The sequence below is a fragment of the Eucalyptus grandis genome, chromosome 7 (assembly GCF_016545825.1).
Source record: "Eucalyptus grandis isolate ANBG69807.140 chromosome 7, ASM1654582v1, whole genome shotgun sequence".
Lineage (NCBI taxonomy): Eukaryota > Viridiplantae > Streptophyta > Magnoliopsida > Myrtales > Myrtaceae > Eucalyptus > Eucalyptus grandis.
The window spans coordinates 59,324,247-59,395,527 of NC_052618.1; the positions used below are offsets into that span (position 1 = coordinate 59,324,247).

The 71,281-nt window shown below is 39.7% G+C and overlaps 6 protein-coding genes across 6 annotated transcripts; 3 read left to right on the forward strand and 3 right to left on the reverse strand.

The window, feature by feature from the left end:
• Positions 1-18,874: 18,874 nt before the first annotated feature.
• Positions 18,875-21,498, reverse strand: LOC104454597 (cucurbitadienol 11-hydroxylase). The gene is made up of 9 exons (XM_010069502.3): positions 21,160-21,498; positions 20,707-21,046; positions 20,397-20,546; positions 20,060-20,311; positions 19,852-19,944; positions 19,690-19,768; positions 19,430-19,536; positions 19,171-19,300; positions 18,875-19,087 (listed from the first exon to the last, which is right to left on the reverse strand). The coding sequence occupies exons 1-8, from the start codon at positions 21,369-21,371 to the stop codon at positions 19,181-19,183; spliced, it is 1,353 nt and encodes a 450-aa protein (XP_010067804.2). The 5' UTR covers positions 21,372-21,498; the 3' UTR covers positions 18,875-19,087; positions 19,171-19,180.
• Positions 21,499-21,943: 445 nt separating this feature from the next.
• LOC120296250 (premnaspirodiene oxygenase-like) lies at positions 21,944-26,903 on the forward strand. The gene is made up of 3 exons (XM_039317993.1): positions 21,944-22,863; positions 23,052-23,297; positions 26,757-26,903. The coding sequence occupies exons 1-3, from the start codon at positions 21,985-21,987 to the stop codon at positions 26,901-26,903; spliced, it is 1,272 nt and encodes a 423-aa protein (XP_039173927.1). The 5' UTR covers positions 21,944-21,984.
• Positions 26,904-34,549: 7,646 nt separating this feature from the next.
• LOC104454604 (premnaspirodiene oxygenase) lies at positions 34,550-36,070 on the reverse strand. Its single transcript, XM_010069508.3, is given in 3 exon segments — positions 34,550-34,967; positions 34,970-35,297; positions 35,408-36,070. Coding segments are annotated over 3 exon segments (1,281 nt in total). The 3' UTR covers positions 34,550-34,677.
• An 11,243-nt stretch (positions 36,071-47,313) lies between these two features.
• LOC104455966 (cycloartenol-C-24-methyltransferase) lies at positions 47,314-49,796 on the forward strand. Its single transcript, XM_039316368.1, is given in 15 exon segments — positions 47,314-47,396; positions 47,480-47,546; positions 47,655-47,728; positions 47,822-47,906; positions 48,013-48,068; positions 48,171-48,225; positions 48,321-48,368; positions 48,672-48,755; positions 48,855-48,971; positions 49,055-49,138; positions 49,233-49,321; positions 49,323-49,356; positions 49,479-49,511; positions 49,514-49,589; positions 49,696-49,796. Coding segments are annotated over 15 exon segments (1,047 nt in total). The 3' UTR covers positions 49,758-49,796.
• Positions 49,797-52,283: 2,487 nt separating this feature from the next.
• LOC104454614 (protein RETICULATA-RELATED 4, chloroplastic) lies at positions 52,284-56,998 on the reverse strand. Its single transcript, XM_010069516.3, has 10 exons — positions 56,961-56,998; positions 55,423-55,609; positions 54,789-55,004; positions 54,294-54,362; positions 53,858-53,989; positions 53,720-53,773; positions 53,594-53,638; positions 52,994-53,133; positions 52,619-52,744; positions 52,284-52,525 (listed from the first exon to the last, which is right to left on the reverse strand). The coding sequence occupies exons 1-10, from the start codon at positions 56,996-56,998 to the stop codon at positions 52,477-52,479; spliced, it is 1,056 nt and encodes a 351-aa protein (XP_010067818.2). The 3' UTR covers positions 52,284-52,476.
• Positions 56,999-67,031: 10,033 nt separating this feature from the next.
• Positions 67,032-70,948, forward strand: LOC104454615 (serine carboxypeptidase-like 40). Its single transcript, XM_039318333.1, is given in 8 exon segments — positions 67,032-67,664; positions 68,229-68,336; positions 68,434-68,708; positions 69,381-69,641; positions 69,755-69,892; positions 69,894-69,967; positions 70,516-70,621; positions 70,772-70,948. Coding segments are annotated over 8 exon segments (1,419 nt in total). The 5' UTR covers positions 67,032-67,354; the 3' UTR covers positions 70,919-70,948.
• Positions 70,949-71,281: the final 333 nt, after the last annotated feature.

The following is a 71,281-nucleotide window of genomic DNA, read 5'->3' on the forward strand; positions in this document are numbered from 1 at the left end:
AGAGACAAGACTATTAGCTATATGCCCTAAAGCAACCATGTAATAGTTACATGTTGGGGATTATTTAATGGCAAATAAGTTTTATTCATTCATTGTCCAATTTATATGAATGAAATCCATAAGATCAGTTACGACTGAACCTATTCTTAAAGTGTTAAGAATCTGTGTGACAGGTTTACAGTTGTGCTGAATCTTTAAACACTTACCGGTTGATGGATCATTAAGAGGATATTGATGATCCTGTTGAGATCAGTGTATTCTCAAGCTTCACTTCAGTAGTGGATACTTGAGGAGATGATGAGTCACAAATCATTACGTATTATGATTTCCAAGCTAGAACACAAGTGCTTGTTTTGGACAAGTTCATTGAACGTGACATACATAGAACGATTGATAGCATGGAAGCTTTTTAGCGAGGTCGATATATGATCGTTCATGCTTTGGTTAGGTGTGAAATCCTTAGACCTGAGGCACAATGTTGACTTGTACGTTGGATGGCCGTGGTTCACAAGTGCGCATATTGACGTTTCGTCGAATTGTCTCTGTATTTGATGATCATAATTTGTTCACATTCGAAGGCACATGCGTCCACAATATGGAATTTGTCTTGTTATATATAGATATACAATATTGATGTCATATGCGATTTAATCGTGACATTGTATTGAAATCCTTGGCCGGGGTCGTAATCGAGAATGAATGGTTCGTGTCTCGAAGAAATACATGTCAAATAGATTTGGGCATATAATCAAATTGGTGGCTTGACCAATAGTTCCCTGGCCTTTGTTCAATCAAGACATGGTGAGACAGATGGATCAAATTACACGGTCGCCAAAGCTGACATATTCATTATGTTCTGAAAACATTTCATACTGACTAGGTAGCCATGATATATTGCTGATGTCACTCATGGTTTACAGGAACAGGAGATTGATCTAGACAATTAGTTCTCTTGGTTGTATTAATGTGTTAGCACAAGTCCTGCTGCCAACTCAATGATGAACCTAAGGATGTCATACACCATAACCAATTAGAATGACGTTTGAACAAAAGAGAGAATATTGCAAATGTGTTTGCAATTGAGCCAATCAGATTGAGTCAGGCTTGAAATAAAAGTTCTGATGAAGAAGCATCGGAGTTTACAAAGTTTGAAGCGGGATTAGACTTTACAATTGAATCAAAGATCTAAAGCATGTTCAAATTCAATGACCGAATTAATGATCTGAAGTGAGTTCAGAATTAATAGCTGGATTAATGATCTAAAGTGAGTTCAAAATTAATCGCATCATTAATGACCTGAAGTGAGTTCAGAGTCAATAGCCAAATTAATGATTTGAAACAGTTTCAGACTTAATGGCTAAATTAAAGATCTGCGATGTTTTTCAGATGTGACGATTACATTAAGTTTTGAAACGATTTCAGAATTTAATCGCATTAATGATCTGAAACGGTTTCAAAATAATTAGACAGTTTAATGATATGAAATGGTTTCAGATTAATGATCAATTAATGATATGAAACAGTTTCAGAAGTAACGGCCAAATTAAGTATTTGTGACAGCTACAAAGTTAATACTCGGAATAAAGACTTGTAACTGTTACAAATAAATGTCTAGAATAATGCTCGCCAACGATTCTGAGTTAATGCCCGAATTAGTGTGGTACCAGAACTTACGTCTGTCAAGAGTTACGGACGAATTAATTATAAAACTGTTTAGAATTAATGCGCCGATTTAAATATGATCTGCACTATCTATAAAAGATAATACATAGAGCAGATCACTGAATGATGAACGATTGACAATCGACAATCGATAATTGAGATTGCTGATACTGATCAACAAAATCACTCACACGAGAGCAATTGCTAGCACAATTGTAGTTGTGAGATCTCTTAATTTCTCTCTTCTATTCAACTTGAGAATTGGTGTTGTGTCTGAACCAGAGGCTTGACATTTGTGGGCCTGGATCTGAAGAATGTCAACACCTATGAAGAGATTAGACGTTCTGCATCTGAAGAACATCAGAACCAGTATTATCGGAAGACATCAGACGTTCGTGGTTAAGAATCCAAGAACATCAGAACCGGTGTTACTAGAAGGCGTCAGACGTTCACGATCAGAGTCTGAAGAACGTCATAACTACTGCTATGAGGACATCAGACATTCGTTTTCAGAACCCAAAGAAACTTCTTAACCAAATTTTGGAGCATGGTACAAAGTTAATATGATTAGCCCTTTAGCTCTTCTATGCGTTTTTGTTAAAATGCATGTTAATGCTATGGAAACATGTTTATAAGTGTTTTTACTTCCGCTGCAATCAAATTTTTGGTCTTAATTTACTTATGCATGTATGCTTATTTATCGAAACAAACACCAACAAAGACACCTTCTCTTGTCAAAGAAAATTTTTATTGGCCTCGAATGGAAAAAGATGTTATGAGGCATGTGGAGCGGTGTCGAACTTGTCACATTACCAAAAGCCATACTCAAAACACTGGCTTGTTTACTCCATTACTAGTCCTAACTGCCCCTTGGGAAGATGTGAGCCTAGATTTTATGATTGGTTTACCTCGGACACAAAGGGGTAAAGACTCGATTATGGTGGTCGTTGATCGATTCTCCAAAATGGCGCATTTTGTGCCATGTAACAAGACCTTGGATGCTACTCATGTGGCAAATCTTTACTTTCAAGAGATCGTGAAATTCCATGGCATTCCAAAGACAATGACATGCGATCAAGATTCAAATTTTATTAGTCATTTTTGGTGCACACTTTGAAAAAAGCTAGGCACAACTCTTCAATTTAGCTCTTCTCATCATCCCCAAACCGATGGGCAAGTTGAAGTTGTTAATCGGAGTTTGGGAAATCTTTTAAGGAGCTTAATTGGAAGTAACTTGCGTTAATGGGACACCACTTTGGCTCAAGTTGAGTTTGCTTACAACCAATCTTCAAGCCCAACAACCGGGAAATGTCCTTTTGATGTTGCGTATGGGAAAACTCCTATTAGTCCCTTGGACTTAGCTCCACTTCCCATCTCTCAACATTTTAGTGGAGATGCTGAGGATCATGCCAATTATCTAAAGAAGCTTCATGAGCAAATTCGAGAGAGGATCATAAAGTATAATGGAAAGTATCAAGAGTGAGCCAACAAGCATCGGAAGCTCACGGCTTTTAAGGAAGGAGATTTGGCTTGGCTACATCTTTGAAAGGAAAGATTTCCTTGAGGTCATCACGGGAAGTTGAAGCCTAGAGCCAATGGTCCTTTCAAAGTGCTGCAAAGAATTGGAGACAACCCTACAAGATTGAACTCCCTGGTGAGTATGTCATCTTGGCAACGTTCAATGTTGCGGATCTTTCTCCCTACCATGAAAATGAAGACAATGAAAACTCAAGGATGAGTTTACGCTCAACAAAAGCATTTGATGCCGGAGCATTCCGAGTCAATACCGGTTCTATGAAAGCGCTACCGATCGCATAGTTACCAATACTTCCGTGACCATATCGATACTTCGATAGCCACATGTTTTTAAGGGTTCACATTCAATGGATCAAGCAAATCTAGGATACCTACACCCAACAATATTTACTTCTTATATTTTCAAGGTTTAGTGAATGTCATTTAAAGTTTCTAGAGTCCTTATTTATGAGTGCTTTGTCTTCCCAAAGAGTCTTAGTAATTACTCATGCTTGGAGGGTTGTTCCAAGTTCATCTATATAAACATGCTATGATGAATAAGAATGCAGGCTTGATTTAATTCGTTTAGCCTTTGGCTTGAGAAGAAGAAGGATTTCTTGTTATGCTCTTATCTTTTAGGTGGATTCCTACAAGTGGTGAGTGACCTATTCAAATTTAGTTCGCACTTGTGTTACCTCCTACTTCTTTATACTTTCTCCAGTGTCAAAATAAAAATAAATAAATAAAAAATAAATAAAAATTGTAATTAGCAAACTATGAAGGACTATAATTTCATAAAAGTGTTGGTAGGGTTACCAGCAAGATAACTAAAATACAAAAAGACATCATTCAATTTTCACTCAATAATATTTTGAATGATACCCACATTTATTAAAATGTATCAATATGTGGGAAAAAAATGATTGAGTGTATCAATTGACCTTATGATAGGTTGTGTGTGAATCTTAGTTGCTTGGATCAGATCGAGTGTATCCATTGAGTAATGACAAAACCCACATAAAAAGAGTAATATGAAGTTGTCAATATGTGTGAAATATTTTTATAAAATGATAAATTTTGTGGCTTTCATCACCATCTAATTGAAAGACTAATAGATGACATACAAAATTATATTATTGTTCCAAATGAATGAATTTGCGAGTGTGTAGTGATGAAAAAAGGAATCGTAGATGTCAAGTTGATTGTTTTCATGATGAGGTTCGAAGTAACCTTCCCAAATTTGCAAACAACAAAAGAGTGAGCATGGGTATTTCAACATTGACTAAATATATAAAATTAGTAGCGGAAAGTTGAATTTTAGGACCTGGATAATTCCAACCAAACCCAATAAAAAAAAAAATTCAATCTTCTGTTTCATCCAGTAGAACTGGAAGCCTACATCATTGTTTTAATGTGCACCATTCCATCTATATTAGATCATTCAAAGATAGAGACGCGCTTAAACTTACGTGGAAACTTTAAAGAGTTATACTAGAATGCCCCTTATTTCTCATTTGAAAAGTGAGGGAAAAAGAAAGCACCTCCTTTCTCTATTGCTGAAAATATGCCGATGCATCACTACGTCAACGCTTCTCGAATGGGTAATGGCTATATTAATCCGAAATCCCAAAGTCAATGGCCAGGGCACAAGCTGAGGTGAGAGAAGTCCGAAAAGGAAAGTGTCAAATGGAAGAATCAGACCTCAATAAACTCAGGTACTTGAAAGCAATCGTTAAAGAATCTTTTAGGCTGCACCCTCCAGTTCCATTAATTCCCAGAGAAGCCACTAACGAACGTTAGATCACTGGATATAAAATACCAGCGAATTCCAGAACCCTTATTAATGTAATGGCGATTGGAAGAGATCCAAATTACTGGGCAGATCCGGAGAAGCTTGAACCTGAGAGGTTTCTCGAATCTCCAGTAGATCTTCTAGGGAAAAATTTCGAGCTTCTTCCGTTTGGATCTGGTAGCGGTCATGTCTTGGCATTGCATTTGCCCGTGCAAGCATTGAATTCATATTAGCGTCATTGCTATATCATTTTGATTGGCAATTGCCAAAGGGAGAAGCCATGGAAGAACTTGGCATGACCCAAGCTTTTGCCGCAACAGTCACGAGGATGCACAATTTAAATGTGATTGCCATCCCCTTTATGCCCGCGGTCGCAGCCTGACAATAAAATGTTGGGTTAAAACAAGTTAGGTGCCAACGTAAACTTCATGTAACTCCGTGTGAATTTGCTTCTGGTTATTTCTCCGTGTATCTTTTCATGCTGTACTACATATAAAACCAACATTCAAATAATCTCTGGTGTCCACCTCTAAGTTGCTATCCCTCTCTCAAATGCAAATCATGTCTACCTTAATGAAGTAGTCGAAGGGGTAAATGTGACTTTTGCATTTCGATTACAGCCATTATTTAATGTACATTTCTTAGGGGAGATTGGCAGTACTAACGTGACGGGGGAGAATTGTCAAATATAATCTACCTTTTTATTGCTAATAATGTACATGTCTGGGTTCTTTGAGCATCAAATCAATCCCCAATGTATGTGTCAAACCGTCCAAACCATCACACTGGATTATTATTGGAGAGATTAAGCTTTACACTCTAGAGGTGGCCCCAAGAAAAGAGAACAAAAATTTGATAGTTCAAACTCTTTTAAGTCTTGAACAGATTGCTCATGAGCAACCGGTGGGATTATCTACCTAGTGCTATTATTCAAGAAAGGATTGATCATCTCAAGTAGGGGTGAGCATGGTTCGAGTTGGGCCGGTTCACCCCCTAACCCTAGGACCAACCCGCACAGTGTTGGTCTTCAATTTTTGGGACCGAGGACCGACCTTATTGAGCTTGAGACCGAGGACCGAACCGACCCAATGGGTTCGGTCCAGTTCCAAGGTCAACCCGGGACCAACCAATAATTTTTATTTCATTTTTTTGTACTCTTTAAAAAGGCAATTGAGGACCAGATTGACCCAATGGGTTCGGTCCGGTTTCCAGGTCAACCCAAGACCAACCAATAATTTTTTATTTCATTTTTTGTACTCCTTGAAAGGGTAACCAAGGATCGTACTAACCTAATGGGTTCGATGATGAGCAAGGTCAGCTAAGAAAGGCAAGCAGTGAGGGTCAAGTGAGATGAGTGTCGAACAGAATGAGCATTGAATGTCGAGCGGGGAGCAACAAGCCAAGCGAGCATCGAGCGGTGAGCGGCACGAATGACCCAAAGCAAGCAAGACAAGTGTTTAGTGGCAAGCGAGAAGTTGTTTAGTTTGATTTTGGCAAATTAAAGACTAAGAGGACAAATAAGACAGAAGATAATGAATACTAGAGGAGGATGCCATAAGGAGCTGTTTATACCTTTTTGGATGCCATGAGAACTCCTCACAAAAACATTTTCTTCATTCATAAATTATGACTATTGACACTGTAAAAGACATTAAAACTTTAAGTTATTAAAGAATAATGCAAAATTACTTAAACTCCTTACTAAAAAACTATTCAATGTTATTGATGCTATTTAATTTAAAGTTTTCTCTATATAAAAAAATTATAAATAATATTATATATATAGTCAAGGCTGGTCCGGGTTGGACTAACCCAAAACTCTCGGGACCGAGGACCGACCTGTACAGTGCTGATTCAAGAATTCTAGGACCAAGGACCGACCTTGTCTTCCTGGGAACCAGTCCAGGATCGGCAAGGTTGGGCCGGTTCAGGGTTGGTCCAGGGTTGACCCTGAATCGATGCTCACCCCTAGTCTCAAGACTAATCAATTTAACAAAACCCTCAACTTTGACTTTGACATTCGCCCTCATATCGAGTGCGAGTAGTTGAGAGTCTTTTTGTTTTCATCGATTCAACGGTCCAGATTTTAGACGAGACTGGCCTTGTAAAACAACCTATTGGACCTTAGAATTTCCCTTCAAATTTACTGTCACTTAAATTTAACATGCGTGGAATAAATTCCCATTTTTGGCGCACGGAATTTTAAATATCTGCCTTAGTCAGAATTCTCTTTAATTTGTCAAACCATGCCTTTGACCATGGAAAATTATTAGCTTATGTTAACTCGAGTTATTCAGTATGGGTTGAACATGGTCCGGGTTGGTCCAGGCCACCCCCTAATCCTAGGACCAACCCGTACAGTGTCGGTCCTTAATTTTTAGGACCGAGGACCGACCCTATTGAGCTTGGGACCAAGGACCGGACCGACCCAATGGGTTCGGTCCGGTTCCAGGGTCAACCCGGGACTGATCGATAATTTTTTTCGTCTTGTTTTTTATACTCCCTAAAAAAGCAAACCTACAAATTCAAATTACACATCCATCAACAATGCAGCATTGTGCAACTAAACTATAAATACCAATATATATTCACCAAAATTTCCTTTCTTTTCCTAGCAAAACTTTGGCATTTTTTACCTAATTTCAGCTCATAAATTACAAGCTCGTGTCTTTATTGAGCTTGTTGTTCCAACATGCAACGATCTAGATTTTAAAAACATGACATCAATACGGTTTGATTGCTACTTCGGTTAAAATCACGATGGATGATGAGCACGATTCGGTTCTCCAATCAAAGCTAAAACCCATCTCCAAAAAAGGAAAGAAAAGCCCAGAAAGAACACATCGGATGCAATTGCCCCCGTCAATCGAGGGTCCAAAAGGGGAGGTCACGGGGACTAATACCTAGCCAAACTGATCACGTACGCGAAGCAAATGTGGAAAAATAAAAATTCAACACAAATCAAGAGCATTAAAGATCTCAAATGAAGCACAAAGTAGAACTCACTAGCCAAGTTGTGTTCGGAAAGCAAGGGTGAGCCGAGCGTTAGGGTTTCTACTTAGGACTCTCTCTTTTTTTCCTTCTGATTTACTCGGCGATAAGCGAGGCAACCAGTGCGAGTGGCGAGCGGCAAGCATCGAACGTCGAGTGGGGCGAGCGACAAGTGTTGAGCGAGGCCAGCAGCAAGCAGCGAACGTTGAGCGAGGCTAGCAGCGAGTGGTGAGTGGCAAGCGTTGAGCGAGGCCGGCAACAACAGCAAAGGGCGAGTGGTGAGCGGTGAGCGGCGCGAGTGGCACACACGGTCAGAGGTGAGCGGCATGGGCAACCAGAGGCGAGCGGGATGTTGCTACTTTTGATTTTGGCAAATTGAAGAACAAGGAAGACAGAATGGAAGAGAATGCACTTTGGGGAAGGAAGTCGTGAGGAGATTTACGGTGTAAACTTCGCGCTGTTTTGGACGTCGAGAGTCCGTGACTGTGAGGACTCCTTGGTCCTCACGGTGAAGAACATACTGTGGAGGAGGACACCGTGAAGGCCTTGACGGCGTAAACTTCACGCCTTTTGGAATTGGATGCCGTGCGTCTGCGTGACTGTGAGCCTAAGGAGTCAACAGCTTTAACATAATTTTACTTAGGGTTTTTTTTTTGAACATATATTTTACTTAGGTTTGAATATATAAAAGAATTATAAATAATATAATATAATATAATATACAGGGTTGGTCTAGGGTTGGACCGACCCAAAACTCTCAGGACCGAGGACCAACCCGCACAGTGTTGGTCCTGGAATTTCAGGACCAAGGACCGACCCAGTCCCCTTGGGAACCAGACCAAGACCGACAGGGTTGGGCCGGTCCAGGGTCGGTCGAGGGTCGACCCTAGACCGCTGCTCACCCCTATCTATTGATGGGAGGGTTAAGTTCAATTTTGCTAAGACCAATTTTAAATTCAATGTCGGTATGCATCTAATTTGAAATAGTTTAATTTTAACATTCTTCTTTGGACATATATGATGAATACTCAATTATTCTTTTTGGGGAAAATGACATAAATGGAGTTAAGGACACCTGGAGTACCAAAACTCGACACGAATGGACACTTAAGTGCCAAAAGTTATGAAAGTGACACTTAAGTGTCAAAATCAAAGCAAAATGGATCAATTAAGTGCCAATGGTGAAAAAAAATCCAACCAAAACGCTGACATGGCGATTTTCTGGTGAGCCAAGTGCAAAACAATGTCATTTTGCATACTAAAATGGTTAGACAAATGCCAAAACAACATCGTTTTGCTATTGACGTAGGTAAATAATTAATTTAAAATTAAATTAAATTAAATTTAAAACCAAATTAAAAGAAAAAAAACGGAAGGGGAAAATGAACAGCAGCTGGCAACTAAGGGCTTAGCCCTTGCCACCGCTGCCTCCCTTGTTGCTAGGAAGGTGGGGAGAGGGTCGGTGGGGTCACCGAGCCTAGCCAAGGCCTAGCGACCCCAGCCAATTGGCCCTAGCGAGTAGCGGTCCTTGGCTCAGCTACGCGAGAACCGATGACTTTTACCGAATCTAGGGAGGGCCGCGACCTTTGCCTCGCATTTGGGCAAGGGCTCATAGACCCTCACCACCGGTCGGCTGGCCAAGGCTCGGCGACCCCGGCCGACCCTCCCCCACCTTCCTAACAACAGTGGGGCGGTGACAAGGGCTAAGCCCTCAGCCATTGACTGCTATTCATCTTCCTTTTTAAAAAAAAAAAAAATAATAATAATTTGGTTTTAAATTTAATTTAATTTATTTTTATATTAAAATTCGAATTGTGCCAAAATGGTGTCGTTTTTGTGTTTTCTCGCTAAGTCAGCCTTTCGGAGAGTCACGTAAACAAGCAAAATTAATGAAAAATTGCCATGTGGAATTTCCGACGAAGTTCGCTGGATATTTAACTCAAATGTCCCATTTTTCAGAAAAAGTGACACTTAAATGTCACTTTCCTAACTTTTGACACTTAAGTATTTCATTGTGCCAAGTTTTGGCACTTGGGATATTATTTTGCCGACATAAATGATCTATGGATTTTGACCCAATGTGTAATATAATCCCTAGATTTTTAATATGTTTCAATGTGATCCCCGAACTACCCGAACTATTAGTAAATGTTAAATATAGTAATTTGGTTTGCTCAAATGACAAATTAGACGTTATTTGATTAAGTGAATTATTATATGTTAAGTTGAATTTGTGCATTTATTTCATGAAAAATCCAAGATTTGAAAAACATTTTTCGAGAATAATCAATTCTATCGCTTACAAAAGTAATTAAATGAAAAATATTTTTATCAGCCATTAGACATAAATTACTATAATAATAAAATATTTTTCGTTAAGCGCTGAAAAGTTTAGCATCGAATTCTTCCTTATCCCATTAAATGATTTTTTTTATAGCTTAATTGAATCATTTAAGTTCATGTCAGCGTTCCCTGTGATTGTGGGAACCGCCAGATTTGACGTTAGTGAGTAACTCAGAATTCAAATTATATAAAATCCTCGGGAAGGAAATCAAGATTTGGTTTCTTACTAGGAGGAGAAGTACGAGAGGGACAGAAAGAAGGAAGGGGGGGTGGTTGGGTTTGATAAATACGATTAATTCATACCTTCTGATTGCGTCGGCTTGAACCGTCTTTGGTCTTCACGTAGGGATAGACTGCATCCTTCTATGCTAAGCTCGTACGCAAAGTTTTTCTAAGGAAGACCGCCGCCATCGAACTTTGACTTCGAGGGTTCTCGATTATCTGGACCACCAAGTATCAATGGAGGAGTATTTTAAGTTTGATATGAACGACGACGGTGACTATAAATCAAAAGTTGTCAATTTATATGGCATCAGAGGATGAGGATACAGATAGAATGATAACTCCTGACTTGAGTACTGGTCTTCCGTTTGACAAACACCTTACGGATTACCATTTGATCCCGGGTGGGCAAATTGATCTGAAATAGTCTAAAATCAGCGGTTTTCTATCGACGCATTCTTTTCTTTAGATTGCGTGTTGACTGGCCGAAGAATGCGTGTTCCCCACATTTATTATAATGTATCAGTATGAAAAAAAGGGAAAAAAAAAATAAGTGCGTATCAATCGAATTCTATCCTTGAGATAGGTTGCGTGTCAATCTCAGTTGCTTAATTCAAATTGAGTGTATCAATTGAATAATGATAAAACCAGCATATAAATGGTAATATACAATTGTCAATACATGTGAAATGTCCTTACAAAATAATAAGTTTTATGACTTTCATCACCATCCAATTGAAAGATTCATAGGTGACGTATCGCATTATATAATTGTTCCAAATGAATGAATTTGCGAGTCTACGATGGAGAAAAAAGGAATCGCAGATGATGTAACCTTTACAAATTTGCAAACAACAAACCATTGAGCATGGGTTTTTCAACATTGACTAAATATATAAAATCAGTAACGGAAAGTTGAATTTTAGGACCTGAATAATTACAACCAAAACCCCAATAAAAAGAAAAATCAATCTTATGTTCAAACCAACCGAAGTGTACGCCCATATCATTGTTTTAATGGTCATCATATAATCTATCTTAGATTATTCAAAGTTAGAGACACGCTTATATTCACGTGGAAACTGTAAAGGTTTAGACTAGAATGCCCCTTATCTATCATTTGAAAAGTGACGTTTTCACGAGGGAAAAGACAGCACCTCCTTTCCCTATTGCTGAAAATATGCTGATGCAATTGGGTTCCTGCAACGAAGCATACTTCAAATGAAAATATGCGGATGCAACCGGATTGTCAGTTAACATTCTTTTAAATGTGGTTGGGAACTATACATTTCTTCTAAATATAATACAGACATAGATTTTACTAAACATGTTTTCAAATTAATAGCAACAGCTCATGGATATATACCATCTATCTCTACTCAGCAATTAATTATGGTGTCATTACGTTAATTGATCTTAATCGCTTAAATCAGATCAAATGTAAATATAACAACCGCTGATAGTGATGATACATGTAGGCTCACCCCCATCTCGACCATTAAATCACTTGTGTCCCACGTGAGATCCATGCTATTTAATGACCGAGAAGAAATGGACTCGATCAAATGCTTTGAATGTACAAGAGAACTTTTTCACCTAACAAGCCACATGGCACTTTTAAGCCATTAAGAAGATCAGGGTGGGGAACAATGAAACGGTGATTTGGCACATTTGGAAATTCAATTTGAATTTTGTTTTAAGTTTGGAGTTGTTGTAGTCCAAAAGTCCTCACTTTTATATCTACTTTCAATACTTATTCAATATTGACAAGCCCAAACTCGATTTTTCTATATTTGTGAATTTTAAAACCATATTTAGAGATGAGAAGTCGTTATTGATAAGCAATTGATAGGATTTAGAGCACCATCGCCAGTTCTCTTTAGGTTGTGAAAGGTAAAGGCAATGACCATAGATGGTGCCATACCTTATTATCTTTGACACGGTCTGTGGGCCTTTGAAGAGATACTTCGTGTATTATTAAATAAGAAAACAAGGATAGTAGATTCTAAACTTTAATTTTTGTGTTTGGCTCTAGACCTTTTTTATACCACAAAATAAAATAAAAATATGAGCAAAACAAACACGTCCATCGTAGGGGCTTGTTATTAATTTGAAGTAACACTAGTTAATCGTTAGGGAATAACATAAGATGTGGGAGAAATGGGTCTTTTACATCATAAGCCTTAGTCTGAGAACATCTACATCTATTGAGATCACAGAATGGCGAACAGCTAGCTAATGTGGGCATATTGGAGACTTTAACTGAATTTTCTTTCTTGGGGTCGGTTGGTTTTTGTTTAGATGAATGACCGGGTCGTTCGCACATCATTATACAGCCGGTCCAAGTTTCTCTCCTACAGATCAAACCATTATTCGATATATTACAAAAGCAATATACCAAGTCAAATGTCAAACTATCTAAAAGTCTCTTGTCCGCGTAAGAAGGAAGCGAGAGCCCATATTCAAGCAATAAATATAATTTGACTATACAAATTGGCCACATCAACATCAGCACAAAGCCGTGTACCAATTTAAGTAATATAACAAGCAATGATGTCAGATCAGTGCATGCACTGAAAGCTAATGTGCATAGGTAGAGAAATATCCCTATTACTCTCGATATATTAAACACAAATAATTCAATTCCTCGTTGTTTAAAAGAATCTTTTCACATGCAACTGATAAGCCGTGCATCACTCACTCTACATCCCACAAGCAAGTGGGTCAAAATTACCGCAAGGACTTTATTGAAAAACTGTTGAAAAGTTAAAATTAAATTGGTTTAATTGAAAAAACTTAAGACTAAATTGGACACCATACAATAGGTTTAGAGGTAACACTTTTTTTTTCTTCATTTTATTTTTATTTCTTTTGGCTAAGTGAGACACCTCGTTTTTGATGTTTCACATTATTTGAAAAACAATTTAAGTAGGGAACGGATTACTCACGTGTGCCCAAGGAAGACCGTAGATTTTTAAATAGTTCAAAGCATCTGCATGCCATCAGCATAAAATTTAAAATGGTTGCCAGTTTCAACACATAACTAATTGAAATGGATATCAAAATTCACATGAGACCATAAAGAGAATTTTCTTAAAAGTCAAAGCACGTTTTGGTCAGTCGTCACTAAAAGGAATAATGGCACGTGGGCTTAAGTAATATATGCTTGAAATGCCGTGCAAGTTTCATATATGACTACGTTTGAATTTGTACTTACGTACCTAAACTTATGGTATAGAGGTGGTCGTTTAATCCTTTAATTTTTCAAACCAATATAACTTGGTACGATACCTTATATCTTCCACGCATTTCAATTTTGGAATGCTTCGAATCTTTTAGAATCAATTTGTCTTAATTGTTATTATAATCTCCTTATTGAAATAAATAACCAGTATAATATTTCGTAGAATACTATATATCATATCTTCCACACATTTCGATTTTGCACGCTTCGTATCTTTATCTTTTTGTAACTGCTTCCATCACATTATTCAATCTTTCAAATCGCTTGTATTTATATTTTTTTAACTATAACATTTCCTATTTCTCCATCATCCACAATAAATTGTACTTTTTAATAAACTAAATCAGATAGTCGATCATTATATCTGTTTCACTTTTGTACACAACTTTTTTTTTTTTTTTCCTCAAAACCTTTGACCGCATATTTGCATGCTTTAGATTCCAGTGTTCTTTTTTTTTTTTTTTCTTCTTCTTTTTCTTTTTTTCTTTTCACAAGAGACCTTTGAATTTGGGTAATGAACGGCAGTTTCAATTTTTGCAGAACTCGTGTTTGCATTTTCCATGGGACATCCGTGAAAATAGCTCAAATGCTTCTTTTCACTATTGAATTTTGAAAATGAAAATTGTTTCCCGATATTTTATTTGGAAATAGTTTCTTCAGTGATATTCAAACATAGCCTCATGATCATTTTCAAATATTTAGTAGAGCTAATAAATAGAAATTCTAGAAAATTCTCAAGTACCAATTGAAGAATTGGACAAGATGCTTTTTACTGTAAACCCATCGATGTCTTGAAAGTATATGATAGCTAACGATGTATTGAAAGACATTAGCTAAAACGAATGCAATAAATTAACTTTCCTAAGTTACGGCCTCTATACAAGGAAAGATATGAGATCCATGGTTAATGGCTTGAAAAGTCTTGCGCCACTTGCCAAGAATAAAAGATTGGTTCACTGGCCTTGATATGATTGAGAGCAATTTTTGGAATTGCTTTGTTGTAGAGAGAAATTTTCTCTAATACGAATCAATCATTTTCTTTCAAATGTGTATTTACAAAAAAAGAAACAAATTGAGAAGTATGAAATTCGAGGAGATGATAATACTCAATGGGCTAAGGCATTTTTTTTTTATGAAGGCCAGCTTTCGAGTAGAAAAATATGGTATCTCGCCAACACTAAGAAAAGAAGAACTCAATAAGAAAGAATGAAACTATTCCATAGGATAGTAATAAAAGAATTGTTATAACCAATAAGATAAAAAAATAATAAAATCTGCAAATAAAATTATTACAACTATTATCTTCTTGTGAAAGTTAGTATCCGGAATGTTCATGGGAAGAGTCATCATGCGGAAGTCGGATCCTCTATGAGAAGCTTATGAGAAGCTTTGAAGTGACAGCAAATATCTATGGCAATGACTAAGGCTGTTGTATTGATTCATGCGTGCCCATATGTCGCAAATATGTGCGCAATTTGATGTGTGATCACTGACAACTTAATTAGCACACAAATTCGCATACTTATTGCGCATTGCTGAAGACAAAATTCAAAAGCTAGCTTTAGGCTCCGAGTTGCTGGTTTTACACATATGAAACTGGTTAGAGTTACTGTCACACTAAATATATTAACCTATAGTTATTGCACTTGGTTGGAGCTTCTAAGGGATTTCCAACTTAAGGAATGGAGGTCATTCGCTCAAATTTCATCAATTGCATGCAAATTACTTTGGTTAGAGTCCCAAAATATTCCATGGACATTCAAATAACCAAATCTCTGCCCTTGTGACCCCGAATTCTAAGAGAAGAAAATTTATCGTGACGCAATTACGTTTGGTATCAATAGATTCCATAGTTGGCCATTCCACGAGGATTTTTTCAACCATGACTTAGAAGCTGTGAAAGGAGCTTGCTTATCTTTAAGGCTCCCAGAATCAAAGTGATTTGATTTATGCTCTTGCTGTCTTGCTATTTTTAATTTTTTTTTTTTTTTAGTAAATGATTATTTTAATAGAGAGGAACCTAGGGAAAAAAATATTTATGATACAATAGCAGTTTTGTTGGGAAAATTCAATTGCCGATGAAGATAGAACAATAGTTATAGATCATTAGATGTTTTGATGCGTGATGACAATCACTATCCTTAAGGTATTATTTGCCCTAACTATTATTGCTACGGGGTTTAGAACTAATATACCTCCATGATATACACCAAAGCCACAAATAAATGAGTTCAACAACTACTAAATTTCTCTCCTGGAATTTCACTTTAATTATGTTATCAAAGTCGTGTATATGAAAAGAGAAGAAGAGAGAGGTTACGAAGAAAAGTTGTAGCTTTGAACGGTTGTTATCCTTAAATAGTTGTGATGAGCAGTGGATGATTCAGTCCTATCTATAGATGATAACTAATCGACACATCTCTTGGGCATTTGTACCTTGTCCCCACCATTATCTATTTTCATGATAAATCATCACCGCTTTTCATGTCAACAATCACTTTACCTCTTTTTATGACCAAGAGTCATATCTTTTCATCACAACAAACTACTTCAACAAATCTTGCTACTTTATTAGTCATTGTTTTGCCACGTCGGTAAACAAGAATATATAGGAGGAGGCTGGACGCTTACTCGCTCTTACACAGGTATATTATTAGCATCCAAGATCAGAAGTTCATAATAGGGTAGAAAGGGCTCGACATTACAACTTAAGAGGACCTTATGTGTTCATATGAAACAAGGTTACAGGTTGTTGACACCTAGTTTTTTATCTTTCAAATAGCATATAAAAAAAATCAATCAAAAATCAAAATCAAAAAATTTAGCTATTAATTTCCTTTAAAAAAAAAAAAAAGAGTTGTGAGGTCCGGGTCGGGCCGGATCCGGCCTTGGCCCGACCCGGCCCCTTTTTTCCTTTTATTTTTTCCTGCGTGGGCCTAAGCCCAACCCTCCCATTTACTTTTTCTTTTTCTTTTCTTCCCCTTCGCACAGCCCAACCCTCTTTTTCCCTCTGGCCCGGCCCACCTCCTTGTCTTCTCCCTCGGCCCGCCCTCTTTTGCACGGGGAACCAGCGAAGCAGATTGCAGCCGTTCGCGTGGGGAAATGGCGAAGCCGAAAGCGGGCGGGCGAAGGAGACAGCATCATCTCGTCGGCAGGTCAGCGGGTTGGGGAGAGCGGATTCGGACGCACGCGGAGCTGATTCGCGCGCACGCGAAGAGAAGCAGGGGGGATCTGCACCATAAACGGGGGAGAAACAGAAAAAAAACAGAGGGAAGATCGGGAGAGAAACAGGGGACCGAGGACACAAAAAAAAACCCAGAGAAAGAAAAACGAGAGAAAAACACAGGGGAGGAGGAGTCGTGGTAGTAGCCCTCGCCGCGCCACCGCTACCCCTTGCGACGCCTGCAGCCCGAAGCCGCGACGCCGCCGCTGCCCTCCGAGCGTTGACCCATAGTACCCAAACGCTGCAGCTCCCGACACCAAGCGAGCAGAAGAGAACCGGAGGGAGAGGCACAAACAGAGAGCAGAGAGAGGAGAGCGAGCTCGGGCGGAAGAAGACTCGCCGTCGCCGTTCGTGCCGTTCTTGCCGCCACCACCCGCTCTGCCGCGCCGGAACGCTGACCTCGAGCCCGAAGCCGCGACGCCGTCCGTGCCGTTGTCGCTGCCCAGAGCCCCGACGCCGCTGCGCTTCAGCCTCAACCCGACGCCGTCCAAACCGAGCCGCCGACCCCCGCGCTCGTTGCTCGCACCTTCGCGCCGTTGCTGCTGAAGCGCCGAACGTCCGCCCGACCGTCGGTAGCAGCTCGAGACCGCCGCGTCTCCGCCCCGCTTTGCCGCGCCTCCACTGCGCAGAATCCGCGAGCCCCGCAAGCTCGCCATCGCCCGCCGCGTCTCCGCTGTCACTCGCCGCGCCGCCGCCGCCGTCAAGTCCGTCGCTGCCGTCATCGGCGCCGCCAAGGAGCCGTAGGGCTTCGGCCACGAACCGGGTCGCACGGATCGGGCGCGGGTCGCAAAACAGTAGGTTTTTCTTTTTCTTTTTAAAGCAATTTTGGGCTTGTTTTGGACTTGGTTTATTTTTGCTTGCGGGCTTAAGGATTTTAGAGATTGTGGGTTTAGGGAGTTGTGGGCTTCATTTTCTAAAATAAAAAGATTCGACTAGATTAGGCCCGCCGGTTGGGCCCAATCCGAACCGAAGAAAGGCCCGACCAAGGCTAGTCGGGCCGGTTCGGCCCCCATTTGGACCGACCCGGGTCCGGTCTCCGACGGACCCGATCCGCGTTGACCGGGTCGGGTCGAACCGAACCCGACCCGGTTCACCTTTTAAATTAAATTTAATTTAAAATTTTAAAAATATTTTCTTTAAAAAAAAAAATCTAAAAAGAATTTCGAAAATCCAGAAAAATATATTTAAAAATTAGAAATTAGTTATTTTTCTTTTTAAAAAAATTAATTAAAAATTAAAAATTAAAAATTTTAAAAAAAAATTAAAAAAATTTAAAACAATTTCGAAAATCCAAAAAAAAAAAAAAAAATTTTCGAAAATCCAAAAATGATGGGGTTTGATTAGGACTTGCCATGTATTGCCATTTTAGCGTTATTAGACCTTTATGTGCTCGTATATTGATTATGTTAAATGTTTAATTTGCATATCTAATTATGTTTGATTGCACGTGTTTAATTTTATGGCAATTAGGATTTTGATAGTTATGATTATTACTTTAATGATCGCGCACCCGCATGATCACCTCGTATGTTAGTGGACAATTATAAAATTAATCCAAACTGTCTGACAAAAATCATTTTGTTAAAATGAACAAGATTAGGTACCGAAAGGGCACCAATTGATTAATTAGTGTAATCAAGTCCCCGAACCTAGATTCTCTGGTTGCGTAGGAAGTGAGGTATACTCCCATACCTCACTTGGTTTCTAGCCGACCCCAATAGGCTAGTGGCGACTCCTTTTGTGCAAAATTTCTTAAAAATATCCCAACGTCACGCGGGTATGGGCTTGGGAGAGCCCGCGCTAATCATGGGCCTTAGGCCCGTCCTTTAGGCAATACTTGAAACCTGCTCCCTCCCCCCGAGGGTAGGTCGCAACACAGGTGCTCATAAACCGGAGACCATATGGCTAAATTTAATCCTTAACTAGCTTCCACAATATCTTATTTCGACAATCTATAGTCGAGAGAACGTATATTTCACAACAGGGCTGTGCCGTGAGCGCTTATCCTTGTATCTTGGAGACCTTGATATCAAAACCACCTCCAATCTTTAAAAAAGGAGTGCGAATGATTTCTCCTCCCCTCACCTTTGTCCACCTGTCCAATATTGACCATCACAGTTTAATAGAAAATAAATAAATATAATTAGTGAGCATGAATAAATTTTTATGTGATTTTACCGGTATTTGGTCACGAAAACTTGGAGAAATACTGCACAGAAAGCTCTGGTGAATTCAGCTCCAGCACATGGCCTCCTCCCCCACCAAAGGGTATATAATATCTTCCCACGACGTTTGCTCTATCCATTTGCTGTTGATAATATAAAAATGCCAACGCCCAAGAACAAGAAAGTTTAATAAATGTCAGAATATTTAAGCTGAATCGTTATAATGCACTTAACTCTAATTGTATGCGGAGAATTATGCATGACGATAATACCTCCCATCGAGATGGATTAAAGGCTAGGGGATCTTCATACACTTCCGGGTTTAGGTGTAGCCCCACTTGACTAAGGACAATGGTCCAACCTTTCGGAATTACATATCCTGTTAATCCCCATATATTAAAAAAAAAAAAAAAAAGAACATATTGGTCAATTTCAAGCTAAAGCTAAGATCTTATAAACTTCTTTTCGTTTGAAAACTTAGCTAGCCTATATATGCGTGCTCAAGCAAAACATTCTAATCTGGCAAGTTTACCATTCCATTCAATGTCTTTAATTGCTCTTCTCATAACACCGGGGATATTGCTGGCCAATCTGAGTGATTCATTGACCACCTAGCATTCCAACAATTCGCCGTCATACTTTATCTTAGAATAAACACGTAATCGTAGAAGAAGCAAAAAAAAAAAAAACTCACATGCAGAGTGTATGGCATTGATTTATATTCCTCCCACGTTATTCCTTCTGCGCCCGAAATCCTTCTATTATGAAGGGCTTCCTGATTTTCCTTCTGATATACAATTGGAGGTGAAAACGTGTTATTGTGAATAAAATAAAGAAAGATGGGACGGCACACGCTAAGGCGTGATTAATTAGTACTTGTGATATAAAATCGATTTACTTACAATCAGCTCTTGAAGCACTTTAGGGTTCTCTGTAAGAAGTATAAGGGCCATGACTACAGTGGTAGGTATGGCCTCAAAGCTGGCAAGTAGGAGAACCATGATTATGTAGGTGATGAATTTAGTTGAAAGAAAGCTCTGGGTTTTCATGTCCCCAATGATATGGTCAAGGAAGTCCCCTTTGCTTGCATCTGCCGGTGCAGCCATTCTCTCGGCGATCTTCCGTCGAATCATATTCAGCAGCTTCTCTTGGCTCTGCACATTTTTTTATCTTTATTTTTAATTTTACAGAGATTTTAAGAGGATATCAACGTGCAGTAACTAGTAATTGTAGCAGTACCTTTAAGCTCTTGTGAAAAGCAGTGCCTGGAATGTTTATCGGAAGGGACATGAGGCCATCCATGAGAGTGTGGAAATCCTCCGTAACATTTTTTCCTGAATTTTCAGCATCATAACCTAGGAGAAGCTTTGACGTAAACTTGAATATCATCTGCAAAACTCATGTGCAGCCGGCGGCCAATGATGAGAGAACATTAATAATTTGCACAGTCAATGACTTCATGCCCTCATTTCATTCATACACACATAAATCTGGGGTTTAGAAAAGTGTGGTTAGGTTTTAGATGAACATTAGCTTCGGAAATGCTTACCAGGGCACACTCATGCTTGACATCTACAAATTCTTGAGCTGACCAAGCATCTAGCGTTGTCTCAGTCATGGCTTGAATCTGACGAAGAAGCTCGCCTTTGAGGCTCTCAGAACCCATGTGATTTAAGATCAAATATCGGAGGTGTTTGTGGATGTACCCGGTTGCATTAGTCTTGACTTCCAAGTCTTGCGTATCATGACCCACAAGCTTAGAAAAGGAGTCCAAGTACCATGTCTCCACGGACTTTCCTTCCTGGAGAAGAACAAATTTATTGAACTCTGGATCTGACGATACCACCACAGGACGACCAGCCAAGCTTGTTTTAAACAAGGTTCCATACCTGAAAAGAATAATCCCCAAAGAGTGAAGTTTAAACATTAAAACATGCACGAATAACAACAATCGAAACATAAAGTTGCTGGATAAATCTATGATATGAATCACTCGATGTACTTTTTAACTCTCTTCTTTATGAAAGGAGGCATGTCTCTGGATCTGCTAGGAATGAAGAACTGGATCGTCTCTCCTATGTATGGCAACCCCATGGAGCCTGGAGGAAGCTTCCCAATGTTAGAACGGTTTCTCCATTTTAGCTTCCAATGGAAAACTGCAAAAACAATAAGAGCCGCTAGGCCCATCGCAATCTCCAACATGGGAAACATCATCGTCCCCCGCAACTGAGAGATGATTGTTCTCGACGAGGGGGTTTCTTCTAATTCTTGAGGAGAAACCGTGAGTAGAAAGGGTCAGGAATTTTGGATCACTGCGTGGACAACAAGAGTTTGAAAGAGCTCTCTATAAATACACTCGTTTATAAGTAGCATCCCCTGAATTATTTTGTGGCCCATCATTGGTTTATTCGTGAAGACATTCTCCTTCTTTATTTTTAACAAAAAAAGGGGTTTGGTTAGTGAAAGTGGAAATCTTCTGCATGAAAAGATTTTGTAATAATATTGCTCATTTGTATTGTTTTCACAAGTAAGGAGTCTGTTCTGATTTTAATTTTCAGATTTTGCTAGTATAACGGTCTTTGGCTAGTGTGAAAATAATAGCTTGTTGTGAGTCACAAATTTTTGAATGAGTAAACTCAAAACAATTTATAATTATTTTTTATTTAATATTTTATTGTCCAAAATAGACTATTATTCTCATGATAGATTAAAAATTATCACCCAATCATTCTCGTCTAAATAATATAAGATCTAACCAAGAGGGTAAGCACCATTTCTCACCACACAAAAGCCACCAACCCAAGAGCATTGTTCTAAGTCTTCCACAATGCTTCTTCTCATCCTTTCTTCTCTCCTCTTCCTCTTCTTCCTCATCAAGTTTTCCAAGAGAAGTTCAAAGCTGAAGCATCTCCCACCAGGGCCCAAAAAATTGCCGCTCATAGGGAATTTGCACCATATGATCGGTGCACTACCTCACCATCGCCTGAGAGACCTTGCCCAGACATATGGACCCATTTTCCATCTTCAACTGGGTCAGATCTCGCTGGTGGCTATATCTAGTCCCGACTTAGCCAAAGAAGTTTTCAAGACCCAGGAGCTCGCGTTCGCACAACGACCATCTTTCTCGTATACAGAGATGAGCATTTTCCCAAGTCCAATCTTTTATCCATTTGGAGAAGAGTGGAGACAATTGCGTAAGATTTACGTTACGGAATTCCTCGGCAGTCAGCGTGTTCGATCTTTTAAATCAATTAGAGAAGAGGAAACGAGCAATCTCATCAACTACATCCGCTCCTTGTCCAGTTCGCCTTTAAATCTCAGCAAGAAAATCCATGCCTTCACAAATAGCATAGTCTCCAAGGCAGCCATCGGCCAAAACTGCAAACAACAAGAGGAATTCATTTCAGCGGTCGAAGAGGCGATATCTTTTACCGGGGGCTTTAGCGTGTCAGACATTTTCCCTTCTCTCAAATTTCTTCCCGACATGACGGGAATGAATTCCAAGTTCAGGATGTTGCAAAGAAAGATCGATAGCATTCTTGATAGCATCCTCGATGATCGTGAGATCATGAGAAGAGAACAATCCTTGAGAAGCAAGGATGATACATGCGGAAGAGAAGATATACTTGACGTGCTCTTAAGACTCCGGGAGACCAATGAGCTTGGCTTGAATCTGACAACCAGGAAGATTAAAGGCATCATTATGGTATGTATGCATTAATGTATTCTAAGACAACTTAATTAGTAAATTAAAATTAGTATATTTAGTGGTGACCAATACATAAAAGGGGTTTTCTAAGAATTAGAAAGATTTGTCACTTCACTCTAGTAGAAATTCAAAGGTGAACTTTCCTGAACTTACTGACAAGTCAATTAACACACTGCAAATTGTAGGACTTATTTGTTGCCGGGAGCATCACCACGTCGACACTTATTGAATGGGCAATGTCAGAATTAATCCGAAATCCGAAAGTGATGGCCAAGGCCCAAGCCGAGGTGAGAGCAGTCCTAAAAGAAAAGGGTTGCTTAGAAGAATCAGAACTCAATAAACTCAAGTATTTGCTTTCAATAATTAAAGAATCTTTTAGGCTCCACCCTCCTGTTCCTTTGATCCCCAGAGAAGCAACTGAAGAACGTGAAATCAACGAGGTAGGGACACCTGGAGTGCCATAACTTGGCACACCGGGACACTTAAGTGCCATAACTTTAAAATGGTACACTTAAGTGCCATCATCGGAGTAAAATGGGACACTTAAGTGCCAATCCGGCCAAAAACCGGTCAAAATGCAGACGTGGCCTTTTCCGGCGACTTGCTTAACTGATGTGGCAATTTTTCAAAAAAAAAAAAGCACACGTGGAGGAGGAAAACGACGTCGCCCCATCCATTGTGCATTTGGCCAAACTAAACAACGTCGTTTTTCGTTAGTGATAAACGATCTCGTTTGGTTTATTTGGATTTTAACATTTCGTCAGTTCACACTAGGTCTGACGTCCTCTCCATCCATCGCCGTTCACAGCTCGCCGTTCGCAGGTGATCGCTCGCCGTCGTCGCTCGCCGTCGTCGCTCGCCGTCGTCGAGCGCCGTCATCGCTCGCCGTCGTCGATTTGCTCAGGTTTTTTCTCTTCTTCCTCTCCCCTGTGGTGAAATTAGGGCTCCGACTCGTTTATTAGGGCTCGGACTTCAAATTTGGGGGTCGGCTAGGAAAGGTCAGGCTTGATGTGAGATTTATGACTGAGATGTAGTGCTACAATCCTATTGGGGGGTTCGAATTGACAGTTTAGGAGCGGCATTGAAATATAGGCACGGTGTAGGGCTCGGCGGGGGGAAAATTAGGGTTCAGTGTAGGGCTCGACGTCGCCTCATCCACTGTGATGTGTGATTCATTCAGGGTGTTGAATTGTGATGTGCGAAAGTAATTTGTAGTGGTCGGATGTGAAATGTGTGATGATTGGTGATTGTTAGGGTTCAGAGTATTGGACTTTGCACATGTTCGAATCGAAGGTTGTGGGGATGGGGAGTTCTGGATATTTTTTTTATAAATTGCATTGTTGAGGACCCATGCTGAGGAATCTCTCCATATTTTAAAGAAATGCGATGGCATAATCAAAGCAGTTGTCGGGTCCCATCTTTATTTTTATTTGTCCTTGTCCTGAGGCCTCTTGTTTTCAAGCTGCAGGCTGTCGTTTGACCGCATCTTCCCTCTCTCTTCTTCTTTTCTTTTCTTTTCTTTAATAAAGAGTGTAGGGACCTCCACTTGCAAACAAGAGGGGCACTTGGGACGAGGTTAAGACAATATGGCTATGGCCTTTATACGAGATGAGCATACTTGGAACAGTCATTCTCAATGTAAGTTTTATTGGCTGCATTTAATTTAATTTATGCTGTAGATTTTTGCTAACAATTTATTGTTTTTTTTTTAGCCTGGGAGAAGTTCAGAAGTTCTTATCTCAGGCCCAACTCAAGAATCGACGGCTGCACCAACAAAAAAGAAAACATCAACATCAACTGTGCCAACAAAAAATAAGAGAAAGAACCCAGCTCCAGCTCCAGCTCCTTTTGATTCAATTCGGCCTAGGACATTTGCAGCTCCATCTGAGTCAGTGGATACTGAGAAGGTTGAAGAAGAAGTTGCACGTCCAGTTAGAAAGAGTGCCAGAATTATGAATCAAGTGAAAGGCCCATCGAAAGGAGGACGAACAGGGGGTGTCGTGCATATTGATTGATGAGATGAGATGTGATATTTGTGGATCTTAGGAGTAAAAACAGTCATGTAAACGATGATGTTGTCGTGCATATAGAAAGTCTCGGATGGTTATCTTTTTGTTTTGAAACTTTTCTTTAGTTTGTCATTCATTGATGTTGTCGACTCAGACTTGATGAAATATCAATGAAATGATCTTGTGCTGCTTGTCAATTTATGTTGTTGTTTATCATGGATTCCGCTTTTACTTGTTGTTGCTGCTGTTGGTGTTCTGTGGTGTTAGCTGGAGTGCTGGTGTATCTGGTGATGGTGGATGGTGATGTTTGGTGGTAGTCAGTTTGTTCTTGGGGTGCTAATGTGGTGGCTGGGGTCTTTGGTGTGGCTGGTGGTGATGCCTGGTGATTATTGGTTTGTGGTGGGGGTTATAGGCTTAAGCGCTGCACCTACAAGGGTACAAGTGTGCGGTTGCACATCTTACACCATGTGTACTGGTGCAAACTAGTGCAAGGCTAAGCTTGCACTAGTATCTTGTGCAGCAACACCACCAGCATTGTGGTGGCTGGAGCGCCTAGTGCGTAGTGTGGCTAGTGGTGATGGTTGGTGGTGTCGCCGGTGCTGGTGGCTGGCGCAATTTTTACAGAAAACCCACAAAAAAATTGGCACTTAACTGATCCTATTCTTAAAAAACTTGACATTTAACTGTTCACTTTTAACTACAAGTGACACTTAACCGATCACTTTAACAATAACTTGACACTTAAGTGATCTTTTTTTCATCGCGACTAGCACTTACGTGATACTAAATACAACCTATGGCACTCGGGTAATCATTCATGTTTGTCTTGTGTATATGTTGGTCTGCATCAAAACAGAGAAGATGATTCTGCATCAAAACAGAGAAGACGATGGTAAACTTATGGCAAGTCCATACGACAGAACAAACAACAACAAAGCAACAATGATCTTGTTCCACAACAACACCATTTTTAACTATGGCAGTCGGAGAAACTTTTTCTCATTTTCAAGTACTTTACATTTCATCATAAAGTACAATAAACAGCAAAACAACACCATAATACACGCTTGGTAACACTTTCGTTCAATTTTCATCATTGGAACTTCATTCTTGAAAGGTTTAGTTGAAGATGCTTGAGCGTGCATTGAGACTTCATTCTTCAAAAGTTTAACTGAAGACACTTGAGCTTGCATTGAGTCAACATCGTCCAAGTCGTCCACGAACACAGATGGAGATTGCTGTCTTTTATGAAGTAGATCCAATATCACCTCGTCGCTCGGTCGAGAAACTTCTCATCGATCCATTTGAAGTATTTGCACTTCGACGCTTCTTTATATCGGGCGCATCCATAAAATCTTCTCCCAGGATTGATTTGAGTCCACGATGTTCTTCTTGGACTCGGTAACCCACAAAAACAGAAACGCTGACCTTCTCCTTCGCTTCGGTGAGAGGAAATTGAGGCGCTGCTACGAGTCCTGCTCTCCATTTCCAAGATTCGACGAAGGAATTTTGGGCAAATGAAAATTAGGGTTCGAGACTTCAATTCGAGCACTTCAATAGGGATTTTGGCCGATTTAGGGTTTTAGATTTGGGGCATTTGGGAGAGACGACGTCGTTTTTGGAAGATTTGGGGCTTTTATTATGCGCAGACGACGTCGTTTCTGGTGAGTGAGGGCCGACTCAGCTCTCCGGCGAGCCACGTTGGCAAAAAATAGTAATAAAATATTGCCACGTAGGATTTCCGGCAAGGGTCGCCGGAGGTGGCACTTAAGTGTCCCACTCGAAAAAAAAAGTGGCACTTAAGTGTACCGTTTTGAAGTTATGGCACTTAAGTGTCCCGGCGTGCCAAGTTATGGCACTTGTGGTGTACTTCTGCCTGAAATCAACGGATACAAAGTTCCGGCGAGCTCAAGAATCCTTACTAATGTAATGGCGATAGGAAGAGATCCGCATCATTGGACAGATCCTGAGAAGTTTAAACCAGAGGTTTCTCGAATCTACAATGGATTTTATAGGGACAAACTTTGAGCTTCTCCCATTTGGATCCGGAAGGAGGGCATGTCCTGGCATTGCATTAGCCAATGCAAACATCGAAGTTACATTAGCATCATTGCTATATCATTTCGACTGGAAATTGCCAAATGGAGAAGCCATGGAAAAACTTGACATGACCGAAGCTTTTGCAGGAACAGTCACGAGGATGAACAGTTTAAATGTGATTGCCATTCCCTATATTCCCACTGTTGCAGCTTGAAAAGAATATGTTGCAGTAAAGAAAGCAGTGTGAAGTTATATGTGTGCTCACGTAAACGTTATATACAGCCACGTGTGTTTTCTTACGGTCATTTACCTTGTTCGTGCAAGTTATATGCTCATGTAAACCTTTTATAGGCCATGTGAGTTTTTTTTCGGTCATTTTCCTTGTTCGTGCAAAAAAGCTTCTTATAATTTACATAATGTGCTCATTTGAGGGAATATGCTATTCTTGCTCAGATTCTCTTATTTAAAAAAAAGTGCTATTATTAAATGATGTGGCAGATATGATGCTATCAATCATATAAGAAGATTGAGTAAGAAAAATGCAATTGAAATTAAAGGGAATCAAAGGACAAATTGGGCAAGATGAAAGGCCTTTCCATTCTTTTATAATTTATTTATTCGGTTGGACAATCCCCAAGGCATTGTCATTTATGGTTGAAGTCCAGTACCCCTCCTTCACAATCCTTCAAGCACCTCTTCCAATATCAAGTTCAAACAATCGAAATACCTCTCTCATGCAAATTCGATCTTCTTTACTATTACTTGTCAATTTTCGCGCTTGTGTGCGACACTTCTTCGTTTAGTTGGACTTTCTCCTTATGGTAATTTTTTGTTTATGGGTTGAGTAAACATTGCATGATCTAAAGAACATAAAGGATCATACAAATCAGCTCTTGTTGATTGCCTTCATCAATGTCGATCTATTTGACTTTGGGAGGAATCCTCAACCCCCGTCAACATAAATGTCGATCTATATGGATTAATGGACAAATGTAATCGTGACATTTGTATATGACCTGTTGTACATTCATTTAGTGATGCATCGAGATTTAAATGCCTAGCGGACGAAGTAATTTTTGAACTTTAGGGGTTCCCCTTTGCTTGTATGTTTCTTTTATTGCCCCCCTAGTGCTATATATAATGACATTGTTATTGGGAAACGGTTTGTATTTGTTGTTAGTTCGTTTCCATAGGCAAAGCAAGTTGTATAAATATGTTCATTAATCAAACCATGGTCCGTCATAATCTACATGTATTTCTCCGAGTGTTTTTTCAACAAATATAGGTGTGAATCACATCAAACTTTGAAGAATACAAGAAAAACTTATGAAGTTTGCATATATAAAAGCCGATCTAATTGGAACGAACTCAGATCTGACTAAATCGGAAAGAGGGACGGAGAAATATCAAGCGACCACAGCACAACGGAGGATAGCAAGCCAGCGTGGCTATGCTACTTGTGATTATTGAAAAGAATATCTCTCGTCAATTTCTTACAAATTTTTGCTACCCAATCTAACTGCGAGAATTTTATCCTAGGTTTTGTTTTTTACTATTGCAAAAGAACTTCGGTTGCTGTCGTGTGTGCCATCCCACTGAGCTACATAATGTACAACACACGTATAAATTCACGTCTCTTTCAATTTTCATTGTTTTTATATTTCATTTTTAAAGAAGCTGAACTTATTGTGATAAGTCTTCTCGTTGCCCTCGACGAGCGGACGCTGTAAATCAAATTACTTGAACACTTGTCCTCCGTCACAACAACCCGGGAAAAAAAAAAAAAAAACCCCAAGTCCCATGTCAAATGTCAACTATCCTGATGCAAGCATTAACCTAATCAATGTGCTCTTTGAGGGGATATGTTATGCTATGCTTATGTCGACGTTGTAAAGAGCATCTTGTCCGATTCTTCAATTGGTACTTGAGAATTTTTTAGAATTTCAACTAATTAGCTCTACTAAATATTTGAAAATTATCATGAGGCTATGTTTGAATATCACTCAAGAAAATATTTCCAAATAAAATAAAGGGAACCAATTTTCATTTTTAAGATTTCAATAGAGAAAAGAAGCATTTTAGCTGTTCACACGGATGTCCCATAGAAAATGCAAACACGAGTTCAGCAAAATTGAAACTGTTGTTTGTTACCCAAATTCAAAGATGTGTTGTGGAAAAAAAGAAACACTGGAGTCTAAAGCATGCACATATGCAGGTCAAAGGTTTTTGAAGGAAAAAAAAAAAAAAAGCTGTGTACAAAAGTAATACAGATATTATGATCAATGATCTGATTTAGTTTATAAAAAAAAAAAGTACAAGTTATTGTAGATGATAGAGACATGGGAAATGTTATAATTAAAAGAACATAAATAGGAGCGATTTGAAAGAATAATTAATATGAGGAAAGCAATTACAAAAAGATAAAGATCTGAAGCGTACAAAATCGAAATGTGCCGAAGATATGATATATTCTACGAAAGTTTATATTGGTTATTTAGTACAATAAGGAAATCATAATAACAAAGCATTCCAAAATTGATGTGTGTGGAAGATATATGGTATTGTACCAAGTTATATTGGTTTAAAAGATTAAAGGATTAAAGGAGCACCTCTATCCCAGAAGTTTAGGTATGTAATTACATATTCAAATGGAGTCATATATGAAACTTGCACGGCATTTTAAGCATAGATTACTTAAGCCCACGTGCCATTATTCCTTTTAGTGACGACGGACCAAAACGTGCTTTGACCGTTAAGAGAAATCTCTTTAGTCTCATCTGAATTTTGATGTCCACTTCAATTAGTTGTGTTGAAACTGGAAACCATTTTAAATTTTATGCTGATGGCATGCAGATGTTTTGAACTATTTAAAAACCTACGGTCTTCCTTGGGCACACATGAGTAATCCGTTCCCTACTATAATTGTTTTTCAAATAATGAGAAACATCAAAAGGGGTGTTTCACTTAGCCAAAAGAAATAAAAATAAAAAGAAGAAAACAAAAACAAAAGATGCTGTCTCTATACCTATTGTACGATGCCCAATTTAGTCTTAAGCTTTTTAATTAGACTAATTTAATCATTAACTTTTTAATCATTTTGTAATGGAGTCCTTGTGGCAATTTTGACTGACTTGCTTGTGGGATGTAGAGTCAGTGATGCACGGCTTATTAGTTGCTTGTGAAAAGATTCTTTTGAATAATGAGGAATTAAATTATTTGTGTCTAATATATAGAGAGTGACGGCGATATTTCTCTACATATGCACATTAGCTTTTAGTGTATGCGTTGATCTGACATCATTGCTTATTATGTTACTTAAATTGGTACAGGGCTTTGTGATGATGTTGATGTGGCCAATTTGTACAGTCAAATTATATTTCTTGCTTGAATATGGGCTCTCGCATCCTTGCATGGACGAGACTTTTAGACAGTTTGACATTTGACTTGAATTATTGCTTTTGTTATATATCTAACAATGGTTGTATAATGATGTGTGAACGACCCAGTCGTATGTTTTAAAGAATTTTTCATTAAGTGATTCTTAGCAATGCTGCAGCTCAAAAAATTCCAATCGACCCTAAGAAAGAAAATCCAGTTAAAATTTAAATTCTCCAACATGCTCACATTAGCTTGCTGTTTACTATTCTGTGATCTCAATCGATATAGATATTCTCAGACTAATGCTTATGATGTGAAAGACCCATTTCTCCCACATCTTATTTTATTCCCTAACTATTAACGGGTGTTACTTCGAATTAATAACATGCCCCTACGAAGGACGTGTTTGTTTCACTCATATTTTTATTTTATTTTTTGGTATAAAAAAGGTCTAGACCCGAACATAAAATTAACTTTTATAATCTACTATCATTGTTTTCATATTTAATAATACATGAAGTACCTCTCCAAAGGCCTAGAAACCGTGTCAAAGGTAATAAGGTATGGCACCATCTATGGTCATTGCCTTTACCTTCCACAACCTAAAGAGAACCGGCAATGGTATTCTGAATCCTATCAATCGCTTATCAATGACGACTTCTTATCTCTAAATATGGTTTTAAAATTCACAAATATTGAAAAATTGAGTTTGGGCTCATCAATATTGACTAAGTATTGAAAACAAATATAAAATTGAGGACTTTTTGGACTCCAACAACTCCAAACCTTGAACAAAATTCACGTTGAATTTCCAAACATGCCAAATCACCGTTACATTGTTCCGCACCCAGATCTTCTTAACATATTTAATGGCTTAAAAGTGCTATGTGGCTTGTTAGGTGAAAAAAGTTCTTTTGTACACTCAAAGCATTTGATCGAGTCCATTTCTTCTCGGTCATTGAATAGCATGGATCTCACGTGGGACACACGCGATTTAATGGTCGAGATGGGGTGAGCCTGCATGTATCATCATTATCAGCGGTTGTTATCTTTACATTTGATCTGATTTAAGCGATTTAGATTAATTAACGTAATGACACCATAATTAATTGCTGAATAGAGATAGATGGAATATATCCATGAGCTGTTGCTGTTAATTTGAAAACATGTTTAGTAAAATCTATGTCTGTATTATATTTAGAAGAAATGTATAGTTCCCAACCACATTTAAAAGAATGTTAACTGACAACCCAGTTGCATCCGCATATTTTCACGTGAAGTATGCTTCGTTGCAAGAACCCAATTGCATCAGCATATTTTCAGTAATAGGGAAAGAAGGTGCTGTCATTTTGCCTCGTGAAAACAACACTTTTCAAATGATAGATAAGGGCGTTCTAGTCTAAACCTTTAGAGTTTCCACGTGAATATAAGCGTGTCTCTATCTTTGAATAATCTAAGATAGATGATATGATGACCATTAAAACAATGATATGGGCTTACACTTCAGTTGGTTTGAACATAAGATTGATTTTTCTTTTTTATTGGAGTTTTGGTTGGAATTATTTAGGTCCTAAAATTCAACTTTCCGTTATTGATTTTATATATTTAGTCAATGTTGAAAAACCCATGCTCAATCGTTTGTTGTTTGCAAATTTGTAAAGGTTACATCATCCGCAATTCCTTTTTTCTTCATCATAGACTCGCAAATTCATTCATTTGGAACAATTATATAATGCGACACGTCACCTATGAATCTTTCAATTGGATGGTGATGAAAGTCATAAAATTTATTATTTTGGAAGGAGATTTCACACGTATTGACAATTGTATATTACCCTTTGTACGCGGGTTTTATCATTATTCAATTGATGCATTCAATTTGAACTAAGCAACTGAGATTGACACGCAACGTATCTGAGGGGTAGAATTCAATTGATGCACTCGATATTTTTCTTTTTCTTTTTTTTTAATAATATACATTATAATAAATGTGGGCACGCATTCTTCGGCCAGTCAACACGCAATCTAAAGAAAAGAATGCGTCGATAGAAAACCGCTGATTTTAGACTATTTCTGATCAATTTGCCCACCCGGCATCAAATGATAATCCGTAAGGTCTTTGTCAAACGGAAGACCAATACTCAAGTCCAGAGTTACCATTCTCTGTATCCTCATCCTCTGATGCCATATAAATTGACAACTTTTGATTTATAGTCACCGTCGTCGTTTATATCATACTTAAAATACTCCTCAATTGGTACTTGATGATCCAGATAATCGAGAACCCTCGAAGTCAAAGTTCGATGGCGGCGGTCTTCCTTGGAAAAGCTTTGCGTACAAGCTTAGCATAGAAGGATGCAGTCTATCCCTACGTAGACCGAAAAGGGTTCAAGCCGACACAATCAAAAGATATGAATTAACCGTATTTATCAAACCCCACTTTTTCTGTCCCTCTCGTACTTCTCCTCCTAGTAAGAAACCAAATCTTCACTGTCTTCCCGAGGATTAAATATCATTTGAATTCTGACTTATTCGCTAACATCAAATCTAGTGGTTCCCACAATCACAAGTAACGCTGACATCAATTTAAATGATTCAATCAAGCTATAAAAAATTATTTAATGGGATAAGTAAGAATTCAATGCTCAACTTTTCAGCACTTAACCGAAAATATTTTCATTACTACCGTAATTTGTGTCTAACGGGTGATGAAAATATTTTTCATTTAGTCACTTTTGTAAGCGATAGAATTGATTATTCTGGACAAATGTTTTTCAAATCTTGGGTTTTTCATGAAACAAATGCACAAATCCAACTTAACATATAATAATTCACTTAATCAAATTACGTCTAATTTGTCATTTGAGCAAATTAAATTACTACGTTTAACATTTACAAATAGTTCAGAGATCACATTGAAACATATTAAAAGTCTAAGGACTATATTACACATTAGGGCACAGTTCATAAACCATTTATGTTATTTTCCCCAAAAAGAATAATTGAGTATTCATCATATATGTCCAAAGAAGAACGTTAAAATTAAACTATTTCAAATCAGATGCATACCAACATCGAATTTAAAAATGGTCTCAGCAAGATTTAACTCAATCCTCACATCAGCAGAATAACTCGAGTTAATATAAGCTAATAATTCTCCATGTTCAAAGGCATGGTTTGACAAACGAAAGAGAATTCTGACTAAGGCAGATATTTAAAATCCGAGCGCCAAAAATGGGAATTTATTCCACTCATGGTAAATTTAAGTAAGTGACAGTAAATTTGAAGGGAAATTCTAAGGTCCAATAGGCTGTTTTACAAGGCCAGTCCCATCTAAAATCTGGACCGTTGAATCGATGAAAACAAAAAGACTATCAACTACTCGCACTCGATATTGGGGCGAATGTCAAAGTCAAAGTTGAGGATCTTCTTAAATTGAGTAGTCTTGAGACGATCGAGCCTTTCTTTAATAATAGCACTGGGTAGATAATCCCACCGGGTTGCTCGTGAGCAATCTCTTCGAGACTTAAAAGAGTTTGAACTATCAAATTTTTGTTCTCTTTTCTTGGGGCCACCTTCAAAGTGTAAACCTGAATCTCTCCGATAATAATCCAGTGTGATGGTTTGACTTAGAAGAAATGCTTAGAAAGGGATTCCAAAAGATAATTTTTTATTTGAATAATTAAGTGCGGTTTACATTATCTTAAGTAACTATTTATAGGAAGGTCACCCTTTAAAAAATAATCAGATAACAGAATTAAGGAAAAATATTGATAGAGGGAAAAGTCTTCAAAACACACCTTGAAAATCTGTAAAACACGTCTGAAATCATTAACAGCTCGGAAATCAAGGAAAACGAGTGAATTTGATATCAAACATTGCAACTTCAAAAATCCCGCAATCTTTTTTGATTTGTGGGACCATCCGCTCTTATGATGCTCAAAAGTTTCGATATAAGCATTTGCTTGTTATTCTACATGATGGTTTGGATGGGTCAACGCATACATTAGGGATTGATTTGATGCTCAAAGAACCTAGATACGTAAATTATTGGAAACAAAAGATAAATTATATTTGACAATTCTTCCCTGTTACGTTATTATTGCCAATTTCCCCGAAGAAATGTACTGAAAATAATGGCTGTAATCGAAATGCAAACGTCACCTGTACCCCTTCGACTACTTCATTAAGTTAGACATGATTTAGATTTGAGAGTAGGATAGCAACTTAGAGCCAGAGGTGGACACCAAAGATTATTTGAAAGTTGGTTTTATTTGTAACACGGCATGAACAGATACACGGAGAAATAATCAGAAGCAAATTCGCATGGCTTTACATGAAGTTTACGTTGGCACCTAGCTTGTTTTAACACAACGTATTCTTGTCATGCTGCGACCATGGGGGTAAAGGGAAAGGCAATCACATTTAAATTGTGCATCCTCGTGACTGTTGCGGCAAAAGCTTCGGTCATGTCAAGTTCTTCCATGGCTTCTCCCTCTGGCAATTGCCAATCAAAATGATATAGCAATGCCGCTAATATGAATTCAATGCTTGCATTGGCAAATGCAATGCCAGGACACGACCGCTTACCGGATCCAAACGGAAGAAGCTCGAAATTTGTCCCCAGAAAATCTAATGGAGATTCAAGAAACCTCTCTGGTTCAAATTTCTCGGATCTGCCCAATAATTTGGATCTCTTCCAATCGCCATTACATTGATGAGGATTCTGGAATTCACTGGTATTTTGTATCCATTGATCTTACATTCTTTAGTGGCTTCTCTGGGAATTAATGGAACAGGAGGGTGCAGCCTAAAGGATTCTTTAATGATTGCTTTCAAGTAGTTGAGTTTATTGAGGTCTGATTCTTCTACGTGACCCTTTCCTTTTAGGACTTCTCTCACCTCAGCTTGTGCCCTGGCCATCACTTTGGGATTTCGGATTAATTCAGCCATTGCCCATTCGAGAAGCGTTGACGTAGTGATGCTCCCGGCCACAAACAAGTCCTGCGACAATGATGTGCCATTCAAAATCAACATTGATCCTGGAGATATTAGAAAGACTAGCTAACATCAATTAGTTCACTAAAGAAGAGCGACGCTTAAAGCACACGTACCACAATAATGCCTTTTATCTCCCTGTCTGTCAGATTCAAGCCGAACTCATTGGTCGTGCGAATTCCCAAAAGCGCATCGAGTATGTCTTCTCTTCCAAATGTATTTTCCTTGTTTCTTAAGGCCTGATCTCTTCTGGTCTGATGGTCATTGAGAATGCTATCAAGAATCTTATCGTTCTTTTTCTGCAGCATCTTGAACTTCGAATAAAGCCCAACTATGTTGGCAAGAAATTTGAGTGAAGGGAAAACGTCCGCCACACTAAAGCCTCCAGTAAACGTTACCATCTCTCGGACAGCAGAAATGAATTCCTCTTGTTTGTTCTTATGGCCAACAGCTGCCTTGGAGACTATGCTGTTTGTGAAAGCACCCATCTTTTTGCTGAGATTGAAAGGCGATCCCGACAACGAACGTATGTAGCTGATGAGACTCCTGGTTTCCTCTTCTCTAATCGATTTAAAAGATCGAACACGCTGACCACCTAAGAGTTCCATGACGAAAATCTTACGCAACTGTCTCCATTCTTCTCCATATGGGAGAAAGGTCGGGCTAGGGAAAATGCTCATCTCTACATATGAGAATAATGGGCGTTGAGCGAAGGCGAGTTCGTGGGTCTTGAAAACTTCCTTGGCTAAGTCGGGACTAGAAATAGTTACGACCGACATCTCACCAAGTTGAAGATGGAAAATGGATCCATATGTTTTGGCTAGGTCTCTCAAACGATGGTGTGGCAGTGAGCCAATCATATGGTGCAAATTTCCAATGAGGGGCAACTTTTCAGGCCCTGGTGGGAGATACTTTAGCTTTGAACTTCTTTTCGAAATTTGCATGAGCACGAGGAGGAGGAGGAGAGAAGAAAGGATCAGAAGCATTGTGGGGGACTTTAAAAAATGCTCTTGGATTGGTGGCTTTTGTTTGGCAAGAAATGGTGCTTACTCTCATCTATTTATAAGCCCATGATTCTCTGTGAGCTACTTTGGCGTTCCATCTCAGTTAAAGACTTTGAAAAATGCTCTTGGAATGATCGTCAGGGTGAGAGGGCTTGGTCAAGGTGTAGCTCTTCCAAGCTTTAGACTAACGAAGGGTGCATAAATGGAGCGAATTGCATAAGGAAATGAAAAGATTGTTCCAGGGACAGAACAATGGGTGTGCTAACACAAGTATGCTATTGCTTATCTTATGCACAACGCAACGTGATGAAGTAGATGAAAATGGATCGTCGACAGAGGAAAAAGATTCCTCGCTGAGATTTTTCTCTCTTAAAATTTTGAACGTGCCTATTGCCCACCAAAAATAAACACACATATGACATGCTGAGCTTGCTTGCTGGATAGACTCGTTCGGGATAACTAAGAGCATGTTTGGTAACGATTATATTCCCATAAACAATTTCTAATCATAAATAATTCTTTTTATTTTGTTCCCCCGACAATTTTAAGCATTTTAAGCCGTTTGGTAACTATCTAAAATTTCGATTACGAATAGAATTGCGTTGGTACCGTACTCAAAATTTCCACTCCAAATCATTTTCTTTTAATTTTTAAATAATTTTATTACTTTTTTTCATTTTTTTCTTTTCTTTTTTTCCTTTCTCTCTCCTATTCTTCTTCTTCAAATGGCTGGTAGCTGGTCCGGCGATCAGTCAAACGAGGGCCGATGACCTCACCCGGGCGTTGCCGGCCCTTGGCGAGGCCAGCCCTTGTCGAGCAAGCCTCACCGGTGGCCAAGCAAGCCTCTTCGAGGCTCAGCGAGGCCCACCTGGCCACCGGCAAAGCTGGGCGAGCCTCGCCAGTGGCTAGACTTGCCTCCGGTGAGCTTGGCGAACCTCACCTGACTTTGGCAAGCCTCTAGCGAGCTTGTCGGACGAGTTGTCGGCGACCGGCGACAATGGGCAACGAGCGGCGACGGCGGCGGACGACAACCACGGCAATGGCGGTAGATGAAGAAGAAGAAAAGGGAAGAAAAAGAATAAAATGACTTGATTCTTAGATTTGTTCCCGGTAATAAGAATCGATTTTTTTATTCTTAATTCTGTTCTAAATCTACTTTCGGAAACAAAAAAATATAAATTTACTTTCGAAAACAAAAATTTTACCAACACAATTATGTTTCAAAACTATTTTCGGAAACAAAATAATAAAACCGGGCACTATTTGGCCTGTTACTAAATAGGCCCTAACCCGTTTGCTTGCCTACTAAAACTTTGTCTCTCTAAGACAAAAGGATAAAAAACAAAAAGGAAACGAAAAAGTTGACCAAGTGCAACAGTAAATAACGAAAACGTAGCCACCGTACGAAAAAAAAGCCCGCGAGAAGAAAATGAAGGGGAGAATTTCAACTGACCCGTATGTCCCCGAAAGCTGATTAGCCGAGGTCAATTGCGCCAGAAAGTTTCGTGGGGATTCAGATGCAGATGAGATGCAGAGATGGATGAATCCTTTTGCAGGGCCGATGTCATGTTTACATTTTGCTCCTTAAAGTAAGTGCCATTCGAATGAAACCCGGACACAATTTCACGTTTCCCATTCGACGCCGCACAAAAACCATATCTCATTTCTATGCCAAAATACTAAAACAAAACATCCGCGTCCCTCGTCTGATGATGAAAGGATGTAGCCCAGGTGCTATAATCGAAGTAGGCTCTCCTACTTTACTTTGATTAGATCTTCTTTAAATAATATGGTCAGACAATGTTTCGATCGAAGTGTCGCTTTGAACGAGCGAGCTGAGTGTGAGCCGCCGGGCGACTAATTAGGGGGCTTAATTTAATCGCCTGTCACTGCAGAGTCTGCGCCTTTTATAACTTACTGAATAAAAGAGAGGAAGGGGAGGGGAGTTTGATATTTTGTACAAGGAAAGGAAAGGAGGAGGGGGCTGCTAGCATGACCATGAAACTCCAGCCGCAAATCTTTCTGTGAGGAAACCGGAAGACTTCTTCAACCGGTTTCAACTTTTGAATTCTACTTTTTCTTTTCTTCTTTTCATCTTCTATATTTTCTTATTGTGAGCTGAAATTTAGAGACAAAATCAGAGGCAGGCTCACCGAATCAATTTTTTTGAATATGAAGAAAGAAAATAAATTAAATACCAAAATATAAATAATTGTAAATAAAAAAATGTTATCACTTAATAAAGAAAAAGTTAATGTCATTATAAAGATTTATTAAGTTTTAAAATGGAAAAACACTTGAAACATTGGTTTTTCAACTAATAACAAAATCATTGTGGATATTGTTCATCTCGTCTTCATCATAACCATTATTTTCATTAGTGAAATTGCTTTTAATATAAACTCCATCCTTCTAATTGAGATTTGAAGAAATGATTTACCATTTTATGTCTAAAATTTATAGATATAAATTAAAATTCGACAACAATGAACACCTCTTATTTTCTTGCAATCAAAGAAGCAAAGACTAATGAACAATTCTCCAAAGTTATGACTTAATTACAAAATTTTACAATAATCGAAGTTCAAAGTATACAAGATATTTACAACATCTTTATTGGAATATCCACTTAATCTTTTCTTTGGCCGGAGAATTTTAAAATTTGGAACCAAGTCTTCATATATTGTGAATATGTTTAATTTGTTTCTTCAAAAAGACAAGAAAATCTTCTCTTTTATGTCTTTTTATATAATAAAAATATAAAACCCGCTAAGTGAGTGTCCCTTCTCCATCTTTAAAATTTCGTGGCTAAGTTTTGACTGTCTGCTTTCTACTCTAACGCACGGTTAAGCATGCATTTTCCTTGTACATTTGTCCTTTCTTTATAGAAGAAGATTATGAGTAAAATTCTTGTATTTCATCACAAAACACCCGAAAGGCTGATGATAGTGTTGAAGATGGAGGTGATGTTGAACAAAGAAGGAGCCTAAGGAAGATGAAGAAAGAAAAAGAGAACAAAACAAAAAGAAAGAGAGAAAGAAGAAAGAAAGAAAGAAAGAGAGAAAGAAAATATCTTTGGAGAAAATGCCAAGGTCATAAATAAGATTTGATCGGCTGTGAATTCGATTCCTATTTGAAATTAAGTTTGCTACTTTAGACCTTTATATGATATGACATCTGCTTTGAGTCATCTTTTTAGAAAATGGTATTGGACTTTCACTTAAAATTTTCCCATTTATTTTTAACCACTATTCGTCGTGATCCTTTCACTTTCTAAAATTAGTATGTCTAAAATGGTAGGTCACGACCATAGCAGCTTTCAATTTATCTCTACTATCTAATTTTTCTCTTCTTTCTCATCCACCCACTTTTTTCTCCGGATCTCGCCATCGACGCCATTCTCAAACGTCTTCTTTTTGGTCAGCTCTTAAGAGCTGGCCGTCGGCGCCCAACGTGGCTCCAAATCTGGAGCTTGCGGCCATGAGTTCTACATTCGGAGCCATGGCCGCATGCATGGTCTCTAGATCTAAAAGTTGGACCGAGCCCAAATTCGAAGGCTAATCTTGAAGTTGCGTGGGGCGTGCTCCAGACACTGCAACTTGAAAACACAAAACAGTTATTTTTTATTTTGCTGCTTTCATTATGAGTTATGTGGCGTAAAGTAGTATACAAAAATATTTTTCTCCTTATTCGACGTGTCATTGCCAAAGATGACTTTATATTAGTGTCGCTTTCACGGGTGACAAACAAGTATACCCTCCTTCCACAGTGAGCAGTGGCCATTGGATAGGTGCTCATTGATCCTCAACCCAAAAGTGAAGGGTTGAAAATCCAGGAGAAGCTAGGTATATAAGTGTGGCTCGGGGTGGTGGGTCCTCCCGCTAAGTGTCACCAGGGGTTTACGGCGCGGCTGTTTACATGCCGGTTCCCTCCAAAGACCAAAAAAAAAAAAAAAAAAAAAAAAAAACAAGTATACCCTCCTTAGTCCTTACAACTTAGGACTGGGACTAAAAATGTAACTATTGACCCTAGAAATATTTAGGAGATAGGGCTTATGGGATATCATGTTGTTATATAATGTGAATGTATTTTATAACTATTGACTATACATGATGCTTGAAAAGTGTGCATAGTGATGGGGCACTATGTCTTGTGCCCATTCATTAGGCTATTTGAGACGGATTCCTGAAGATTGCATAGACAGCTCACTTCTTCCATTAGGCTTTTAATGTTCATGGTCTGGACCTACAAAATCCAAGTGAGACCGGCCTTTGGAAAATCGTACCCACCTTAGATTGATTCAAATTAATTTATAATTTTTTGAAATCTAGCTCTGACCCATAAAATCTTACCTACTTTGGATTGATTCACGTTAACATATAGTTCAGTCCAATGTAGTAAATTGTAATATGGCTTGCAAAATTTTATGATTTTACGAGCCAAATCATGGAAATCGAGTTAACTCTCTGCAAAATTGCGGATGCAGCGAGCTCGAAAGTGAAATTGCGAGTTGACTTGGTAAAATCGCAAGTTGACCTAATTAGAATCGTTGGGCTGGCTTATATTCGGCCAGGGGCTTGTTATGTGGAATTTACAGGCTCTTTTTAGGCCCAAAAGCGAATGAGACAAAGCAGCCCATGTTGAGGTGTGATGAAACGGTTCGTTTCATCATTATCGGTGCAACTAAACCTCGAAGAACACATTCTAAACCATCAGGGGGCAACATGGCAATCTCTTCAATAAAGCTGCAATTGAAAGGCCTCATATGCCACCAAACTATAACAAAAATCTTTGTCGCAAATCTCCTTCTTCACCCCATTTGGATTACTACAGCAACACTTTTCCAAAAGGCATCTATATTGGCTAAAATTTTATCCATATCACACTCTCATGTTATTTATAAAGTCAAAATTTTTCTAAACACATCCACATAAGCCTTTGTGTACTTTATGCCCCTCATACTTTACCGTCATTCGATAGCCGCATGAGCTAAACTTGGTCAAATGTTGCATCAAAGGGACTCCATTAGAAAATTTGTGACAATAAAATGAATAGATTAGACAAATTACAGGTATAAAAACTCGATTAGAAGATGTGCAAAAGTAGAGGAGGAGAAGTGGAATGTTTCCATCGATATAGCCTACTTCCTATTTTGATGTCGAAGGTAAGAAGACTGACCGAAAGCCACAGCTTGCCTCAGGAGGGAATGGAAATGACTCCACCGCGATGGAGAATCCAAGCTCTTGCTTTGTCCATGGCCCCATTGCCACCACCTGTGTCCTCTCCGAGCAATTGAAAAGCAACATAAGAGAGCCTTACCCCAAACATGGTGCTTGTCACCTCACGGTGTACTCACCTCCATTTTCATTATAGCTTACCTAATAGTTAAATAGGTATCGTATCATTTTTTTATAGTGCTCTAACGATAAAACTGAGTCTAGATCTATAGTAATAGAGGCCAATAACCTGATATACCTACGAGTTAACATGTTATTACACAAGCAAATACTTATCTTCTTTTGTTAAGAAGAAGAAAAGAAGAAACTGTCATACCAAGCCTGGGAGGAGAAACCAGGGACAGGCATAATCACTGGGCCTATGGCCATCACCAGTTTGGAGAGTTCAATAAAACTTCATGGCCTTCTTCAATGTGTTCACCACTGCCTTCTCACTTGAGTCTTGTTCAGCCACCCTCACCTTCTCTGTCTCTTCCACTCTTTAACTTCTCTTTGGCAAACTGGAACTAACAACAGCACCATCCATCAAAAGATTCACAACCATTCTTTTTCTTTAGTTTGCAATCAGGAACATTTGGTGGGGATGAGGAAGACGTGGATGAATAAGAAGAATGTAAGGAAGCATCCATTTTTTAGGAGGAAGACACTTGTTGTCCTGCCGATCATATGCTTCCAGCACCTCCACATACGAATGAAGACAAAACTATTAGAGAAACTATTCACCAGAGAAAGGTTTTCCTTATCTTTCACTGAAGGGTAAAGTTTTGGCTTTATTATTTGAAAAGGGTTATGTATTATTCCAAAAAGGAAGCGACTTGTCTAAGTCACAAGCAAATGAAAATACAAGAAAATAGGAGAAAAAGTAAACGTGCAATAAAGGTTAAAATGAAAAAGTGGGGTAAACCAATTCTACAAAACTGAAATCAAGAATTGAATTTATTGAAAAGATAACTAACGAAATATGCGATTGATTGTCAATTTTGGCAAAAGATCCTTTACATGAACATCTCTTCGGCTATTTATAGTTATGTTCCACGAGAAACTGCTCTTTGGCGGTTACCATTTCGATTTCAAATCATTCCGAAAGCCTCGACTCCATGTTGATAACTGTTTTGCCTTATCCGTATCCTTGATGATGCCGATTCCCCGTAACTGCTATTGTTCCTATCTCGTCCCTCTCGATAGGTTTTTGATATCGTGCCCCACGACATCTTTGCTGCTGATTGCTATCCTTTCGGCTTATTGTTTATAGGTTGTCGCACGCTAGGCCTGCTTTACTCTTATTTACTTCTAAAGCTCAATAGGCCAATTTTGGCGCCAACAGAAACCTGTTCATTTTTCTATTTCTGGGTTCAAATAATTTAAGACAGAATATGTATGTATGTATGTATGTATGTATGTATGTATGTATGTTAATCTTCTGTGACAACTTAAAAATATCTGGGTTGAGTTGAATTGATTCAAGACAAAAGAGCAAGGGGTAAGTACTAATCGAAAGCCACGGCTTTCCCTTGAGGGAATGGAAGTGACTCCGCCACGATTGAGTATCCAAGCTCTTGCTCTGTCCATGGCGGCGCCCGTTGCCACCGTTGGCGTCCTCCCCGAGCAATCTGAGAGCGACAGAAGACAGCCATGTCCTGAACATGGTGCTTTTCCCTTCAATGCGTATGTCCCGCCCTCCATCGTTATTCTGCAACTCTCAATCGTCATCATCAGTTCATCAATTCATCTGTCATCATTCGCGTTCTTGAACCTCAGTGCGATTTTTCAGATTCTCAGCACACATGACAACATATATATACGCTATTTATAAGTAATGGCATCACAGATCTCAGTTCTCATGATTCTGAGCATATCTATGAATATATGCATATCCGCCAAACCTCTAAACTGGCTTCCACGGAGCTCAATTTATATAGTCGAAATAATTAGAGATCACCTTTTAAAGCGGTGGCCCTTCGCGGTGCGAACAAATTTCTGCCCTCTGCAAACCGCTTAATTGATTGGAAATGAACAATCACAATCATAATGAAAGCAGCAAAATAAAAAATAACTGTTTTGTGTTTTCAAGTTGCAGTGTCTGGAGCACGCCCCACGCAACGTCAAGATTAGCCTTCGAATTTGGGCTCGGTCCAACTTTTAGATCTAGAGACCATGCATGCGGCCATGGCTCCGAATGTAGAACTCATGGCCGCAAGCTCCAGATTTGGAGCCATGTTGGGCGCCGACGGCCAGCTCTTAAGAGCTGACCAAAAAGAAGACGTTTGAGAATGGCGTCGATGGCGAGATCCGGAGAAAAAGTGGGTGGATGAGAAAGAAGAGAAAATTAGATTTTTATTTTTATTTTTTTAATTCAACTTGGCAATCACGAGTCAATTGGGCAAGAATTAAAAAAAAAAAAAAAAAAAAAAGCACATCACCTTAGCGATTGACATGGCGCTTGACAAATGCTTAATATTTTCTCGGGGAGGGGTTCTAATACTTTATTGAAAAGACAAATTGCAGAGCCATTATCCCTTAATTAAATCGATAGTAGAGATAAATTGAAAGCTGCTATGGTCGTGACCTGCCATTTTAGACATACTAATTTTAGAAAGTGAAAGGATCACGATGAATAGTGGCTAAAAATAAATGGGAAAATTTTAAGTGAAAGTTTGATACCATTTTCTAAAAAGATGACTCACAGCCGATCAAATCTTATTTATGACCTCGGCATTTTCTCCAAAGATAATTTCTTTCTTTCTTTCTTTCTTTCTTTCTTTCTCTCTTTCTTTTTTGTTTTGTTTTATTCTTCTTTCTTCATCTTCCTTAGGCTCCTTCTTTGTTCAACATCACCTCCATCTTCACCACTATCATCAGCCTTTCTGGTGTTTTGTGATGAAATACAAGAATTTTACTCATAATCTTCTTCTATAAAGAAAGGACGAATGTACAAGGAAAATGCATGCTTAACCGTGCATTAGAGTAGAAAGCAGACATTGAAACTTAGCCACGAAATTTTAAAGATGGAGAAGGGACACTCACTTAGTGGGTTTTATATTTTTATCATATAAAAAGGACATAAAAAGAGAAGATTTTCTTGTCTTATTTAAAGAAACAAATTAAACATATTCAAACAATAAAAAATATATGAAGACTTAGTTCCAACTTTTAAAATTCTCGGTCAAAGAAAAGATTAAGTGGATATCGTTCCCAATAAAGATGTTGTAAATATCTTGTATACTTTGAACTTCGATTATTGTAAAATTTTGTAATTAAGTCATAATTGTGGAGAATTGTTCATTAGTCTTTGCTTCTTTGATTGCAAGAAAAATAAGAGGTGTTCATTGTCGTTGAATTTTAGTTTGTATTTGTAAGTTTTAGACATAAAATGATAAATTATTTCTTCAAATCTCAATCGGGATGGAGTTTATATTAAAGCAACTTTACTAATGAAAATAATGATTATGATGAAGACGAGATGAACAATATCCACAATGATTTTGTTATTAGCTGCAAAACCAATGTTTCAAGTGTTTTTCCATTTTTAAAACTTAATGAATCTTTATAATGACATTAACTATTTTTCTTTATTAAGTGATAACATTTTTATTTACAATTATTTATATTTTGGTATTTAATTTATTTTCTTTCTTCATATTCAAAAAAATTGATTTGATGAGCCCACCTCTGATTTTTGTCTCTAAATTTCAGCTTACAATAAGAAAATGTAGAAGATGAAAAAAAAAAAAAGTAGAATTCAAAGTTGAAACCGGTTGAAGAAGTCTTCCGGTTTCCTCACGGAAAGATTTGCGGCTGGAGTTTCATGGTCATGCTAGCAGCCCCCCTCCTCCTTTCCTTTCCTTGTACAAAATATCAAACTCCCCTCCCCTCCTCCTCCTCTCTTTTATTCCAGTAAGTTTTAAAAGGCGCAGACTCTGCAGTGACAGGCGATTAAATTAAGCCCCCTAATTAGTCGCCCGGCGGCGCACACACTTAGCTCGCTCGTTCAAAGCGACACTTCGATCGAAACATTGTTTGACCATATTATTTAAAGAAGATCTAATCAAAGTAGGAGAGCCTACTTCGATTATAGCACCTGGGCTACATCCTTTCATCATTAGACGAGGGACGCAGATGTTTTGCTTTAAATGAGATATGGTTTTTGTGCGGCGTCGAATGGGAAACGTGAAATTGTATCCGGGTTTCATTCAAATGGCACTTGCTTTAAGGAGCAAAAAGTAAACACGACATCGGCCCTGCAAAAGGATTCATCCATCTCTGCATCTGAATCCCCACGAAACTTTCTGGCGCAATTGACCTCGCGTTATCAGCTTTCGTGGACATACGGGTCAGTTGAATTTTTTTTTTTTTTTTTGACGAGGTCAGTTGAAATTCTCCACTTCATTTTCTTCTCACGGGCTTTTTTTTCGTACGGTGGTTACGTTTTCGTTTATTTACTGTTGCACTTGGTCAACTTTCTCGTTTCCTTTTTGTTTTTTTATCCTTTTCTACGAGAGAGAGACAAAGTTTTAGTAGGCAAGCAAACGGGTTAGGGCCTATTTAGTAACGGCCAAATAGTGCCAGATTTTTTTTTGTGAGTAATTTTGAAACAGAATTGTGTTGGTAAAATTTTGTTTTGAAAATAAATTTCTATTTTTGTTTAAAGTAGATTTAGAACATAATTAAGAATAAAAAAAAAAAATCGATTCTTATTACCGGGAACAAATCTAAGAATCAAGTCATTTTCTTCATTTTCTTTTCTTTTCTTCTTCTTCATCTACCGCCACTGTCGTGGTTCTTTGTCCGCCGCATCATCGCCGCCCATCGCCGCGGTCGCCAATAAGCTGGTCCCAAGAAGCTCGCTAGGGCTTGCTAGGCTAGAGGCGGGTTCGCCCGAGCTCGCGAAGGCAAGCCTGGCCACGCTGCGAGCCTTGCCCGGCTTCTGGTGAGGCTCGCCCAGCCTGGCCGCAGTGGCTAGGCAGGCCTCACCGAGCCTCGGTGAGGCCTGCCTGGCCACCGGTGAGGCTTGCTCAATGAGGATTGGCCTCGCCAAGGTCGGCGATGCTCTGAGTGAGTCGTTGGCCCTCATCGGCCGATCGCCGAACCGGCGACCGGTCATTGAAGAAGAAGAATAGGGAAAGAAAGGAAAAAAAGAAAGAGAAAAAAATGAAAAAAAGTAATAAAATTATTTAAAAATTAAAAGAAAATGATTTGGAGTGAAAATTTTGAGCACGTACCAACGCAATTCTATTAGAATCAGAAATTTTAGACGATTCTGCAAATCGCTTAAAATCTTAAAAATTGTTCTTAAACAAAATAAAAAAGAATTATTTCGATCGAAATTGATTTGAGAATAGAATCGTTCTGGAATCTTAGTTGTCTTGAACGAGTCTATCTAGCAAGCAAGCTCAGCATGTCATGTGTATTTATTTTTGGTGGGCAACAGGCACATTCAAAATTTAAAAGAAAAAATCTCAGCGAGTAATCTTTTTCCTCTGTCGACGATCCATTTTCATCTTCTTCGTCACGTTGCGTTGTGCATAAGATAAGCAATAACATGCTTGTGTTAGCACACCCATTGTTCTGTCCCTGAAAGAAGGTTTCTTTCTGCTTTTGATCCTACTTAGTCCTGCATTGTTTTTCTTGTAATTGTTCAAGAATCTGTGTGATGCGTATCGCATTCTCTGATGCTCGTAAAATAGGAAGCTCGAAATGCTCTAACTTCTCTCTTTACGTCTCTCCAGTCGCTTTAGGTAGATATATATATATAGGGAGTGAGTTTGTTGCCGGTGGCTTATAATGGCAAAAATTGGAGCACTGGATCTGGCGGCCGGTCTTGGCGGAACCATTGGTAAAAGCCAAGTCCTCTCTGCCATTGACAAGTACGTGCGCAACAGCATGCTTCTTCCTTTTACTACACTTAGGGTCGACCTCAATTGATGCACTCTGTTTTTGCTGGGTTTAGGTACGAGAAGTATCATGCCAGCTACGGAGGCAAAGAGGAAGAAAGGAAAGCTGAGTACAGTGACATGGTAAGAAAATGGCCTGGACTTGGTAAAAATTGCTTTTGGATGACTGAAATCAAGGGTGGATTTGAATTTCTAACGGCCGAGACAACATATCTACAAATGCAAGTGCAGGCCAACAAATATTATAATCTTGTTACCAGCTTTTATGAGTATGGCTGGGGAGAGTCCTTCCATTTCGCACCCAGGTCGTAGTTCCCATCCGCTCTCCATTAATTTCATGCCCGTCTTGTGCTCTATGAGTACCTCATCCGCGGTGCTGATTGTGTCTGAACCTGCAGATGGAAAGGGGAGTCTCTACGAGAGGGCATGACGAGACACGAACACTTCATCGCATCACAGCTAGCCTTAAGACCAGGAATGAAGGTTTATTCCTCTCCGTGCGGATAGTTCGTGATCTCAAGATTTTAATATAATCGATGGGATATAAATTGTGAATTTATTTCCTTATCTTCTCCCTATTCCATTGAAGGTGCTGGATGTAGGTTGCGGAATTGGTGGACCGCTCAGGGAGATAGCTCGACTCAGGTTACCACTTACAATTCCTTTTAAAGGGGATTAACCGACAATGAGAGTATTTGCCTTCACCTGGTTCTTGTACACTGACATATTCTCTCTTGCATATTGCAGCTCCACATCCATTACGGGATTAACCAACAACGAGTACCACATTAAAAGGGGAGAGGTGCGTTTCATTTCCCCCTCCTTTTGAAAGATATACTACTAAATTTACTGCATAGCTTGCACTATTGACTGTAACAAGTTTGCTTTGCTCCATAGGAGCTGAACCGCATCGCCGGCATTGACAAGACATGCAACTTTGTTAAGGTTTGTGGAGTCAGATGTCCGATTTTCATGTGCTCTCTATGATTGGGAGGCTTCAACCGTTATATTTCTCTTATGCTGTAATTGTCTTGTTACTTCCTTCATCCCCAACTCTGTCAAGATTGGTCAATCCCTATTTTCACTGGGAGCTCTTTTGTCATTGGAGGTTTTAACCACCTTCGCATCCCTTTTAATTTTTTTTCCCATTTTGCGGTCGTGCTTCTATTTGGATTTTTGTTCACGCACTTGAAGATATTGCTAGGGGTGGAGGAACACCTTGCGAATCATCGTTTTTTGGTGATGCAGGCTGATTTCATGCGTATGCCATTCTCCAACGATACTTTCGATGCAGCTTATGCTATAGACTCTACATGCCATGCACCCGATGCTGTATGTTATTTTCAGATGAACACAGTGCTGTTGGTTATGTGCACCTGGATTGTCAGACGATTTAACTAGTCGGTCTCGCTTTTCGTTTCCCTCGTATAGAGTGAATGTTACAAGGAGATCTACAGAATACTGAAGCCTGGTCAGTATTTTGCCGCATATGAGTGGTGTATGACCGATTCCTTTGATCCAAACAACGAAGAGCACCAAAAGATTAAGGTTGGTATGATCCTGTTTGTCGAGTTCACACGTTTGAGTATTTTCCGATGCAAAATGAATGAGTGCACCTGAAATCGTTGCAGGCCGAAATCGAGATTGGAAATGGTCTTCCGGACATCAGGCTGACCAGGCAGATCATTGAAGCTCTAGAGAGAGCAGGTTTCGAGGTAAAGTTGTTTTCCGAAGTTACCTGCCTTAAAGTGGAAATGCGACTGCTCTTAGATTATTTGGACCAATGACCGGATGTTCGTTTGTGCGAAGGTCATATGGGAGAAAGATCTAAGTCCTGACTCTTATATCCCCTGGTATGCACCTATGGATAAAAACCGTCTCTCGCTGAGTAACTTCCGCGACGGCTCTTGGGCGTTGGATTACTACAATCATGGTAAGCTTCACAGTGCGATTTCCTGACTTGGTATGCTTTAAGGTGCTTGAGATCAGATCAGCGTACCGTCCATAGGATCATGCGTGCAATATGAGTAGAGATTTTTGCATTCATGTTTGTAGGTCAAGGCACTCGAGGGTGTGGGGCTAGCCCCGGAAAGGAAAGCCTCAGGGTTAAAAAATTCCTGGAACAAGCTGCTGAGGGCTTATATGAAGGCGGAAGGTGAGCAATCCGTTTCTCGATCTCTTTCGTTGTCCTAGATCGATCTTTTCACTTCTCCCTTAGATATGCTTACCGTCTAAAAGGAGTGCTTAGTCAAATGCTAATCATGTACTTCAGGAGAAATCTTAACGCCCATGTACTTCTTCGTGGCTCGGAAGCCTGAATCCAAGAGTCCGTGATGCGGGGACAACAAAGAAATGGGAAATTATCATGTTTCAATTTGATCTCAATACTCTTGCTTTCTTCTGCCACATTGATCTTGATACTTTCAAATGGTGAAACGGGCTTGAAACCTCAATTTATCGCTCTTTGTTTTTCCCCTTCATATTCATCATCATACCATACGACACGAGTGGGTGATATAATATCAATCATCTCGGTAAACTTGTCATTTACATGGTCAAATCTCGTCATGAACTATGCTATCTCACAAAGTCTAGGATTCTCCATTCCATGGCCTGCGTGCAAATAAAATAACTTTGCAGACTAGAATAAATGACGCGACAAGTAATTAAGAAAATAAATCTCAATACCTCTAATGTACTTCATGAAAGTCAATATTAGTCTTGCACTTATATATTCGAGCACTTAAACAATCATATTAAGATTTTGAACTTGCATAACTTTGTAATCTCAATTTTACTTTTATTGAACTGTAAATAGTTATTCAAGCCTACATTGGCACCATTATCTACAATTCTACATATGTAGAGACAGGGAAACGAGTGGCTGGTGGTGGCGGTGATACCCTCTCCCCATTATACTTCTTTATAGATAATATTGTCGTAACATCCCCGAGATGAAACTCGAGTTGATGTAACGGGTAGCTATGCGTGCGCATGTAGCCATCTCAGGAGGTGGCGTTTATGCTTTCTGAGGGCTCTTTCAAGCCCTACGGAAGTTGTCGCAACTCCCTGGCATGAAACTTGAGGTGGTTTAACAGATTGCTAAGGCGGACACGTGTAGCCTTCTCACCATGTGTTTCTTACGTTTGGCATGACTCTTTCGAGCCCCAAGGACCACAACTAGGCATCTAGTTTATTATTAATGTACAAGGCTAGAGTCTGTACTAATCTATTCTAGGCCGATAATAGCCTAGGAAGGAACGAGAGATCACCTACTTCTGCAAATTAGAGATTTTGGGTTTGGGAGTTTGGTTATACTAATTTTACCTAATGCGGGTATTCAGTACCTTTCACTTTCAGCAAAAAAAATATTTCATGCAATCTATAGGGCTTGGTTAAGTGCATAAGCGATAAATCACTCGGTGATTGTAAACTTATAATTAAAATTAAGAAGGGAAATAGATATAAAAATAATTCGATCCGTATTGAACAAAATTAATACAATGCTAGATAGGATCCCGTAAGCCATGCAATAGATATAAATGCGCTTAACTTTAAGAAGGAGAAATTAAACATGAACTTTAACAAAAAAGAAGCACTAAAATAAGAAAATACACCTATGTCTATCATGAGATAAAAAGAATACTACTTATTGGAACACTAGTCTAGTTTTGGAGTAGATACGATAAAAGCTTGAACCTTACCGTCCTTAGCTTTTAAGCTCATTTCTAGCTAATTTCGCTCTCCATTAGATAGGTTATTGATGTCACTTAATATGTATTAGCGAAAACTGCTCGTAAAATGTAAGTATATATAACAAAATATGAATAAGATAGAAGAAATTTGGATCATTTTAGGATATCAATCTAAATCGTTGGGTGAATGAGGAAATTTGTTGTAATTTAATGCAAAGTTTATCGGACCTTTGGTGACATGATTATTATGTTTTGAGTGACAACTTTTATTTGATAATAGGCTATTTTGATTTATTTAATTTGCCAATACTCATGTTTTAGAAAATGTTATCAGAGCCATTGGATACGTCAATTTTCAATGTGTTTTCGTATTAAGTTCTTTTAAAAAGAAAAAGAAAATACCTAACCGTGATAAAACTTTCATAGTTGGTAGGTATATTGTCTCCACTGATTACGGGTACTGGCAATTGCAAGATACGAAACCCTGGCAATGATCTAATCATGAATTCATACTTGGCAGGCACAAATCAATCCCAAGGCAAATCGAAAACCAAATCACGGAATTATTTCTGGACCTTAATATATTGGAACACTAGTTGAGATAAATGAAGATAAATCTTCGTTGAGCAAATTACGATAGTATAATTTCATATCTTAGTTATAAATTCATTATGTCCACTCATAGTGCAAAGTAATAATAATGTGAAACACACGTACGGAAAATTGGGGACAGAATTGCATTCGGTTCTACATGTGTTGAACTAGAACTTGATATAACCCGCTAGCTCATTAAAATTCTTAAGAGATAGAAATAAATACCGGTGTAGTGTAAAACAAATGGACCCGCTAGCTCATTAAAATTCTTAAGAGATAGAAATAAACACTGGTATAATGTAAAACAAATGGAGTTTGCTATTGGTATATATAAATAGTGAAATGTATATGGAGAAACATATATGCACGATGTGCATCTATACCGGTTTGCATATAACTTCCCGTCATGACCTTTTTTTTTGGCCAACCATGGAAACCTAAATTAAACATGTTGCAGATTCATATCTTCACATAGAACTTTCTCCATTCCCTGCACGACTTCATGAAACATAGCTTACCAACTTTAGCCAAAAAATATATGGTACGTCAGATTCTGGTTCGAAAGAAGAACTATCAACACTTTGTGCAGTCACTTCTATATAAACAAAAAGCAACAGAAGCACAAATAAAACTACTTCCCAATATATTCTTCTTCTCATGAATGTCCCATACTCTGATAGGTTTATTCTTGCACAGGCAATCTTACATATGCACATTCCAGAATTACAATTTGCTGGTGAAAGGTCTAGATGTTTAACAATGTATTAATCTCGAATCTTTTGAATTCCTACCCATCGCGCGTAATCCACCCACCTGTTAGAAGAGAGAGAAACAAACATGTTGTACTTCTGAGAGCATCAAAGAAAATTATGTTATTGAAATGACAGTCTGCGCCAAAACTCTTACATTAATGAACCCAAGAATGTATTGCCAGTTCGAACAGCGAAGCAGATTGCACTGAGTATGATCTTTTGCTTGTGTAGCAAGGGCTCCAGGATTCTTTGTTCAATAACTCCAGCCAGGACCTGATATCTGTTCACCAAAAATAATAGCAAACTATCTTATGATACATAAGATACAATAATAAGAAAGCAGAGTGAACGACACAAGTGTCCTCCCAAAAAGACAATCCTTCAAGCTAATTGGTGAAGTTAGACTGAACGCAGACTGGATTAGAAAACTATCTGCATCTAGACCAGTCCCTTGCGAAATGTATATATCCAAAACAACTACTCAGATATAAGCTTAGGCTAAGAAAAGCGATAACACGCAGCCACAAACCTTAGATTGCTAGAAACTGCCATGTATACTCCGTAAGCAACGCTGGTGGAGAGAACAGGCACATCCTCTGCCTCAACCGCAAAGGTCTTATCAAAAAACTTTCGTGTATTTATCAACACATTTGTCAAACCTGTACCAATCTGAAGTACAATTTTCAGGATTGTGCCCAAGAAGACAGTAATAGTGTTACATCCAAAATACTGTTTCTGTTTAGCATCTACAGGGAAATTAAAAGTAACAAGCTTCAACAGTATTTCTTCCTCAAGTTCAACATCCAGGGGACGACCACAAAAATTACATAGAAATTCGTTCAATCCAAACCCTGAAGGACCCAAACCAAAAGGTTCGACCTTCTAAGAGGTTCTAATCATGTAAAATATCCAGCCAGGGCCTTGTTAATGGTATGGCAAGCAACGACAGTTAATTATACAGAAAAATACAAGTACAACATTCTTCTGTCCCTAAAGTGAGTGAAGGGCTAGGAACAATTGTATAGGACTCAGAACAAGCATTGATACGAGAGAACAACATAAACAGTGGAGACTCTGATGCAATGACAGCTGCCAGAATTTGATGTATTGCTGATTTAAAGTGACATACCAGAGATGCACCAGTCCCAACTACGAAAAGCTTGGCCCCATTACGCTGTACAACAGAACAAGCCATTATAAGTTCTGATCTATAGTGAAACCATTTTGTCAAGTTGAACTAAGTGCACACACATACCACTATTGCACCTATTCTCTGCAACAATGAGTAAGAGTTACCAGCCAGAGCAACCTGCGAGTAGATTGTCAAAGGAAATGAATTGTTATATACCATCCATTGTAGTTCAAAGAACTATCTAATGCCAAAGTAAATGACCTGAAAAGCATTATCAGGACAGCCATAGAAGAATGTAGAAAGTGCTCCTGCGTTGATAGCGAGGGGAGGTCGGAGAGAAACAGTGGGAGCAGGAAGCCAGACCAGCATAAAATCTGCTATAATGGCCATCACCTGTCACTTAATAGAACGAGGATTAAGAGGATGCCCAGAATGAGATTAAGAAGTGTATCTTGCAATTTGATCAAATGAAGACCAAAATGAGTTAGGTGTGACACCAAAATCTCCATTGTAACCAGACGCTTTTCCCATTACTTAGCGGCCGAGCAAGATTTCTCGTCAAACCAATGCCATTGGACTCGCTCAATGTTTGCAACATGACAAGTATATATTGAAACAAAGCATGGGGTCATCTAGACAAAATAGTTAGTAAATTCTAAGATGATAACCACATAATATTCAAGAGCAACATCCATACCACATCTGCAAAAACAAAATCCAGCTCCTTTGTAAACCTTTCTCTTCGCCGCTCCAACTCTGCAGCGCTCTGTAGAAATAGCCAAAAAGTACATGAACTCATTGTTGTATGTTGCATACTTCCACATCTTTATGGTGATTTCAGACTTCACTTAACATTACCGATGAATAGGAACCACAATTAAGAAATCCAAAGAATTACGTTCTACCAAAAGAAAGAAAAGAACAGAAACAGATCATGAACAGACCATAATTTCAAGTACTTGTTCAGTGATTTGTGCAGTGCCTTTCAGATTTTTAGAGTGTCTTCCATTACATTGACTTAAAAGTTTCAAACTTCACTAATCTTGATGGTTCAATGGATACCCTGAAAGAATTTTAAGTTGAGAATAGTCTCAGTAGTCACTTCTGGAGAAACGAGTCATAGTTCAGCGTGACCCAACAAAGCATGCGCATAAGTGCAGTATAAGCAGTGCTACAATCATAGGAGAGCAACCTTGGTGAAGATGCCAACACCACACTCCATGGCAACCTTGGCCAAGAACAAATCATCGGCAAGTAGCCTCTCCCTGAATCCTCCAAACTGAAGCAACCACCGGAACACCGCCGACTTCTCAAGCTCCAAGTACCTCTCCACCACTGCTGCTGGCACCTTCCCCGCCTGTATAGCTGCACCCAAGTCCTTGGGTATGCTGTCCATTGTCCTCGAAACCTGATTGACCACAATCATATCCATGTAACATATAATATGAATTGACCACAATCACATCCATGTCCATTCAAATTTAACTGCAAGAGGAAAAAATAAGTCCTAGGATTAAAGGAGTGCAGTTGCTCTACCCATTGTAAGAAAATCAAACTGAGCAAAGTGAATATTTTTATTTGGAGCATGCACCAAAACGTAGTCGAATGCATTCGCAAGGGTACATGCAAATCAACAATTTTAATGCTAACATTTTAAGATATGACCAAATGTAACTCTTTATTAAGCTAGATGGATTATATTCAAGCATCTAACAGGAGTGTCACTAATCTTAGCATCTCTAGCATTATCGATGTAACGTTTCGGCATGAACATGTACACGTGGTATTACTGCCTTTATTCATGGATGCAGTTTATAGGGGGCTACCTCAGCTAAAGCAAGAAGAGCCTCAATTCTGTTGCGGGAGCCATCACCACCGCCACCGCCATCGCCACCTCCTTTTCCACCTCCACCACTTCCACCAGGGCCACCCCCGTCGCCAGAGTAGAGAATGGGTGAGAGGCGGCGGCTGAGGGGATAGCAGAGGAATGATGTGCGGGGAAGTGGAGACCAACTGCCCAGAGCTCACACGGCGTGTCACGATCATGAAGCTGTGAGAGGGAGAGTGGGGATGGTGGTGGTTATGAGCCGTTAACGAGAAAGAGGGAGACTGCGGAGAGAGGCTTGACGAGAAAATGGCGAAAGCCATGTTTCTTGATGAGTCTGGGTTTGCGTGAGACGGTGGGAGAGAATCGCACAAACCCAAACCAACAGCGAACACCTCCACAGAGAGAGAGAGAGCGAGCTGTACAGTAATGATGAGAGCTCTCTCTCTGTACTGCAGTGGTGAGAGGCATGACAATGGGAGGGAGAGCAAAAAATGGTGGCCATTTGTTTCTGGGTAGTGGTCCCACCTCAGTATGACTTTTCAAGAAAGAAGACGATCCACAGATTTTTGTCACTCCCCTTCTTCGGATGGCGAACTAGTGGCTGCAAATTCTGGTCTTTTTAATCAGACGATCCCCACTCCCCACCCATATAAAAAAAAAAAAAAAAAAAAAAAGCCTCAGAAAGTCGGGGAACTAATAAGCAAGTCTGGAAGAAAAGGTTAAGGTTATTTACAGACGTGGTCCGATGAACTATGTTGATATATTTCTGCTGCCAAAAAAGAAATATCCTTATTATTAAGAAAAACGGAGCATGGGATATTAATGATGAACAGAGTAGCTGCTGACCTATGAGATACTGGTTTTATAGGGAGCAAGGTCCATGCTGAGCTCTCATTCTTTCTTTTTCCCGCATCACCATTGCAACAGAGGACAACTAGAGATGTGCAGCTGCTGAAGCGAGGGAAACAGGCCGGCTTTGGAATGGAAGCAAGTACAGGACAGTTGAAGAGATTCATACACTAAAGGGAGGCAAGTTTTTGAAAGCCTCTGGAAGATAGATATTTCAGGGTCGGAAGATCTCCAACAGTGAAGCTTGTCAAAGAAGCAGGAAGCAGCAGAGGCCATACCTTTCTCACCTACTGACTTGAATAGTGCAAACTCATCGAAAATGTGCTCGAATATTGTGACATTCTTTCTCCAGAGTAAGGTTAAGTTTGTGGGAGGCCCTTCAATGGAAAAGTTGACAACCCTGCACATTTAATTATCCATAATTGTCGAAGAGAAGCGAGGTTTTACATGTGATTCGGCAGCATAATGAGTTTATTGCAGTCATATATCAATATTCATAGCTCCCTAAGGCTGGGGGTAGGAAATCCTCCTTCGACAGAGTAAGTAAGCTTGGGACACAGCTAATCCTAACCTTTTTAAAAACTGTTGAGGTCAAGCACGCCCCGGGTATGGAACTCAGGTTCAGCCAGCTGAGGACAGTTTAATATCTAAACGACTTAGGGAAGTGAGATTTTGTGTTGAACCTACCTCCTCATGACAAAGAGATCAGCTCTTTGCTGCCACATATCTTTGTTGGAAAAAATATTAAATAATATGAAAATAGAGAATTGTCGGAAATCCGTTGAAAATGATGAAAAAATAATATCAAAATATGTTGAAGCGTGCAAATACCCGACGTTAAAGATTATTTCGCCCCTGAAGTACAAAGACTTTGTGAAATAGGTACCTTCTTCTTTAATCCGCCCAAAATAATGAAATGAACATGAGCAATGTTATGTATATAACCCAAATAAGAAATAAAATATATGTAAAGACAAAAAAGAATATTCTTGTTTTGCGTGAGACGGAGGGAGAGAATCACACAAACCCAAACCAACAGCGAACACCTCCACAGAGAGAGAGAGAGAGCTGTACAGTAGTGATGAGAGATGGTGAGAGGCATGACAATGGGAGGGGAAGCAAAAATTGGTGGCCATTTGTGAGAAAATATTGGGTGGTCCGGGACCTCCACGTCAGCGTGGTCCCCGGCCACTCACGAGGAGCCATGTGGATGGTGGGCCCACTTGGTGTCTTCTGCCCTCTTCCCCTCTCTCTCCTCTTCCTAGCCTGTCGACGCCCTCTCTCCTCTCCTCCTCTTAGCCTGCACGCTCTCTCTCCTGTCAGAGCATTTATTGCAAGGAAAAACTTTTCTCTTTCCTTCCTTTGAGAAAGAAAACGGCCATTCGTTCCTCTCGTTCCTCTGTCCCTCTCCATTTGTCTCCTTTCGAAATTTTGAATCTAAACTTTTCTCCCTCTCTCCGCGCTCGTTGCTGCTCCGCCGTGCATCAAGCGCCGTTCCCCCTCCCGTCGCTGACGGGCCGCCCTACTCCGATGCTCGCTCGCTTCTCTCTTCGGGCTCGTTGCTGCTCCATCGTTCGTTCCGGCGTTCCTAGGATCGCAGATGCAGCACGTGGAGGAGAAGCAAGCCTCTTCGAGCTCCCCTCAACGTTGGCGGCGTCGCCCGCCGGCGAGACCCCCACACACGGGAGGCTCGAGGCGAGGTTGCTGGAGAAGTTGGTGTTCCGAGGACGGCCTCCCCAACCGGCAACGCGGTCGAGGAGGCGAGAAGGAGGCCGCGGTGGAGTAGTCGAGGGACTTGACGTTGACGCGGCGGCTCGAGCTCGGGCTCTTGACGCGGACGGTGAGGGCAAACCCGAGGAAGGCGGCGCGGAGGATGACGATCGGGCGAGGGCGTAGACGAAGCACTTGCTGCTGCTGCGCCTCCGGTTGCGGCAAGGCGGGCTTGGCGAAGTGGGCGAGCTCACGTCGTCGCTACGGAGCGGGTCCGGAGGGCACGGTGGGCTGGTCGGATCTTCTTTAGGCATTACGAAAGTCGAGTTCAAGTGAATGCGAGAGAGCACGGTGCGAAATCTCTTGACATGATGGTCGACGCCGTTAGAGAATCAAGATCGAAGCCAAGTCGCAATATTGAGAAGTCAATCACGGAGGTGAAGTCCTCGACAATTATAGATGTGGATCACCAGAAGGCAGTCAAGAAGCAAAAGAGTTGAAGAAATTGATAACTCATGGATAATGAGTTTCATCAACGGTGGAGATCATACGAGATGTCAAAGACACGGATTACAAAGTCTCAAGATTGCCGAGTCTCAAGATTGCTTTGCGGATTACCAAAGTCTCAAGATTGCTTTTGTTTTGCTTAGCTTTGTAAAGTTTGTTAGCGAAAGTTAGTTAGTTTGTTTTTCTAGTTGTTAGTCCTCTCATTTTCCGCATATATACGAGAGGTATTGTAATCGGTTGATGATTATGGAGAACATCTTCTTTTGTTCAATTGAATGGAAATCTGAATCGAAAACTTCTTCACGAGATCATCTTGTCATTCTTCATCTTCATCTTACGTATTCTTGATTCTATAAGTTCTCATGGTATCAGAGCAGGAAGATCAACCTGCGTCAGAATAGAATCTATCAAGTAACCAGATCGTGAATCAAGCCGGAAGAAGTAGACGAACACCGAAGCCCTCGGTTCAAGGTAAACACATACGGGTTTAGAGCTCATAAGCACTCTTTTGTTATCATCTTCTTCAAAGAATCATATTAATGGCGATTAGAACTCCAAAATATCCTTTTCCGATACATGTGAATATCACAAACTTCGTCACAATCAAACTTCTTGAGGACAACTTCTTATTGTGGCAAGCTCGGATCCAAAGGTTTTGAAAAGCCAAGATTTATTTGGTTTTGTTAATGGAGATATTCCTTCACCCTCTCGAATCTTTGCAAACAGAGGATGAAGGTTGTGAAACCGATCTTATTAATCCCGAGTATACTTGACGGATTAGAACAGATCGATTGATTTCATCATGGATCTCTGGAGCATTACTTGAAAATATTTTGAGCCTAATCATTGGATTAGAAACATCAGTGAAGTATGGCAAACTCTTCGAAAAGGTTTACACGAAATCAATTGCTAGAGAGTTTGAATTAAGGGGGAAACTGCAAACATGTCATAAGCATGAACAAACCCTTGCCGATTATCTCGGGAATATAAATCCATATGTGATCGGAGTTGAATGCAATAGGCAAACCTGTGGATGATATAACCAAGATGTTTGGTGTATTGGAAGGTTTAGGTCCAGTATGAGAACTTTCGGACAACCATATATTGTTTAAAGCCTCGGCCAGTATGATGAGGTTATTGCTCAATTAGAAAGGTTTGAATTGAGACTCAAAAACTTTTCTAGGAGTCAGTTCAACCCGAATTTGGCGTATTTTGGACAAAGACAGTTTCGGAGTTCATCTAAAGATGCCACAAATGAAAACTACTTTTCTCAAGCTTACGGATTTATATCGAAGAGGAGGATACGGAGAGGTGGTCGAAGCTATGGTCGTGCGAACTGGTAACAATAGGGGTCGTGGTTTTGAGAGATATCGAAATTACAAACGATATCTTCGAGTCCCGGCAAGGAAATCAACACCCTAGACAGAGAAATGTTATCCCTACAACAAACCAAGGGTTTAGGCCTATACTACTTACTCACGAGAGGTACCAAAATGTCAAGACTTATCATTCGCAAACTCAAGTAAAAATTTGCAGAATGAAAAAGAAACAAGTAGCATTCGACTAGAGTGTCAAATATGTAAAAAGTCTGGACATGATGCTCTTCGCTCTTTGGTATCGGTTTGACAATTCTTATCAAACGAAGATATTCCAGCAGCCTTGACAGCAATGCATATTGAAGACTCAACGGGCGTGAGTGGTATCTCGACTCTGGAGCTACGGCTCACATTAGTGCTGATCTGGTATGCTCCATACTTTTTCTAAATATCAAGGACATGATATCTTTTGTTATGATAGGCAATGGATCATGTTTACACGTAACTCACATTGGCAACACTCGGCTCAAAACAAAGAACAATACATTACCTCTTAACGATGTTCTAATTGTCCCGAGAGATAAAGAAGAACCTCCTTTCAGTATCTAAACTCACGAGATGACTTCCCTTGTTCTTTTATTTTTGACAAAACGGTGTTTATGTAAAGGACAACAATACCAACACAACCGTGAAGCTCGGAAGGAAAATTAGGGGTCTTTATCAAGCTAATCCACAAACCACGAAGCCTTCTTTACTCGCGACAAAAGACGATCGGTGAAGACATATGGCATCGCGTTTGGCTCATACAAATGCTCAAGTAGTTAAGCATCTACAAAAACGAAGCTTATACAATTTGCTTCTTCATCTCAAGTTGTTTGCGGCAAGAAGTGTCAAATAGCCAAAAGTTCAGCTCTATCATTTCCTTTTCGGATTCTGTATCAAGTTCCCCATTAGAAAGAATTCATTGTGACATATGGGGACCATCACCAGTCTGTTCCTTTCAAAAGTTTAGATATTATGTGATTTTTGTTGACAATTTTTCTCAATATTGCTTTGGCTATATCCCATGAAGTTGAAATCTGAGTTTTATGATATATTTGTTCAATTTCGAAGCTAGTTGAACGACAGTATAATCATCGATTAAAATCTTCCCGAGAGTGATGGAGGTGGAGAGTTCGTAAGCTTTAGATTTCAAAAATTTCTGAGTCATCATGGAATAAGACAGTTCATATCATGTCCTCACACTCCAGCAACGTAATGGAGTCTCGAAAGAAAGCATCGACACATCGTTGAACTTGGATTAGCTATGCTCTATCACTCAAAAGTTCCACTGAGATTTTGGGTGGATGCATTTGTGACGGCTAATTACATCATCAACATTATCAGACTTATAGAATCAACATTCTTCCCACACCAAAGTTGCAGATGAACACACCCTATAGCAAACTTCATCATAGACAAGCCAAGGTATGATCATTTAAGAGTATTTGGTGCATGCTATCCTTGCTTAAGACCATATGCAAGTCATAAACTTGATCCTCGATCTCTTCCCCGTATCTTCTTGGGTTATAGCACTCGGCACAAAGGGTATCGATGTTTGGTCCCAACTAATAATCGTGTATACATCGGTAGGCACGTTGTCTTTGATGAGTATTCCTATCCTTTTACAAAGAAGGCGATCAATGAATATGGACATTATACAAACTTATACAAACTATGGAGTGAAGGCCTACATTTCCTTGAGTCATCAAGCACCGAGTCACCAGCTACTAGATCCACTCATCGATCGGCCACACACCGAGATCCATCCCTGATTTCCATGATTGCTGTACCTATCATCCTTGTCACACAAGCAATCTCGGATCATTTCCTCAAGGAATATGCAAGATGAGACAATGACGAAGGACAATTTATAGATCTTTTTTGCCTCAACATTGTTCTATTTCTCAAGAACAAAATACTACCAGTTCCTTATCCTCACACAATGATCTACGAGCTGAAGGAAGTTCTAATGAAAGGCACTCCAACTCCAATTCCATTCTGTCATCCTCTCAAGGTACAAGTAATACTCATCATATGCAAACTCGACTAAAGTCTTGGAATTCAAAAACCAAATCCAAAGTATGCTTATTTAGGCTGATTATCCGGTTCTATGGAACCAAAGTCTATCAAGTCGGCTTTAGCTAATCAAGCTGGTATAGGGCTATGAAAGAAGAGATGGATGCACTTGCTGAAAATCAAACATGGACATTGATTCCTAGAACTAACCGAGATGCATGTAATAGGGTCTGCGGATGGGTCTATAAGACCAAACTCACACCAAATGGCGGTCTTGACGGACTCAAAGCTCGTCCTAGTCGCCAAAGGCTTTCACCAAGAAGAAGGACTAGACTTCACCGAGACTTTCAGTCCGGTTGTGAAACACACAACAATTCGAATAGTGTTATCTCTTGCTATGATAAGACACTTGGCCAATACACCAGCTTGATGTTAAGAATGCTTTTCTTCATGGAGATTTGAACGAGGCAGTGTACATGGAACAACCACACAGCTTTATCGGTCCTCATCGCCAAACCATGTCATTTACTCCACAAGTCTCTATATGGTCTTCGACAAGCACCAAGAGCTTGGTTTGATAAATTCAGCAAGTTTTTAATCGAAAATGGTTTCTTCGCAAAGACCGATCCATCGTTATTTGTTCTACATACAAATTCACATACGGTTCTCTTGCTCCTATATGTTGATGATATCATCTTGGTAGGGAGTTCACCACATCTCTTAAGCGATCTTATTGAAACTTAGTCTTCGATTTCATATGAAAGATCTTGGGTATCTTCACTATTTTTTGGGTATTGAGGCCAAGCGAACTTCACGAGACTCTCTTTCGTGTCAAACTAAATATGCTATTGACTTGTTGAAACGAGCTTATATGGCGGCTGTAAACCGGTCTCAACACCTCTTGCCTCTTCGATCAATCTCCATGGCCGACACTTTGCAAATCTACTTACGATCCTATGGAATACGAAGCTTGGTTGGTGCTCTTCAATACTTAACCATTACTCGACCGATCGGCATTTGCTACTAATCTTCTCAAAAAAAAGATGCAACTGACCCTCTTTTGTTGGAGATTTCCATCGCTTAAAAAGAGTACTTAGATATGTCAAAGGTACTATACATCTTGGAATCTATCTCCATTCTCAAAGTTCGGTACATCTCTATGGTTTCTCTTTGATGCGGATTGGGCTGGTTGTCCAACAACACGACGTTCCACAACGAGGTTTTGCACGTTTCTTGGATCCAATCTACTATCTGGTCGGCAAGAAGCAACCTACTGTTTTTAGATCTTCAAGCCGAAGCGAGTATCGTGCACTCGCTTCGACCACGGTGAACTCACTGGATCACATTTGTGCTACGAGATATAGGGATTTCTCTTCAGCCACCTACTACTATATATTGTGACAACAAATCAGCAATTTCTCTCACCGCCAATCCAATATTACATGCTCGAACCAAGCACATTGAAGTTGACTTTCACTTTGTCCGTGAGAAAGTCTCTTGGATCTATTCGTATTCGGTATATTTCTACTCATCTACAATTAGCCGATATATTTACCAAGTCTCTATCCCGCTTATCTCATCTTACTCTCCGAACCAAATTGGGAATCGAATCTTTTACTCTTCCCAATTTGAGGGGAATGTTAGAGAATCAAGATCGAAGCCAAGTCGCAATATTGAGAAGTCAATCACGGGAGGTGAAGTCCTCGACAATTATAGATGTGGATCACCGAAGGCGTCAAGAAGCAAAAAGAGTTGAAGAAATTGATAACTCATGGATAATGAGTTTCATCAACGGTGGAGATCATACGAGATGTCAAAGACACGGATTACCAAAGTCTCAAGATTCTGAGTCTCAAGATTGCTGCGGATTACCAAAGTCTCAAGATTGTCAGTTTCGTTTTGCTTAGCTGTAAAGTTTGTTAGCGAAAGTTAGTTAGTTTGTTTTTCTAGTTGTTAGTCCTCTGTTTTCCGCATATATACGAGAGGTATTGTAATCGGTTGATGATTATGGAGAACATCTTCTTTTGTTCAATTGAATGGAAATACGAATCGAAAACTTCTTCACGGATCATCTCTACTGTCATTCTTCATCTTCATCTTCGTATTCTTGATTCTATAAGTTCTCGAGGCGCAGTGATCACGGCCATGGTCTGTTGGGGCATGAGAACATCCCGGTGATTGTGGCCGAGACAGGGTGGCCAAACTCGAGCCCCGATACAACAGATCGACGCCAACGAGCTCTACTCCGAAATGTACGTGAAGGGCCTGTTGGGACACCCGAGGTCGGGCAAGGGACGCCATTGAGGAAGGAAGGCGTTGCGGAGGCTTACGTTTATGAGCTGGTCGATGAGGAAGCAAAAGAGACGACGAGCAGCCAAGCTCGTGCGAGGAACTGGGGGATCTTGTATGCGAATTTGAGCGAGAAGTATGAGGTCCAATTCTCTTGTGCCGCCCGCTATTGTGGGTCATTGGAGGAGCTGTTGATTGGGTTCGTGTTGATGCTGCTGATTTTGGTCTGGTTGATATGGTATATACCGAATTTCCCATGGTGATTCCGTTTCGACTGGGGTTTGATTTCGTTCTTGCTCTTTCTCTTCGATGGAGTGTGTCCCTCTCGAAGAAGATGATTCTGCTGTTTCGTTTTTCTCTGTTCTTATGATATGATATTGATCTTGATCTTGATGTAGTTCTTTTGTTCTTTTATGGGGGTTCTGGATGTGTTAGAGATGTATTTGAAATCAGTGGTAATCGGATGAGAAGTGGAGTGATCTGGAATCTTGCTCAATCGAGCAACTTTTTTTTGTCTTTCTTTTCTTTCGCTAGCGAGCCAGAGGATTTATCTTGTTCTTTTCCCTACTGTAGTTTAGCTCGAAGCAAGAAGTTTCTGCAAATTTTAATTGAATGCCATGGCTCTGCCGCTGTTACTGGTTTCCCAAATGCGAAATGGGCGAAGTCAAATCGAATTTTTCGTAGCAGTACTTGAACTCAAGGTGGGAATTCGGAAGATTTATGCATGCTATCGAGAGTGTGTGGTAAACTGCAATGCCTCGCAAAGCTCGAATCTTTTTAGGTAGAAGAAAAGTTGTATGCGCAGGCAAAGCATATAATAAAAACCGGGCATTGCTTTGTGCTCAGCGTGATAGATTGGCAGCCCCAATTTGAATTTGATTGAAGATAACCCAGGCTCGATGCAGCATAATGCGAAAGAGGAGATCGATTAGAGTTTTTGCTAACCACAGGGCAATGATCTGAGAATCTTTGATCTTTCACTTTTTAAAACAAAACAAAGTCAGAATAGAATTCGGAAAATCATGACAAAGAAGGAAATTGCTTTTGGTGCGGTTCTCAATCCCGACGATATTCACAACACCTCAGAAGAACAGAAATTCACTTGTCACTTTTAACAGTTTCTTTCCCTCTCTTGCAAAAACACTTTGATGGAGTGACGGGAATGGTGGTTTGTAAATTGTCCACTTGCTAGTCAGAATTCAATTCGTCATCACCCCAAATATCTAACTGGGACACGCGAAAGAAGACACAAGAGAGACAAAATATGCCAAGAAATCATCGGATAAGGCCTCGAGATTTCTTCAAACGATGAAAATTAGCTTTCACCGAGTACAGTGAATCAACTTGGGCAAGCATAACCTAGCAAACTATCATTCTAGTTCGCAAAACTAGGATTTTGTACAACACTGCTATTTCCTACTAAAGTTGCGCATGAAACCCAAAACAAGCCAGCTGATCTTTCCTCATTGCACACCCCAACATATTCATACAAGCACACAGACATGCACCCCTATTCACACGCGCAAGAGATTATGAGCTCAGAGAGAGATTGAGATTACATAATACAATCAATCGCTATTTACATTTGCAAGATTTTAGGAGTTAGTGTGGATGACCAAATCCAGATCCACCGCGGCCTCCTTCTCGGCTCCCTCGATCGCGTCGCTGGTTGGGGAGGCCGTCCTCCGGAACACCAAGAGAGCATCTTCTCTGCCGTTGGGCTTCCGCTCGCTTGTGATTCCCTGTCCTCACCGTATCTGTAACACGTTCTGCATCCGGAAATGGCAAGCGGGGACTCCGACGTCACCCGCAGAGCTTGGGACGTGGTTTGCCTTGCGCTGCTATGGCCAAGGAGAGGCGGGGCGTTCAGGCGGCTCCTCGCGGTCAAGTTCCGTCTTGCCGTGGCTGGATTCATCAAGAGCATCGGTGGCGGTTGCGGCTACCACAGCTCGATGCCCATCCGTTACGGGGAGCGCAAGCTCTCGTTCGACAAGACCTGAGTCTTCCACGTCAAGATGCATCGACCCGGAGCATCCACGAGGTCCCGCTTCCGCCTCCCTCGCATCCCCTGCATCAGCGACAAGGACGGCGACTGGGAGAGGAAGAGCCCAGTCGCCGTTGAAGACAGAGGAGAATGTAGATGCGGAGGTGGCGGACGAGGCGGATGCGTAAGTGCGGCGGCGTGGTTTGTCGGACGGTGGGCTCCGTCGTTCGCCGGAGGAGCAACGCGACGAAGGGCAGAACGAACAAGAAAATATTAGCTGTAGCTCAGATGCAGCGGCAGCTGACGAGGTGGATGCGGAAGCGGGGTCGGTGGCGTGATTCGTCGGACGGCGGCTCCATCGTCCGATCGGAGAAGAAGCGGAGGGTAGAGCAACCGGGCGCGAGTCAAACGAAAATATGGAGAGAGAGAATTTGTAAGAGAGAAGGATTGCTTTTATTTTCTTGGGAGGAGAGAGAGGGCGCCGAATTTTTCAAATTTCCCGAGAGGGAAAAGTTTCTGGTGGGCCTAGAATAGCTCGTTGAAAGGTCAGGAGAAGGCTAGTGTAGGCTAGCGAGAGAAAAAGAAAAGAAAAATGCAAAAGACAGCAAGCGGGCCACGCTTCACGTGGCGCCACCTGAGTGGTCCGGGACCACGCTGATGTGGAGGTCCCGGACCACCCAATATTTTCTCGCCATTTGTTGTTTCTGGGTAGTGGTCCCACCTCAGTATGACTTTTCAAGAAAGAAGAGGATCCGCAGATTTTTGTCACTCCCCTTCTTCGGATGGTGAACTAGTGGCTGCAAATTCTGGTCTTTTTAATCAGACGATGCCCACCCCCACCCATATATATATTTTTTAAAAAGGCCTCAGAAAGTCGGGGAACTAGTAGGCAAATCTGGAAGAAAAGGTTAAGGTTATTTACAGACGTGGTCCAATGAACTCCGTTGATATATTTCTGCTGCCAAAGACGAAATCCTTATTATCAAGAAAACCGGAGCTTGGGATATTAATGATGAACAGAGTAGCTGCTGACCTATGAGATACTGATTCTCATAGGGAGCAAGGTCCATCTTGCTGAGCTCTCATTATTTCTTCTTCCCGTATCACCATTGCAACAGAGGACAACTAGAGATGTGCAGCTGCTGAAGCGAGGGAAACAGGCCGGCTTTGGAAAGGAAGCAAGGACAGGGCAGTTGAAGAAGCTGAGAGCAGAAAGAATGGGGAGAAACCCCAAAGGACGCTCTTTTCTTCTTCTTTTATCTTTATGTGTCTTGTCTTCTCTGGTTCCAATCCATGGAAAGAAGCAAGGAGATGTTCTCCATTCCATCAATTCTAGGGTTTATCGTCAAAAAGGACTGAAGGAGAAAGATTTGATCAAAAGGTTGCCTGGACAACCGCCAATTGAATTCAATCACTATGGTGGTTATGTCACCATTGATGAATTGGCTGGTCGAGCATTTTATTATTATTTTGCCGAAGCAAGGCGAAATAAGGACTCGATGCCACTTCTTCTATGGCTTAACGGAGGTGAATGCTTGTAGTTTTCAGAATTTCGCTTGATCTTCAATGCGATTATATTATTCTCTTCACTTAGGAATTTATCACGGTTTTTATAGTCAAGATATACAATTACATCGTAGTTATGGCATTATAATAAACTCAATTTAAACTTTATCAAACAATATCAGTATTCAATGCTACCATAAAATAATTAATATAACTTTGTCCCGACAACTAAGCATTTTTCTAATTGTTGCAGTTGGCTTTATATTGATTCTGAAACACTTCGGGCTGTCACATTGATAACTTAATGAAGCCGGTGCTTTGCGCCCAAGCATTGCTATCTGTCTTTCACATTTAGGTGCAGTGTATAGTAAAAGTATGTGAACATAAGTTATCATCATGATTTGTCAATTCCAAAATCTGAATTGATTATTAGTGATACAGAAAATCGCAGAGTTGATTGGTCCAATAAATACACACACCGTCCTTCTCTTAATTTTCTACAATACATATACGGTGAATCATGTCTAGATTATTTTCTGGTTCATTTGAGTGAGTAAAAGTCAGCTATTTGTGTCGTTTCTTTAGGTCCTGGATGCTCATCCTTCGGCATTGGAGCAATGCAGGAACTCGGACCGTTCCGAGTTCATAGCGACGGGAAGACTCTCTATAGAAATAAATTTGCATGGAATATTGGTAAAGAATTTGAAAAATATAGTTTAGTGCTTTCGAAAGTTTTTCACCTTTTCTTTATGCTGATAGGGTGGATCAATTATTTGTTTTACGAGGGCAGCTGCGAACGTCTTGTTTCTAGAGTCTCCGGCTGGTGTCGGTTTTTCTTATTCTAACACAACGGCGGACTATAGAACGAATGGTGACAGCAAAACAGCCGAGGACAATTATGTGTTCTTGCTAAATTGGCTGGAGAGGTTTCCCGAGTACAAGAACCGGGATTTTTTCATTTCAGGCGAGAGCTATGCGGGCCATTACGTACCTCAGCTCGCACACAACATCCTATTCAACAACAAGAAGGCAAACAAGACCATTATCAACCTCAAAGGGATTATAGTAAGTTGTTTTCATAAATCGCATGGTCCTTATCTATGTTACATTTTGAACCTTAAGTGTTTGATCGTTGGAAATGATTTAAACTTTGTGTGTTTTCGTGTTTTTGCCGTTGGTTTTGCCAAGTAATTTGCTCCCATATTGAACCTCATCGACATGTTGACAAATCTTTTATAGCTTTATAATGAGTAGAACAAGTTCTTTTGGTTGTTGAATTCATGATTGGAGTTACTAGCTGCTACTCAATTGTTCCATTTGCTGTTATGGATTTTAACTAAGCATGTGCTTACTATTGTCGTCAAATTCACAGGGGAACGTTTGGTACAATTGCTGCATCTCTTAATGAATAAATAATGTGGATGCTGCATGCCATATGTGATGCCTTTTTCTTCCTTTTTGGGGAATCAAATTGGGATTCAATGAATTAGACATTAGTAGGTACTATTCTTGTTATTATGTAACCATTAATGATTAGCATCGATCTGGTGCATCTAAAGATGGAACTCTGATCCTTCATTATGAAGGATAATTCCGTGGCCAAGTGGGGCCATTAGGCCTAGAGAAGCCAACATCCTTATGACTCATAATATATATTAAATCATTGGACATAGTTAGATTAATTTATTAAAAAAAAAAAGATTGGTCTTAACTGTGGATGTATATGGATGCATATAGATTGGGAACGCAGCAATCAACTCTGAGACGGATGAAAGAGGGATGTATGAATACTTCGCTACCCACGCATTGATATCCCAAGAAACATGGTATGCAATTCAAAAGTATTGCGACTTTTTGCCAAATGCCACTCAAGTAAGCCAATGCAAATCGGCCAAGTTGGATGCGGAGAATGAAGTTTTTCCTCATATTGACATTTACGACATCTACGCCCCTCGGTGCTTATCTTTCAACCTGACTTCTCGTCCCAAGAAGACCAACGTAAGCTCAAATCCATTCGCTTTCTTCCCACCCCCCTCTCTCGTACTTTTGCACTTTTTCTACGACGATTTCAAAACCTTAACTTAAATTTACATGGGTCATCCATTTTGCAGATCATGGAATTAGACCCGTGTGGAGAATACTACGTGCATGCGTACCTGAACAGAGAAGATGTGCAAGAGGCACTTCATGCGAACGTTACGAAGCTCGATCATGACTGGGAAGAGTGCAGAGAAGTTATCCATCCATGGGGGAGATAGCCCTCCCACCGTCCTGCCTCTCCTCCAAGAATTCATGTCCAATGGGCTCCGTGTTTGTGTGTACAGGTAAATAGAAAAGAAAAGAAAAATTGATTTTGTTGCGCACCGTCCATGTTAGAAGTGAAGGATCTGTGATGAGAATAATGGGTCATTGACGACTTTTGGCAATCCTTTCGAGCTAATTCCCAAAAAATTCCCAAATTTTAAATTTAGTCACAATTCTGATCTAAGCTTTTTCTTCTTTTTTCTTTTTTTTTTAGGAAAAACCTCAAACTTTACATCTAGTTCCAAATCTGCCTCAAACTTTCTTTCTTTTTTAACCTTAGAAAAACCTTAAAAGTTGATGATTTTTTTTTTTTTGATAAAATAAAATTTGGGGCATAGTTGAGACTAGATCTAAAGTTTATGTTTTTTTATTAAAGAAAACAACAACAAAAGAAAGATTAGGGCAAATTTAAGACTGAACCTAAGTTTGAATTTTTTCGAAACAAAAAATTAAGTTAAGAGTAAATTTGGGACTAGAGTTAAAAGTTTGGGGTTTTATAGGGAATTGGGTTCAATCCTTTGTGGTTGATTGAAGTGGGGGTATGACTGAGGAATGACTGAAAATGCAGTGGGGACACCGACGGAAGATTGCCGGTGACTTCGACCCAGAGATCTCTTAGCAAGATGGGCCTCCCAACGAAGAGTCCATGGCGTCCTTGGTTCCTGGGTGGCGAGGTGAGGCGGCTTAATGTTATTAGTTTTCACGACATCCACCCCCTTCTTTTAATTATTCTCGTCTTTGATCCCCCCCTCGTCCCAGAGGGACCACAATCGGCTTAATTTGTTGAACGAAAAGTAATCCGCACCGTCTTTTTATGTATAAAGGTGGGAGGGTATGTACAAGTGTACGAGGGAGACTTGACGTTTGCGACTGTGCGAGGAGCGGGGCATAAGGTGCCGATCTCTCGGCCCGGGAGAGCTCTCTCTCTCATCTCTCACTTCCTTGCTGGTTCTCTACTCCCATATAAATAGACCCTCGAGTGCTTGAAGATGATGGATCGACGCCCAAGGACTCACTTTTCTCCCCATTTTCTCTCTTTCTTTACTAATTAATAAGGGCGTGCATGTAATCCTTCAGTTATTTAAAAAATTCAAGACCCTCGAGTGCTCGAAGATGATGGATTAGCGACTAAGGGTGTATTTGTTTTGCGAAAAATAATTTCCAAAAATTGTTTTCCTTATTTTGTTCATTTAGGAAAATAAGTTAACGAAAAATATTTTCCTAGTCAACAGAAAATGTTTTCATTATAAAAACTTAAATTCAGGAAAATAATTTCCCATTTAAAAGAGTAATTGCTTAACGAAAAATCATTTTTAAAACAAATTCTAATTAAA

Bases quoted from the DNA above. Each gene is read 5' to 3' on its own strand.
- LOC104454597 (XM_010069502.3), bottom strand. From the start codon at position 21,371: ATGATGTTTCCCATGTTGGAGATTGCGATGGGCCTAGCGGCTCTTATT. The intron at 21,047-21,159 runs GTACATCGAGTG...TATTCTTTTCAG, and splicing joins ATAAAGAAGAGAGTTAAAAA to GTATGGAACCTTGTTTAAAA. The intron at 19,945-20,059 runs GTAAGTAAATCG...ATTGTATATCAG, and splicing joins AAGTGCTTCAAGAGCTGATT to AAGGAAAATCAGGAAGCCCT.
- LOC120296250 (XM_039317993.1), top strand. From the start codon at position 21,985: ATGCTTCTTCTCATCCTTTCTTCTCTCCTCTTCCTCTTCTTCCTCATC. The intron at 22,864-23,051 runs GTATGTATGCAT...TGCAAATTGTAG, and splicing joins AGATTAAAGGCATCATTATG to GACTTATTTGTTGCCGGGAG. The intron at 23,298-26,756 runs ATCAACGAGGTA...CTTCTGCCTGAA, and splicing joins AAGCAACTGAAGAACGTGAA to ATCAACGGATACAAAGTTCC.
- LOC104454614 (XM_010069516.3), bottom strand. From the start codon at position 56,998: ATGTGGCAGCAAAGAGCTGATCTCTTTGTCATGAGGAG. The intron at 55,610-56,960 runs GTAGGTTCAACA...AGCTCTGGGCAG, and splicing joins GATCTCTTTGTCATGAGGAG to TTGGTCTCCACTTCCCCGCA. The intron at 54,363-54,788 runs GTTGCTCTCCTA...CTATTTCTACAG, and splicing joins GTGTTGGCATCTTCACCAAG to AGCGCTGCAGAGTTGGAGCG.